We start from the raw sequence: 71,195 nt of genomic DNA, 5'->3' as shown, positions 1-71,195 counted from the left end.
ACATGCAAACAGCATGATACTGTATGTGGGAGAAGTGAGAATACACAGACTTTGGCACTTCTGGGAACTGCAGAGCCCTACCACAAGGATTGACAATGCTTACATCATGTCTAGATTTACCTATAATTCCTAGAACACTGTAATTGCCTTAAGTTCTCAAAAGCATTGTTTAAAAAACAACTAGAAAGATGGTCTGCACCAGTAATGGACATTTTTTTTTTTTTCTGAATAGCCCATGCAGTTGGTTAACTCCACCCACAGTGGCAGAACTCCTGGGCCAGAAGAATGAGATGCACCCCCCCGTGCTACAGGCCTTCGCTGACACTTGACCACATAAACAAAGAGGCAAACACAGAAGCCAGACAGAGCTGCTTTAATGAAGCCCCAGAAACGGCCCAGCTCAGACTCTGGCTACGTCCCCCTTCATTTCTGTGGCCTTGGGATTTAGAGTGTTAATGCAAATTCTGTGACAACTGGGGCACATTCTTGGGCTTCACGCAGCACATTTGACCATTCCAGCAGAAGATGTAGAACCTTTCTTTGTTGATGCACTCTTCACGGCAGACACCAAAAGACTTCCAGCATTTTTCAGGGTTCCCTATACCAGAACAAAGACAAAGACACCTGCATGAGCCATGAGGTCATCAAGGCAATAAAAAAAAAAAAAAAAAAAAAAAAGAGGCAGAAGAAGGAGCGTCACCTCACATCCTCTACACATACTGCATCCCAGCCCTTCAGAACTCTACCTCTTGGAAGTGCAGTAGGTTACAAGGCTTAGCAGGCAAGTGGGTTATGACGTTAATATGAACCATCAGAATCTATAGAACTAGGTTTGAAGTCTATCTGCATCCCAAGACAGATGGTGAACTTTGAGCTGGTGACTCTTTTTAAGAATCTCTTTCCTCTTTTCTACAAGGAGATGTAGCTGTCTCACATAGCTGTGTTAAGGAATAGCATCGGGGGTAGCTCGGTTGGGGTTTGCCTCGCATGCCTGAAGCCCTGGGTTCCAGCCCTAGCATAGCATAGACTGGGAATGGTGTAATCTCAACATTCAAGAGTCAGGGGCAGGAGAAGCAGGAGTTCAAGGGCGTCTTCAGCAACACACGGCGAGTTCGAGACCAGTTTCAGCTACATGAGACCCTGTCTCAAAAGAAATAAGAAGCAAAATGTAAATAGAACTAATTGTTAATTAATTTTCGTAAGGAAGCACTGGTATTAAATTAACTAAATCCGGCTGTGAGGTGGCAGAACCTCAGCAAAGACTGAGCAGTTTAAGCTATTCCACGAGGGAGGAAACAGAACTGAACATATTAGCAGATAATGAAACGAAATGGCTTGAGAGAAATGTGAAGTGGAAAAGATTTTTAAATAAAAAAGAGAAGACCCACAACTGATCAAAATGCAAAGAATTAATGACTATAAGGAGCCTGACCCAATTACTATATCTACACCACAACCTGTCCACTCAGGGACAACACAGAAGAGGTGTGGAAAGACAGTAGGAGGCAGAGGACCGGGATGGTAGCAGCTAAACATGGCTTCTAGACATGCCTGTGGTTGCTGTGCCCATAAAACCCTAACACTATGGCCACAGAAGTTAGACCTACGGAACCACACCAGCAGATACACCAGTGTGGATGGGGAAACCTCACAAGGCCCCACCACTTAGATGAAGAGCTACAGGTCATCCGTGGCTGCTGAGAAAAGAAGAATCAGTCTTCTCCAGGGATAAGCTCCCCGGTAAGTTATCCCAAGTGGTCAGCCCTAAACACACGTACATATGGGAGGCACTGTATGAATGAACTCACTGTGTGTGGGCACACACACATACACCATGCACACATGCACACACTCATACTCACCAGAGGTTGAGGTTATACTAAAACTCACTGACAATAATGCTTTATGCCAGAATAAGGACTGGTATGGTGTATTTACGCGTGCCTTCCAAGGACAACAAGGAACTGTTAACATCTGAACGTGGACAAATACTGCCACCACGTGTCTTTCCTAAGGGCTCTCTAGCAGGGAAAGAGCTTCAGACTAGCAAATTGGACGCAGAACTGTTAGATATGCAGTGTCTTGAAGAACCCTAAGGAATGACAACTTCAAGTCAGGCCACCAGAGCTAAGGGACAGAGTGCCTGTCCAGCGCAAGCCACAAAAAGGCAGGAACAAAATGAGTTTATAAAAGACTCCATGGTTACCCATCCTGATAGAAGAGCCACACAGCACAATACAGTCATGGGCATATTTGGAGAACACGTGCGGAGCAAGGGCTTAAGAGCGTGTGACCGTAGAGATGTCTGTGGTGACAGTGAGATGAGGAAGAAGCATGTAGGCCATCATTCCTAACAGGCCGTGCATGTGACTCAGAGGCAGAGTGCTTCCCTAGCACCCACGAGCTGGGTCCCATCCCCATCCCTACAAAAAAGAAATATATGTATATTTATATATATATACATGATATTATATATATATATATATATATATATATATATATATATATATATATATATATATATATATATATATATATGATAGAGGTAGATGGTGAATTTGAATGAGAAGTACCAGTAGAAATTCATGAATGCTTATTAAAAAAAAAAAAGACTGTGTCCTCATCTCTGGTTATTACAAAGCACTGACCAATCAGTAGGAATTAAAAATTAGAACTGTAGAAACCATTTTTTGGTTAAGAAATGCCAAAACAAGCCTGAAGCATCCTACCACACCAGAATGAGGACGACATTAAAGACAAGAGCTTTATCAGAAAGATTGACAGCACCTCAGATCAAAGACTTTCCTGCAAGAGAGATGACAATAGCAGTATACTTAACGTGTGGCTTAGTCTATTAGTCTGATCTCTATGAGTTCAAGACCAGAGTCTACAAATCCAGGGCTGTTACACCAAAAGTCAAAACAAAACAAAAACTACCACCGCCACAAAAATATTAAAAACATTAGTCTAAAATAAATCGTATTTAACTGAGTAATGATGTATCCACTGTTTCCTAAATCCAGCTGTTATTGGAAGAAGAGGAAGGTGGGATGAAGGTAGAAACCTTGGAGGCCTAACCATTTCTCCAAGCCAGAATTGTATCACAAGTCTTAAGAGACCAATGCAACTAGCCTCCAGAGTTATAGGCAGCCCCTGAGCCTCCAGCTCCCAGTACTCCTACCGGCAGGTGGAAGTCCCTGGAACTCTGATCAATTACACAGAACAAAGGAACTGCAGTGCACCAAAATTTCAGCCTGCCTGCTCTTGACCTTTCAACCTAACTTGTTACATAAAAAATAGATTATTATTTATTAAATCACACAGACGTGAGCTGCCTTGCAGATTCTAACCTGAGATCTGAGGCTCTCCCCACTGCCCAGACAGTGTCGCCTACCCATCCGCCATCTACCCAAGCCCTACGCACCCTAAGCAGACCCACTCTCCAGCCCTGTCCGTCCTCTGAAGGGGTCTAGGTTACCTGGAATGACCTGGGACAGCAGCAGCAGCAGCGTCATAGTTAATACTGCAGTCTTCATGTCTTCAGCAAACCCAGGCTGTTGGTTTGTGTCTCTCAAAGCACAAGGCAAAGATCAAGAGCTCTGGATTCCCTGTTCCTTGTAACCAACTGGGACACGTGTCCTCCGGGGCCCACGGGTACAGTCTGTCTCTCCATCCCTAGGTCTCCACACCCACAGCACTGACCACACACTCCTAGGTTGACGCTCCCTTATTCATTCAAGGACCAGCAAGACTAAATTCTATAATGGCCATGGTATACCACTGTAAGCATATGTCAGTCTATGTCAAAATCCAGCCCAGAATCCTCTACTCTGGAGATAAAGGAACCCGTAACCGAGAAGCCATCCACCATCGATGGCTGCTGAGGGAGAGTTCGTTTTCTCTAAGAGTGTGGCCCCTGGCATACTATCTGTGCTCCAAACAGCACCACATCCATGGGTCTATGAGCAGAACAAATAGAACTAGTTGACATATTGTTAAAGGATTGGGTTGGAAAGATGGCTCATTGGTTAGAAGCACTGGCTGCTGTCTCAGAGGAAGCCACTTGGGTTCCTAGAATGCCAAGGAGAGCTCACACTGTCAGCAATTCCAGCTCCAGAGGATCCGACCCCTTCTTTTGGCCTCTAAGCACTGTATGCATGTGGCACACAGACTTCAAACACACTCACGTATGTACACACACACACATACACACACACACACACACACACGTGCGCACGTGCACATGCACACACACACTAACAAAATATTTTTTTAACAGAGAAGAACATGAAGTTGGGATGATGGTAGGGAGATGGGAGACAGATCTGGGAGGAGCTAGAGGAAGGAAAGGGGGTGGGTTGAATAAAATACATTGTATTCATGCACACAGTTTTCAAAGAATTAGTTAAAATGTTACGTTTAAAACGTTAATACATTTAAAAATCCTCAGCCCTCTGCAGCCCTTACCATGCTCTAGAATGTGCTACCTTGATAGCTCGTCCAGTAAAGCACTTGTCACACAAGTCCTTATGGAGGTCCCAAGTGTGATCATCAGTCTATACAAAAGAAGCAGAAGTGGTGTGTGGTGGTGCACACCTTTAATCCCAGCATGTCAGAGGCAGGTGGATCTCTATGAGTTTGAGGACAACCTGGTCTACATGGGGAGTTTCAGGACAACCAAGACAACATAGTGACACAGCTGTCTCAAAAAATAAAATAGGCAAACATGGTGATACACACTTAGCATCCCTATGCTGGAAAACGTGGGGACAGGCACTCAGAATCCCTAGTGCCCACTGCCAGCCATCATAATATCAGCTTGCCCCAAGCCAATGACAAAGCTTGTCTCAAAACACAAGGTCATGGCTCTTGAGAAATGACACCCAAGCTTGACCTCTGACCTCCACACACACAGTCACACATTTCCAAACACAGCTGTCATGCTTCTAACAGCTTAAATGGACTACATTTTTTAAAAAAGTTTAAAGAAATGTTAGCTGGGTATGGTGGCACAGGCCCTTAATCCCCAAACTTGAGAGCCAGAGGCAGGTGGATCGACACATCAAGTTCCAAGGCCACCATCACTGCATAGAGAGACTTTGTCTCAAACAAACAAAAATAATTGCTTTATTTTTACCTATATACACATGTATTTCTGTATATAGGTATGTGCTCATAAATGCAGTTGCCCTGGGAGATGTTAGATCCCCTGGAGCCAGAGTTATAAGCAGTTGTGAGGCACCACGCGGGTGCTGGGTACTGAACTCGAAACCTCTGGAAGAGCAGTCTTAACTGCTGAGCCACATCTCCAGCCCAGAGAGGCTCCGCTCTTCAGATGCACTTTTCAAGTTCCAGGGCTACGGAAGAGAGGACACTGCCCACACTTTCAGCAGTATATGTCTATAAGGATATTTTCTATCCAAAAATAAAAAAGCTCCCACTGCCTAAAATGCTCAGTTTTAGGAAGAATTTTGGCATTGAAGCCAAGAAAGGTAGAGTTGAGATTATCCATCTCACTGCCCTAGCTGGGCCACTGAATTCCATGACCTTGGAATGAACCCCAATCTCTCTCTAGGATTCAGTCTCATCACTCAGGATTCAGTCTAAAACACTCAGGGACTCTAAAATTCAATCCAACCCCTCTGGGTTCCTGGTAACTTAAAATACACAGACAATGAAAGTCTACTGAAGTCTAAGGTTTTGCCACCAATGTGGGTCAAACTAATTGGGTTTACCCCTTGAGTCCGAGGACTATGCCTCCTTACATCAGCTGCCTCAGGTAGGTTACCATGGGGACCCAGGTTAAAGTTCTAAGAAAAGCACTCCATCCTGGGTATCTTTCTGAGCAAACTGCAGACCATCCTCATTGTCACTGCTGATTGGCAGCCTTGGCCTCTTCTCTGAGATGGCATCACAGAATGCTAATGCTGTCCCCACTCAGCCTCAGAACTTCCTGTCAGAGCTGTGTGTGGCTAAATTGGTTTGTACTGGACACACTTGGAAAGAGGGAACCTCAGTTAAGGGATCGCCTCCATCAGACGGTCTACTGCTCATTTTCTTGATTGTTAATTGACATGAGAGAGCCCAGGCCACTGTACACAATACTATCTTTAGGGTATATAAGTAAGTTAGCTAAGGAGAGAGAGAAAGAGAGAGAGAGGGACAGAAAGAGAGACAGGGGGAGACGGAGACACAGAGACAGAGAAACAGACACATGAGCACAGCAAAAAGAAGAGTGGGAAGGAAAGGTAGGGGTGAGGAGGGAGGGAGAGGGAGAGTTGGTAAATAGTATTCTCCATGGCCTCTGCTTCAGTTTCTGCCTCCAGGTCCCTGCCCTGGCTTCCTCCCCTGGCTTCTCTTAATGATGGACTGCAATCTAAAAGCCAAATGAACTTTCCCCAAGTTGCTTTTAGTTATGGTTTTTCTCATTGCAAGAGAATAGCTAACTAGGACAAAGTGGTCCTGAGTTCTCGCTGTTCTAGGCCCCAGAAGCAGCTGTAGCCCTTGTGCTCCCCAAAGAGAAAAATTTAGGCTAGATGGGGCAGCAGAGAAAACAAAGAGGGGTTTCATTAACTCTTTGGAACAGGAGCCAGCTGAGCCAAGCAGAAGTGGCACTGAACCTGGCAGGTCTGGGGCTTATGTTTCACTTCTCTCTCCCCCTGTCCCCTGTGTGTCCTCTACGCTGGGAACGGCCAGGAAAGGGGCGTGTGCTTCTTGGCAGCTGGTTTTATCCGGAAGTCAGTCTATCTGTTATAAGTAAACATAAATGATTCAAGAATATAAACAGCGGTTTCTTCCAGTGGCCCCTAAGATCACAAAGTTCATGAGGGGAAAGGGTAGCTGCAGTCTGGACATGCTCTGCTGGTGAGGCTGGCTTGAGCTGAACCAGGGTCCCCACCACTGCCTGTCGTTTACCAGGGAGGCCGCCTTCACCTTACGTTCTGTCCTGCTGACCACCACTGCCTGTCTCTTAGGTCCAACTGAAGTAACTGGGGTGGGAGTGGGGCACCGTTCGTCTCCTCTGACACTAATCTCCTGCCTAACCAGCATTCTCACATCTAGGACCAGGGACCTTGGAATATCGGGAATAAATTGGAAGATTCTGGTCTCTTCCAAGTCTTACTCATTCCTGTTGGACAGACATGACTGATGCTCAAATATTTCTAAGCTCCTTTACAAGGTTTTTCCTTTAAGCTCCTTTACAAGGTTGTCTTTCAAACGCCTAAGAGTTGCAGAATGTTTTGTTCCAGCAAGCTTCGAGCGACACAACAGCCTCCAGTGACCTTGGACAGTCAACTATCTCATGAGAAAGAGCAGGAGAACAGCGCAGAGCTAAACATCTTTATACATTAATCTTGAGATTGCGGTTTGGGAAACAAATGGCATTGGCTTCCCTGAGGAACTGGAGAGATAGCAAATGGTTCCGCTCTCCTGCCAGACTCCAGTGGGGGCAGGCTGGACAAGAGATATACTGTTGATCCGAGGAGGACGGGCTGAGCTCAGTGCTCATAGCCTCTTTATACTGTGGTGGCTTTGTCTAGAGCATCAGAAAGGGATGCATTAGAAACAGGAAATAGTCCTTTCTCAAGGGCTCATCCCTTCAGCCAGAAACAAGGAACAATTACAGGAAAGAACCCTTGGCTTTCATAGACCACCTTCTTATGTTTTCAAATTTTTAAGTTGTCTGGTCTTTACTTCTCAGTAAAACCATCTTGGACTTAATTTTACTTCCTATGGATTTTGGATTAGTTAAACTCATGTTTTTCTTTTTAATTTCTCAAAACCCATTGTTTTTTTTATGTATGCGGATGCTTTGCTGGAATGTGTGTCTGTGTACCACATACATACAATGCCCCAGGAGGGCTGAACATCCAGGAAAGGGGTGTGCTCTTCCTGGAAGCCCACTTTACCCAGCAGTCAGTCTGCTATAGATAAACTTACAAGATGCAAGAATACATACAAGGGATTAATCGACCCCTAAAATTGCAAAGTTCACTAGGGGAAAGGGTAACTGCACCTTAGGAACGCCCCTGCTCTGGGGCAGTCCTGGAGCTGACTTGAACTGAACCAGACAGAGTTCACTACCTTGATTATACATACTTAGGGCTTGCAGGGAGATTGAGCCGCCCACTAGCGAGACCAGCACTGATAGGATTTTATATCCTGAGGGTTTGGGGGGATGAGGCTGTTGGTCCATTGTTTGTTTCACAACCTCCCTCCAGCACTAATCTTCTGCTCAACACTGGGCTGTTCGGAGCTTGCAAGGGGCTAGCTTTACAATATCACACATTTTTAGCACTCAATGGCTGGCATACCAAAATTCATTCAAGATTTTTATGGTGCGCCAGAAATGCTCTTTTCTAGACACGTGTTTGTCAGAAGCTGAAGGTGTCGGCCACTGGGATAGGTTTGTGTTCATAAACTTGAAAAGATGGCCTATTTATTTCCTTAGGCGACACACAACAAAGTGGTTTGTAAAAACAGATATTTATTCCTCCATTATTCTCCAAACTCGAACCGGTGGCAACACTGAGTCCTCCAGAAACCCAGAGGGATGCGTGCTCGGTGCCTTGCTCCTAGATCCCTGCTGCTGATACCCCCTGGCATTCCTCAGCTGACAAAGATACAGCTTCAGTATCCAGCACCGTCACCCAGTAAGACTTCCTTGTGCTTCTGTCTAAATTGTCTCCTCCTTATAAGGACACTAACCCAGCATGTTTTCATGACTTGAGTATTGGCAAGTACACCGAAAAAAGCGTGGCCCCAGCCTGCTAATTCTAATAAAAGTATTCCTCTTTCCCTACAGCCTAAACAATGGCTCTGGAAGCAGGACTGTGGTGGTGTATGCCTGAGGCAGTCGGAACAGCCTGCAGATCTCTGAGTTCAAGGCCAACCTGGTCTACAGAGTGAGTTCTAGGACAGCCAGGGCTACACAGAGAAACCCGATCTCAAAAAAAAAAAAAAGTCTCTGGGATTGGGACTCAGGAGATAGCTGAGGTTTGGGTGGGGTGCATTAAGAGCATATGCTGATCTTGCAGAGGAACCCCTTACCCACTTCAGGTATGATTTGAATTTGTTTTCTTCGATTCCTGATCAGGTTAAAAGTGGCTTTCTCCCTGTTCATGAACAGGCCATAGTATCTGAGGTGTGCTGGAAGTATCCCCATAGCATTTCCTTCTGCCTCCTCACCCCGTCCCTTAGCCTGTCACTAACAGAACCCACTGCACTTACATATTGTCTGGGATGCTTATTTTAAGGCAGAGTAGTCCATGGGTGTTCAAGGAGACACAGGAGGGGAAGGTGGCTTTCAAGGTGCCACCATGTCCTTGGGAGTTGAGGGTTAAGAAGAATCTCCATGGTCTAAAGGTTTCAGAGACTGGGTGGCTGACCCCACGAATCTGTGGGGGAAATACAACCACCCTGCCCTGCATGGGTGCTGAAGCCCTCTGGTCACTGTATCCATTTGTCTTCTGTGTCATCTCCCCACATACAGACCCATAGAAATTGTTGGATAAATGGACCCATGGCTTATCTGCTTCAAACCCCTGATAAAACAGATTCTTCCTGGGATGTGGCCTTTGTTGATATGCATGAAGCCCTAGGTTTAGCATTGAACACAAAGAATCTTCCAATATCCTACAAGAACCGGAGAGATGGCTCAGCAGTGAAGAATGCATGTGGCTGTTGCAAGGGAACTGAGTTCAGTTTCTAGCACCCACGTGGAGGGTGGAGGCATCAGAACTCCAGCTCCACGGGATCTTTTAGCCTCCAAGTTCACTTGCACTCACATGCACACACATACACTCACACATAATCCAAACTAAAAATAAATCTTTTTAAAAATAAAAACGAAATTAGTAGGAGGGCTAAGGATATGTCCCTGTGGCCTAGCACACTCAAGGTCCTGCGTTCAGCCCCGAGTCAGCCCTTTATAAACCCAGCCATGATAACACACATCAGTTATCCCAGCGTGCACGAGTGCATAAGGACCAGAAGTTCAAGGTCAGCTTCAGCTATGTAAAGAGAACAAGGCCAGTCTCGGCTACATAAGACATGTCTCCAAAAAAGATACTAGGGAGCTGAGAGACCGTGATGGATGTGTTTTAAAACTTTCCAAAATGAAGATGTTTGTAGAAGTTGCAGGAGTCGCTGAATATGTTGAATGCCCAGGCGTTGTAGGCAGCGAAGGGCTCTCTGGAAGAGGTGCATACAACGAATTCCTAAGGAGGAAAGTGAGGGCCCGTCCCACACATTGAGGCATGCCCTGGTGGTACCGGGCCCTGGCTGAGTTTGCTCCTCTCAGCTCTCTCCCCTCTGTGGACTTGAGTGTCCATTTGTAGACGACTTTTTACATGTTAATGATCTCTGGGGACCGCAGCCATCAGAAGTGATAGCCCTTGTGCTTTGTCACCGTCACTGGTGACAAGGTGCAGGTCTCAACTGTCCCCCGGTTTCTTCTCCAGTAACAGTTCTCCTTCCCCATTTCCAGCCCTGTTGACCAAAGTAACCCCGGAAGCCAGGCTCACCACTAACCACTTCTCCATGAGTACCACAAACAGACCTCTAGCCAGAGAGCCAAGAATCTCTCCAGTACCCTGCGACCTCCCATCACGGTCGTGGGACGGCTTCCATTCTCGGCCCATCACCCGTGGAAATGAACTAATATCCTCTGCTCGTCCGAAAGTTTATGCCTTTCCAGCTCCTTGAACAACTAACCTGATACTACGGTTTACCCTAGATCTTTATTCTATGCAGTGACTCGCCTCTGAAACTTGAAAGGAAGAGGAGGTAGGCCACTGTGGTCGAATTGTAGAGCTGGTCACCGGGTCCCTTCCCAGACCATCTCCTCCTTGTGAAAGTTCGGCATTTCTGAGCCGCTGGCACTCCTGGCATTCACTTAGCTTTGGTTATCTTGGGCAGCCCACTCAATATTCTGTCCGTATCTTAATTTGGTCACCATCTTATTTTGCAAGCTCTACCGTGCTTTGATTCTCTTAAGCTCTAAATCAGCGGGGTCCAGTCAGGAAGTAGAATTTGTGTAAACAGTTGAGACAGACGACAGTTAATGCAGAGCATTGCTTACTTTTACTGGGTGGTTCAAATCTGAGGACCTTGAAGAATGCACTACCATTACCCGCTGCAGACGCAGCCACCTCGTTTCAGTTAAGGGAGCCGAAGAAATAGGAATGAATGTTCAGTCCAGGACTCAGGGAACCTGTGCTTCGTTAGTGCTGAGCTGGTGCTCAGAAAAACCACACATGCCATTTTCCTCATGCTATTTGTTCCTCTAATGTCGGATTTACTCTTGAACAGACCTTGTCCTGCCTGAAACCCCATCTCCTGTACTCTGCCAGCTTCTTTTGTGTTTATTCCTTAAGCTCCCAGATCTATGTGTGTTCTATGGCATTTGTGTGCGTTGCGCCCCCTTGTGGTCCCTTGGATAATGTGGCGCAGGGCTGTTGGGGAAGGGCTGTGCTGTGTGGCCTTGGACCTTGGAGGACCTCATCCTCCTGATCCAAAAGACAAAGGGATGCTGTGGACTCGGTGGGTGTGGCTCCACACTGTAGACCCGGGGTACGGGGCTGTTCCTGTTGGCTGCTCCTGGAGATCTGAGGGATTTCCGCCAGGAAGTCCCGGCCTCCCCAGTTCGCCACTAACTTTGCTTTGGACTCGAAGCTTCACCTTGGGCTTTGTCCCACCATGAAGCTCCTGCTGCTGACTTTGGCCGCACTACTACTCCTGTCCCAGCTCACTCCAGGTAATGTAGGTCTCCTCAGGGAGGGCGCCAGGTAGGGAGACCCTGGCCTTGTCAATGAAACCCCAGGGGCATGGAGTACTCCCAACCTGGAGGAGGCGTCTAGCCGGGTGCCCGATCTTAGGTGCCAACGGTAACATTGCAAGTGTCTCAGACATTACCCATTCCGTGTCCAGCTCTACCAAGCTGGACAAAGGGACAGTGCGGGGTTAGGAGCAGCCAGAGTAGAGAAGACAACAGCAGATTTCTTGCAAAATAGCCTCCAAAATATTCTAGGCTTAGTAAAAACCACAGGCACCTTAATGGGAGAGAGAAACTTATGTTTAGAGCTCCTCTCTCTGAACCGTACTTTGTGCTGGAGCTAGGACTATGGAGGCAAGTGGCATGGCCCTCAGACACAGTTTAAGACATTATACCCAAAGCGGTGACCAAGGGAAGCCAAGGAACTGGGTACACATGAGTAGGGCCTGGCTAGACTGAGGTCAGCAGAGTTCTAAATAGTGACATGAAATTAGGCATGGGGTGGGGGGGGGCGAGGAAGATGTGGACAGGGAAGGGTGTCCCAAGATAAGCATCAGTAATTATCCCCATCCGAGAGAGACAGAGAGAGAGAGAGAGAGAGAGAGAGAGAGAGAGAGAGAGAGAGAGGGAGGGAGGGAGGGAGGGAGGGAGGGAGGGAGGGAGGGAGGGAGGGAGGGAGGGAGGGAGGGAGGGAGGGAGGGAGGGAGGGAGGGAGAGAGAGAATGCTGCCTGCAGGGGACCCACTCCAGAGTGTAGGGGGAGGTGATGGGAGCCACAGCGAGGAAGTTCCGGTGAGGGCTGTGGGAGAGCTTAGGCAGCGGAGGTCAGCCTACCCTAACCATCAACTCTGCACCAGCTACTGTCTCCTCCCATGCACCTGGCAGAGCTTCTGTCCACCGCAAGACAGTCGAACTTTCCAGAGTCGGGATGTGCTATTTTCCTAAAGAATCTGGTCCCAGTTCCCCCTGTTGCCCTGAAACACCCTGAATCTGAGGGAAAGAAAAGCCAAGAGCGCAAGTAGGCAACTGGCTCACCGCGGTCTGACTCTGAAGCCTCCTCCCCTCATCTCCCTGTCTCTCTGTCTCTGTCTCTCTGTCTCCGTGTCTCTGTGTGTTTCTCTCTCTTTCTCTCTCTCTCACACACACACAAAACCACGCCCCCCAAGGCTAGGATGCTGATGACATCAGGCTGGCAGGGTTAGCCTCTGGCTGCTAGAAGTGAGTTCAAACTCCTCAGCTCCCTGGAAGTTATTAGAAGAGTTTCTCTTCCACTTCCTGTGGCACACTGTGGCAAGAGGGGTTGAATGGAAGTTGTCAGTGCATTGGTTAACCTCAGCCTTCATCTCCTAGAGCCTACAGTGAGGGGGCTCTGTCTGAACCCACCAGGCTTCACTTAGTCCTTGACTTTTCTTGGTAAAATTTGATTCTTGAAATTATGGTCTTGCTATGACCTAAAACAACTCTTATTTAAGGTAAATGACAACCGTCACCCTAAAGTGGCTCACGAGTGCCCCCAAAGTCCGGAAATTCTCAGTTCTACTTTCTGACAGTCCAGGGGTCTCGTGATGAAAACAGTCCGAAGGATACATCCCTTAAAAATGTTTAAAATGACTCAATGGGGAAAGACATTTGTCACCAAACCTAGCAGCCTGAGCGTGAGCACCAGGCCCCTGGAGTTGTCCTTGGCGTGTGCAAGCAATAAATGAATGAATGAATGTAACTGTAAAGTGGCTAAGGGGAGGGATGTGAGCAAAAAACATTTTCTGTGCAAGCAAGAGGAGCTGAGCTTGGGTCCTTGGCCAGACGTGGCTGCTCATAACCCCAGTACAGGGAGGTGGAGACAGACAGATCAGGAATTCGCTAGCAGTCTAGGCCAGCGGAAATGGTGCGTTTCCAACTCAGTGCAGGAAGGTGGGGAGTGATAAACAACACTCCATGTTCTCCTCTAGCCTCTTTGTTTGTGCAACACACGTGAGGGAGTGCACGAAAGCACACACACACACACACACACACACACACACAGGCACACACAGGGTGGTGCAGCTTAACATCCTTGAATTAAAATCCGAGCTCTCAGAGTAGTTTACAGCCATCTGTGACTCCAGCCATGGATCAACACCCTTTTCCAGCCTCTGCAGGCACTGTAGAAATGCAGTACCCACACATACATGCAAACAAAAGTATTTACGCATGTAAAATAAAAATAAGTAAATCTTTTAAAAAGATCTCATTGAATGGTGGGTTTTCCCATAGCATGGTTGTATCAGGGATGTAGAATCAGGGATACAAAAAAACCAAAAACCAAAACAACAATATGCTACTTAGCAAAGTTACCAAGTAACAAATGTTAGGAAGTACTGGCCCTTTTAACAGCAGACAGCCCAGTCAGCTGAGCTCCCCTGAGCATCCCCTCCTGGTTCCTTCACCTCAGTTCTCTTCCTCTCATAAGTGTCCTGTCTTAAGTAGCAACTAACTTGTTTTTTCTTCATGAAATGCCCATTGCCAAGGTTAGATCCCTACACAGTTTTTTGTTTGTTTGTTTGTTTGCTTGTTATTTTTGAGACAGGGTCTCACTGTGTAGCCCTGGCTAGCAAACATCCTGTTTTAAAATACACCTTATAATATTTCTCTGCTCTTCATCCCTTCTCTGATTTTCATCCCTCTGTCTTTACAAGTTCTCACGAAATAACTGGTCACTGACCCGAATCTTCCCACAAGGACGAGGATTCTCCAGTTGCACACTCAGGGTAGAATTCACAGCATTTCCTCTGATGTGTAGCTCTGGATGGCCGGAAACTCACTATGTCGACCAGATTGCCCTCAAACTCACAGGAACGCTTGTGCCTCTGCCTCCTGAGTGCTACCGTACCTGACTACTCTGACTGAACTCAAACTGTCTGACCCTTGATGAGGAGAGTCTACTTGATTCCTGAGCTTTACCTTAAATATCCTAGTAACTGTGGTAGTCTCCTTGCGTAATGCCCATCCATCTTTATAAAGATGACCAGCACAGCCCTGCCGTCTCCAAACATGGTACCCTCCTGCAAAGGACACCACACACCCAAGGGTCTGTGGGGTTGTCAGCAGTTTGCCCAGAAAAGAAGCAAACTGTTCTAGACACAGCAGTTCTAGGAGGTTGAGACTTCCTTTGGATTTACATATCAGGTATTTACAATAGGATTAATAAAAGTATTAAAGTTACAGTTATGAAGTAACAACAAAAGAATTCTATGGCTAAGGGTCACCACGCCATGAGGAACTGTCTTAAGGAGTTGACACATTAAGAAAGCTGAGAACCATTGAATCTAGAGGAGGAGGAGAGGGACGCAGCATAAATGACGCTTAGGAATCTCCCAGGCAAGGCTGGGCCACCAGGCTGTATGTGAAAGGCTGACATCAGGCCCAGGGGAGAGCAAATCCAAGGTCGAATTTCCGAGGAAAGCACAAAATAAGAAGAAAGGGAAGCCCGGTGTGGTGGCACCAACCTTGGGATCCCCGTGCTTGGGAGATGCAGGAGTTCAAGGTCATTTTCAGCTATAGAATGGCTGCCACCCCACCCCCCAAAGGAGAAAGCAGTAGAGTGGGAAAGGCAGGAGTGAGAGTTTGCAGAAAACACCTCATCTGTTCCTCAGAACCTGGGAAACCAAAGCTGCTTCTGTTTTGAAAAACCTGATTCCTTGCAGGAAGAATGGGATGTTTCATTCTTCAGGGTAGGATTTCAGATACGATGTATCTGTCACGGTTCTGATGTGAGAAAACCAGGTTTCTCTGCGATTAGTTAGTCCCTTTGTTCAGAAACAAAGCTGTCAGAGGAGCTCACACTGGTGTGACAGGAAGTTGTAGACCACTCTTGTCCAGACCCTGCATTAATCTTGAGTTAGCTCCAAGGTTGACCAGAGACGTCTGTACCTTGTCAATCAGCCTTTGGATGCTAACAGGCCAGTTCACAGGATATAGCAACATTAGACCAGTGAGCATCCGGATGCCCTCCATCAGCCCTTAACCTACATGTGCTGTCCACCCACAATGCATTGCTCTTATGTTCCTAGAGCTCATGATCATTGCTTTTCCACTGAGGATTGTACCCAGGGCCTCATCTATACTAGACAGTGCTAGGCCTCTGAACAGCATCTCCAACTTAACAATTATCTTTTTTTTTCTTTTGGAGCATGCTCTTTTAAGTAATATATTGAAAATCAGAGTACAAACTAATGCCTCGTTCTGACATCTTCACGCCTTGTATTTTGTACCTTGTATCATTGTACTTGGCTTGTATCCACCCAATACGTGAACAGTTTCTGAGATGTAAGAACAATGTCTACTCATTCCAGACAGAGCACTAGCGACAGACCACAGTAAGTATTCCACCCAAGTCTGGCAGTTTACTGGGCTTATGCTATAGGAGCATGAGTGAAGGGTATACACAGAGAGGGGCACAGGTGACCCCAAAATGTCACTACCAGTGTCAGCATGGATGATGGCATTCTTTGCTACATAGATTGAGTCCCCCTCCTCAGTTAGCTTTCCTGCTCAATACTCTGAGACAATGAGCGGCCGGGGCAGAATTACACACAGCTGGGAGAGTGTGTGAGAGAAAGTGGGAGCCTAATGATCCACCCAACCCCACCCTCTATGAAAGACCTTCATTGGCCCAGCCTAGAGGGTCTCTTGCGGGTAGCCAGGGCTGCTCTGATTAAGATGGCAGTGGTGAAGCTGGAGAGACGGCTCAGTGGATCAGAGCACTTGCTGCTTTTCAGAAGGACCTGGGTTGGGTTCCTGACACCCACATGGTATCGCTCAGCCTTTTGTTACTCCAGTTCCAGGGAATCCTGTGCCCTTGGGTCCTGAACGCTTGCGGTTCACATACATACATGCAGGCAAAACTCTCATATGTATAGAATAAAAATATGGAAGTCGGATGTATGGTGATGGCAGAGTTCGTGGGGACAACCACTCGCGCACATCTGAATTCCACATGCTCAGTTTCTGGAAAGCCTGTGACTCAGTCTAAATATTCTCCCTGATAGATAGAACAGTCTAATGGCAGGCCTGTCACATGCTGGTCCTTGCAGTGGGGCATGGATCCATGGTCTGAAGAAGATACCCAGAGAAAGATAAAAAGCCAAGCACTCTCTACACCAGAGGAGAGATGGGGTTGGGGTGGGCTTTGGATGTGGCTTTCTTGCTTTGATACTACTGGAACCCCAAAGATTTATAATTATCTCAGTAATCTCTCCAGCTAAAGCCCCTGGGCCACCGCTGCAGTTTGCCTCCCCAGAAAAGTGCCCACACAGTTCTGACTGCTTATCTGGGAACATATAAAGATGCCTGGGCTGTTGAATCCTTTCTGTGGAATTGTAGCTTGGACACAGGAAAGGGAGAAAGGAGGCGTCTTAGCTGACCCAGCTCAGCCAAACTATAAATACAACTATTATCCTTAAGGAGTGGCAGCTATTCTCAGAGAACAGCATCTCACAGAACATACAACCAGCACACATACACTTACACACACAGCACACACAGCACACACACTCACATGCTCACTAACACGAGTGTACCCTTCTACCCTCTCTGGTCCCCACCCATTCCTGCTGATCTCCTCCCCAGCCTCCAAATATTCCCCCTTCTACTTCCACACCTACATTCACATACCATGGCAGATGTGTGCGTGTGTGGACATCAGAAAAACACTATGGGAGCCATATTAGGAAACTGAGGCTTCTGGATACTCGGGATTTTGACACACCCAGGTTTTCCCGGGACTGTCTCTCCACATGCTCTCACTGTCGCTCTCCCCTCCGACCTTTGTCACGTCCGCTGCTGACACTAATCTGTTATTACCGTCCCACGGTCTCCGACACCTTGTCCCTTCTCTGTACGGCACTTTGAATAGTTTCTGTTTTGGGTCTCCAAGTTCATTTTATCTTTTCAAAAAGACTTCAAATTATTTATTTATTTATTTAGTCTCGTATAAACCAGGTTGACTTATAACTCGATATATGGTCGAGACTTGCCTCCTGTCTCTACCTCCCAGGTGTTGGGATTATACCTGTGCACTGTACTGATTGGCTGAGGATTTTTTAAAACATGTATTTCTTATCATATGTGTATATTACCTGTGTGTATGACTGTGCTCCGTGTGCTTGCCTGGTATCCGCAGAGACCAGAGGAGACTGTTGGATCCCCTGAAATTGAAGTGACAGCTTGCTGTGAGCTGCCGTGTGGGTGCAGGGAACTGAACCTGGGTCCTCTGACAGAACAGCAAGTGCTCTTAACCACTGAGGCATCCCCTCAGCCCCTAAATGCTACGTGTCTTATAAAGCCTTGCCGCTCTGACCGCTGAGCAGGCAGAGTTTTCCCGGTCCTGAGGACAGTTCTATCTAATCTCTGTTTGGCAATTCTTTCCAGGCTTTGGTAGTTTCTGCTCATGTGTGTTCAGATAAGTATTCAAGGTTGAGGGGTCCCTCTGGAGACCTCCGGAGCACGGGCATATCCTTTTTCCTCTCCTCTTTTCTCTCTCCTCTCAGGAGATTTAAATCTGAAGTTTTAAATGCTGATCAAAGTAGCTGCCATTAGTCTTTTAATGAGCCCATAAAGGGTCTCCCTGTGACATTTCTGGGCATTTGTATTATATTTTGTGTCTTTCCCCTTTACACCCTGCCTTTCCCTCTGCCCTTCGGTTGGTCTGTCTGCCTTCTGCTTTCCTGTACGTACATTCTCTTGCCTCTCTTGTTCCAGGTCCCAGTCTCCGAACATCACCTCCTTTCGCGGCTCCCTTTCTGCTTTCATGGCATACGTACGTGTGCATACACTCAAATCTGGATTCTGTCTATGACAGGGGCCATGTTTGTCTTTCTGGGTCTATGCAACATTATAATCCCCAACTCCATCCATTTTCCTGCACACGGAATGATTTTATTCTCCTGTGGCTGAATCTAATGTACACATGAACCTCATTTGCTTCGTTCGTCTGTTGAACATCCCCACTGTCTCCATGTGGATGGTACATCAATAGACACAGAATTCAAGGATCCCTGGTATCACAGACTGCTGTAAGGGCCCTGAGTGTATTCAGGGTGCATATGGCTTACGGGGCAATTCTCATTTCAACTGGGGAACCTCTGGACTGATTCCCAGAATGTTGCTCAGGTCTGTCTTCCACCAGCAGTAGACAAGGGTTCCTCTTTCCCCACATCCTTGAGGTCATCCGTTGTCATTTCTTTCCTTGGTGACAGATGTGAACATTGCTCTCCTCTGTGCTCTAAGAGGGAACACGCAGAGGAAGGCTGATGGTGAGGATGTCGAAGCTAGGGCTCTGTGCTTCCTCTTGAAAGGCTTCCCTTGCCCTCTCCACGCCTTGCTCCATGTCTGGGTCTCTGCCAGACTTGTCCAGAGGAAACCTGTGACTCAGATTGAGCTTAAAGACTTCATGTGAGGGACACGGAGGTCTCTGTGAGCCAAAGCAGGGTTGGTACATCACAGAAAAGTGGTTGTGGGGCTTTCTTTGCTCTGCCTCAGGCAGCAAAGGCTGCCACTCCTGCAGCCCTAGAGGGACCCGTTCCTATCCCCCCCCCCCCACTTTTTCGCATCTAGCTGTTTGGTGTAGCCTCCTCCTGTCGTGACTGTCGGAACTGTTATTTCTTTCTTGGTTTGTGGGGTGGGGGTTAGACAGAGTTTCCTGTCAGCCAGGCTGGCTACAACAGTCCTTGAAGGGCAGGCAGCCTTTCAAGGCTCCATCGTTTGTCATTTAATCTAAATTTGTGGTCAATGGAAGGTAAGAAAAACTGGGATCAGGAAAGACAACAAGCAGCAAGTGGGAGGGGTCGAAGGTAAAGCAGAGAGTAGTTCACACTGGGCCAGCTCCTCCCAGCCAGGACCACCCTCTTCTTACTGCGCTCTCTTTGTATCAGGTGATGCCCAGAAATGTTGGAATCTCCACGGCAAGTGCCGGCACCGGTGCTCCAGGAAGGAGAGCGTCTATGTCTACTGCACAAACGGGAAGATGTGCTGTGTGAAGCCCAAATACCAGCCAAAGCCAAAGCCATGGATGTTCTAACTGCCCGGAAGCCTGAAGCCCAGTTGATGCAGATGGCAAAGCTGCCCTAGGCTGACCCCATGGATTCTTGAGCTCAGTCAATAAATGTGCCTGCCCAACCTCAGTGCCGCCTGCTCATCTACACTGGCAATTTTCAGGTCTGGGGAGTCAGAACTATAATAATCACATCACTGTCATCGTGACATCCCTGCCTCTCATAGGTACATAGCAGGACTTCCTCGAATCCATGAGGCAAGTGCCCAACACGCTGTTGGTAGCTAACAGAGATGAGCTTGTGTACATTTGTGTTTCTACAATCGCTTAGGCAGGAGGCCTACAGGTATAATCATCTGCAGAGCTTAACTCAATCGATTGGCAGTAATCTGCTGCTCTCTTACAAATGATGGTCAGTATTATTAACCTCTGTAACCTCAAAACCATTATTTCTAAATCTGGAACCTTCCTTACCTGAGACATACATTTTCTCTACTGCCTTATCATCATCATCATCATCATCATTTGCAGAAGTATATTAACATGCACATTCAACTGCCAAATAGAAGAAACTAGGCTATCCCTGAAGGGAAAACAGTATTCCTGTCTGTCCAGTGTTTCAGGTGCTGTCTTAGTCAGGGTTTCTAATGCTGCAATGAAGCACCATGACCAAAAAGCATGGGGATAAAGGGGTTCATTCGGTTTATGTTTCCACATCACAGTTCATGATCAGAGGAAGTCAGGGCAGGAACTCAAGCAGGGCAGGTACCCGGAGGCAGGAGCTGGTGCAGAGGCCACGGATGGGTGCTGCTTACTGGCTTTCTCGGTCTGCCTTTTTACAAAAGCCAGGACAACCAGCCCGGAGACGGCCTCACTCACAATGGACTGGGCCCTCCCTCATCAATCTCAAATTAAGAAAATGCCCCACAGGCCGCCTACAGCTCCACCTTCTGGAGGGCTTTTCTCAACTGAGGTTTCCTCCTCCCAGATGACTCTAGCTTGGATCAGGTTGACATAAATATCCAGCACGGGTGCCGTTTCTGACACATGCATAACTTAAAAATTAAAAGATGTGAGGATTTAGCTCGTTGTCAGAGTGCTTGTCTGGCATGCGTAAGGTCCTAGGTTCAATCCCAAGAACCACATAAAACTTATAAATGTGTGTACATACATACATACATATATATGTATGTACATATAGGAAGGAAGGAATGATCTATGATGATAATAAATAAACAAGTCAATCTCAGGTACACTTTCTAGAATTTGTAGCCAGCTTCAAAGGAGCCATTGTGAACATGCTTAGGAAGTGAGAATAAAATGTTGATAAGATGGATGAAAGGGTGGATGTGTGCTATTTGGCTCATAGTTGTGGGCACTGGTTGAGCAGTCCTTTTGCTATCTCCATGTGGCCACAGCTCCTTCCTTTGCTTCCTCCACAGTGGCTGGGGTAGATCCAAGAGGCTATGCCCCAATATGCAGCATTTTTTTGGACTCCTGTTACATTTGCTTAAGTCCTATTGGCCACAGCAAGGCAGAAGACCCAGGACAGGAATAGGAGATATGATTCACTGGGGATTGCCATGTAGTGGTACATCATCCTCAAATGGAGTTCCTAACGATAAATTAGACATTCTAAACGAGAGTTACAGTGTCTAAAGTGGATGTGCTCAGCATCACACTGGATATGCAATGGGAGAAAGAAGCAGTGAGCTCCAAGGCAGCTGGATAGGGAGATACAGACTGGGCACAGAGACAGGGAGTGAAAGGAGAGCAAGCAAGTGTGCATCTGAGCACAGTCCCAGAAGAGACAGACCAGGAAGAGAAACATTCTGACAGATAAGAGCTAGAAGAAAAGCGCTGTCTACTGGCTGTTCAGTGAACTGCGGAGTATGGGACACAGTGACATGAAGCCTGAGAATCTTAGGGAAACAAGCTCAGACTCTGTCTCAAACCACAGGCAGCTCGTGAGAAATCACATACATGTGCTCACACACACATACACAAACACGGAAAATGAAAATGAAAGTGACAGTCAACTCCCATATCCTGGGCACCTTGGTTCCGGAAGCCTGACTGGGTGGTGAGGGAAAGAAGGACAGACACATGTACAGAAAAGCTGGTGTTTGCAGTTTGTCCAGCACAGGAGGAAGGGCTTACTAGTCTCAGAGGAAGGCCCTGTGGGTCAGTCTCAGGATGGAAATGTTTGGCAGAAGGAAGCAGCAGTTGCCGGTTTTAGCACACACTGATCAACTGAAAACACTTGGACTAGAGGAGGAAGGCTTTGCCAATATGGGGCAAAGCTTTGCCAGCTTCCCATGAGTCCGAGGCCTTGGTCCTTGTCCTGGTTGTTCCCATGGCAACAATACACATTCACTCTGGACTTCCCTCACCCAGGGTTTCCTGGGATCTCTACAACCAATAGCAAGAGAAATCATCCTGTGCATGGGGATTGAACAGTGCACTCTTCAATGATCACTTGGTGATTGGAGAAATCAAGGAATAAAATGTTTTCATTCTAGAGTCAAATGAAAATGTAACATAGCAGAACCTTTGTAAGATGTCTAAGTTGGTTCTAAGAGAGATACCCATCATTTCGAGAGCCTATATTTAAATCAGAATAGTTTCAGATAAATAACCCAACAATGTGCCATGAGGTCTTAGAAACAGAAGAATAGGCCAAACTCAAAATTGGTAGATAGATGTCTTAGGGTTTTACTTCTGTGATGAGACACCATGACCAAGGCAACTCTTCTAAAGGAAAATATTTTATTGGGGCTGGTTCACAGTTCCAGAGGTTTAGTGCATTGTCAGCATGGCAGAAAGCATGGTGGCATGCAAGTAGATCTGGCTTACATTCAAAGTCCACGCACAGTGACACACTTCCTCCAACAAAGCCACACCCACTCTAACAAGGCCACACCTCCTGATAGTCCCACTCCCTATGGATCAAGTATTCACACACATGCATCTGTGGAGGCTCTTCCTATTCAAGCTACCACAGTGGAGAAAAAAATCATAAAGAAGCTAAAAGAACAAGACAAAGAACTAATCAGACAGAGTGGTTCTTTGAAAAGAGAACAGAGAGCTGATGGGAAATGGCTCACTCGATGCACAAATTCAGATCCCCGGAACCCATGTAAATGCTGAGTGCATAGCAACAGCCTCTACAGAGAGACTAGAGGCAGACATGATGGGAGGAGGTCCCCAGGAGCACATGGGCCACCTAGACCAGTGAGGATCCACACAGAAAGCCGACCTCTGACCTTCACACACACACACACACACACACACACACAATGAGATTTTCAGACAAAAATGTGATCACATATTTAAAAAAGAAGATAAACAAGGCTGACAAATTGTTGGCCAAATCAACCAAGAGAGAAAACCAGGGGGGTCCGATTAGAGGGTCATCCAGATGGCTCGGTGGGTGGAGATGCTTGCCACAGAAGCATGGTGACTTGAGTTCAACACCTGGAACCCACATGAAGGTTGAAGGTAAAAAACAACCCCTCAAAGTTGTCCTGTGACCTTCACAAGCCTGCCGTGGGCATCTTTAACACACAAGAATAGTAAGTAATTTTTTAAGCTATAAACATACAACTGGACGTTCATTATAGCAAATACTAATGAGCTCTGGAGGGTCATTAAGAAATGGTCTGGGGCTGGAGAGATGGCTCAGTGGTTAAGAGCACTGAATGCTCTTCCAGAGGTCCTGAGTTCAATTCCCAGCAACCACATGGTGGCTCACAACCATCTGTAATGGGATCTGATGCCCTCTTTCTGTCTTCCAGTGTATCTGAAGTACACAGTATACTCATATACATAAAATAAACACATCTTTAAAAAAAAAGAAATGGTCTGAGGGGTGTGGAGATGGCTCAGCAGCTAAGGGCACTTGTTGCCAAGCTTTGATGATCTGAGGCGCATATTATCTGTAAAAAAATCAAGAATATATAAACAATCTAAACTGATCTATAAGCAGCAATGGGGGCTAGCCAGTGGCTTAATGGTGAACACTTGCCCAACATGTCCATAGCCTGATCCCCAGAGCTACAGGAAAGGAAAGAAGAAGGAGGAGGAAGAGAAGGAAGCAGCAGCAGCAACATCAAGAGCTGGAGAGATGTCTCAGTGGTTAAGAACACTTGGTGTTCCTGCAGAGAACCTGGGTTCAGTTCTCAGCATCCACAGGGTGCTAACTGTGTCCGTGACTTCAGCCCCAGGGACACACCCTCTTCTAACCTCTGCAGGAGCCAGGTACAAATACAGGGAAAACGTTCCTAGACATCAAATAAAATTTTAAACATTTTCAAAGCCATGAGCAGTAGTAATAGAGTCTCCCAGGGGCTACAGAGATGGCCTGTGGTCCAGAGCATTTGCTGCTCTTGCAAAGGACTTGAGCTGAGGTCCTACACAAATGGCCTGGAACTTCAGTTCAGGGCATTTAGTGACATTATCTTGGCCTCTTGGGATGCCTACACTCATGTGGTACACGGGCATTCATGCAAGCAAACACTCAAACACATAAATAAAAATAATTAATAAGTATTTTAAAGGAATCTTCCAGAACAACTTAGGATGGTCCCGCGATTTGTGTGGTATTTTTGCTCCAGAAAAATTCAGTTGACAAAAAATACTTGCATCTGGATTTCTCATCTACAAGTCTGGGTAATGAGTCAATATTTCATTCTCCTAGACAGCTCTACATATTTCAAGCTCCAGTTCTTTACTTGCCCACAGAGAATCAACCATCAAAAATGTACCTAGTAGATTTCCAAAGAAACCACTAGAGGGCAGTACCTACCCGTGAGACTCCTTGATGGGCCACTGACTAAAGTTTAAAAGAAAAGCTGTCTCAAATGGAGCTGCCCGGGCTGACCTTGACCTCCCACGAACTGGGATTACAGGTGTATATTGCAACGCCCTCAAAGGGTCTTCACCATACTACTGAAATTATAAAAAAAAGAAAAAGAGAGAGACAGACAGACAGACAGATTTTTATAGTTACTATGGGAAGTATTTTAGGTCTAAACATCTTTAATTGAAAAACTGTTGCTGGGCATGATGGCGCACACATTGAATTCCAGCAGGCAGGTGGATCTCTGTGAGTTCGAGGCCAGACTGGATTTCATTTAGACATAGCTCCATAGAGATACCCTGTCTAAAATATAAAAAGAGAGAGGAGATATCACAGGCCCAGAAACGTTCTGGAGTGACAAAGATATAAAGCACCCAATGCTTGACTTCATTTTGTTTTTAAACCACATTTTACACATTTTTACTTTCTCCTCTGTATACTGAACATAGTGTGGTCTTCATTTTCTTGTTTTTGCGTCTCCGTCTTCTTTTTTACAATTATGGGGAAAACATTGATTTCTAAGCACTGGCTGGAGAAATGACAAGCGGTTGGGAGCATACATCGGAAGAGAAGACCAGTATTCAGTTCCCAGCACTCACAAAAGGGGCTCACAGCTGTAAGTCCAGCTCCGGAGAATCTAATGCCTCTGACCTCTAAGGACATAACCACACATGCACACTCACATGCCAAACACTATATATGTATATATATATATATATTAAAGTAAGTATAAAATTAAACCTAGAACAAGGTTTAGGAATCCATACAATCTGTCTGCTGTGGCTTTCTTTGATATGGCCCAACAAGAGAGACAGAGATCCAGAAATCACTTCTGGAACATCCTGGAAAAAAATATGTCCGCTGTCTAATCTATTCATGAGTAAACAGCAGCCGCTCAAACAGAGGGACACTCCACAAATCAGCAGGCTGGATCGGAGGCAGATGTCAGCATGATGAACTCTCTTTTCCTAGTACCCTAGGCCGGCTTTGAACTTTCTGTGTAGCTAATCTTATCCTCCTGCCTCCACCTCGAACACGCCATGTTCAACTGATGTAGTGCTACTAAGGATCAAAGCCAAGGCTGCGTATGTGGTGGTCAAGGTGGCCAAACACTCTGGGGACTGTGAGGCCGCTAGCCCCGGGTTCTAGTCTCGTCGAGGAGGTCAAGTAAATGCTACAACTGAGACATGGTGTTTATCTAAGTATGCTCTGAAGATTAAACAGTGAGGTGGGTTTTTTTTCCCATTGTTTAGTCACACGCTGAGTTTAATCACATTCTGTGTGGTTACATAAACAAGCGCCTTTGTCTTAGGAAAACAAAGGGGTGGAATTAAAGAACAAAACCATCGCACCTAAAATGTACCTGCAAACTGCTCACAAGAGCTGCACACGAAGAGTAGAGGTGGAAGATGGATGGACTGTCTTACCTGAGCTCTTCTCCTCTGAGAAGGCATTAACTTGTTTCCAGTTGACATACAACTGACCTCTGTGACTGATTCTTTGACAACGTGATGCACGGATCACTGCTAAAACTCACTCTTTCTGTTCTTGTTCACCCTCAAGGCTTCACATTAATATTCGATATCACCATATAAACTGTCTTCAAACTTGCAAGTCCTATAGTCTTTACAAACTCAAACACTTTAAAAGTTCTGTCTCTTTCTAAAAACATCTTTATTTATGTTTGTATTTTTATTTTATGTATGAGTGCTCTATCTGCATGTGCACCTGCAGGCCAGAAGAGGGCATCAGATCACACAATAGATGGTGATGAGCCACCATGTGGTTCCTGGGAATTGAACTCAGGACCTCTGGAAGAGCAGTCAGTGCTCCTAACCACTCTCTCCAGCCCCTAAGTCTAATTTTGTAAGTTAGCAACTTACAAAATGACAGCACAAAGGGCAGAACCAGGCACAGTCATAATCTGAACAGAGAAAACCAAACTCCAAGTGTGTAAATAACTCAATTTCCAATATCTGGAATCAGCTCACAATCTTTTGGGCTCCTCCAAAGGGCTCTGGTCACGTCTCTGGCCCCACTGTCTGAAGCACACACATCTTGTCTTTCAGATTCCCAGCTAGCTCTGTACCACCATGGCTGTTGTTCTTAGTGGCTGGTTACCCTAAGTACTGGCATCTCCAAAATGCTGGAGTCTCTTGCTGCAACTGAGCTGCACCTTCACCAGGAGCTTCTCCTGGGCTCTCTTCGGGGACTCCAGCCCTGACACATAGTGCCAAGCCTCAGCATTCATCCATGACCCCTTCATACCTTCAAAACCAATGCCACCTAAGTGACCCTTACGCTACCAAGTTCAGCTGCAGCAGGAGGACAGCATGGGCAAGCTCTGGACCACAGCGTGTGCACTAACCCTCAGGAAACACTTCCCAGGTTTCACCTCAGTGATGTTTAACCACAGCTTAGTCAGTGCTCATTCTTCAGTTCCAGCTGACAAGAATCCGTTGTCCCAGCAAAGTAAACGTTTTACCTTAGTGATTTTGGTTTCTTGATGATCAAGAACAGACAATTTTTCAGCCGCAGCAGAAAAGAACCATAGACTCTTCACACGAAGAGCCCAGGTTGGTCTTTGCTTCCCTCTGAAACTTCACAGCCAGGCTTCCTTCCTCTGCATGCTCTCAAGATTCTTATCTTCCAAGCTCTTGCAGGACATCCCCCTGAGGTCTCAGTACTCAGTGGCTTTTCTAGCCCAAAGTCCTTCCACAATCCTCCTCAAAAACACAGTCAGGACTATCACAGCAACACCCAACTCCTGTAACAACTTGTCTTAGTTAGGATCTTCATTGCTAAAATGATCACAAGCAAATTGTACAGGAGAGGGCTTCTGTGGCTTAAACATCCACATTGTAGTCTATGACTAAAGGAAGCCGGGGAAGGAACCTGGAGGCAGGAGCTGATGCAGAGGCCACGGAGGGTGCTGCTTACTGACTTGCTCCTCGTGGCTTTGTTCAGCCTGCTTTCCTGTAGAATCCAGGACCACCAGCCCAGGCCTGGCACCACCCACAGCAGGCTGGGCGTCCCCATCAAGCACTTGTTAAGAAAATGCCTACAAGTTTGCCTACACTCTGAACGTACGGAGGCATTTCCTCAATTGATGTTCCCTCCTCTCAGATGACTCCAGCTTGTGTCAGGCTGACATAAAAGTATTCAACATAGTCAGTATCTGGGGAAATCATGGAAACTGTTATACCATTCCTAAGGGTTTCTGGTGATAAAACTATTTTGAGAAGGTGACCAGGGCATGCCTTTTGTTCAGTAACAAAGGCAGATTGCAGTGACTTGTATTACTGGGACCTTTCAAAGGGGCTGATCCACCCTCTCTGATCCTCCACCCTCTACCAGTCACCCCATTATAGGCTGTGGGGATTTCCACTTGACAGAAAAGAAACCTGACAATCAGGCTCAAGCAGTGACTGGCTCCGGGTCTCACAGCCCGAGCCCTGTGGCATAGCTGGGTTGAGGACGTAAGTCTCTCTGACCCCCACTCTTAGAAGTCATCGCCAACTTCACAGCAAAGTCCCAAAGCCACACATGTGACATCTAAGGCTGCACTTGGAGCACTGGCTGCTCTATTCCTTCTGAAACACTGGGGGAATGAGCTTAGCGCACAGGACTAGATTTAGTTTGGGCCAGCCTAGCCTATGAGTAAGCGTCTGTTTCTAGTATGGTTTCTTTTGCTGTGGCAAATACTCCCACCTAGGGTTGGGGAAGAAAGGGTTTGTCTGGTTTGCAATTCCAGGCTACCTCCGTTCCTGAGAAATCAGGACAGGAGCTCAAGCTGCTGTTCCCAGTAAATCCAGTCAAGGGCAGAGATCAGTGTGTCCACGCTGTCTGCTATGTGCCGTGTTTCCTCAACTAGCTTTATTCACCTCTATATAGTTCAGGGTCCAGGCCATAACATAATGCCTTTGTCCTAATTAACAATCAAGATGGTTCTGCACAGACATGCCCGCTGGCCAGCCTGGTCTAGATGATTTGTTATTGAGAGTTATTGAGAGTCTCTTCCAAGGTGAATCATGGCAAGTAGACATTTCGAATGGACAGAGTCCCTTTGGGTTTCCTGAACCAAGAGGTTTAGTCTGGATGACAGCTCATTCTCCCAGGTCCCCTCTCCTGCCACACTTCACCTGTGTGTGGCAGATGTAGGAAAGACCTGCTGACTAGAGTCCACCAAGGTGTGGATGGCTTGATCTCCCTCTCCCTCTTCATGGCTGCCCCAGCTAATGTCACCTCGAAGTCACTCCTGTGGCTTGGCCTCCTGGAGTTCTTACTGTTCCTGTACCAAGGCTCTCCGCCCACCATGGTGTGCCTTTAAACAGCTTGCTAAGCTTCAGTTCCCCATGCAGACCACACAGGAACAGAGTGGGAAGCCAGGGCACCGACCTCCACACACTTCACTTTGTGACAGCAATTATTCAGCACTGGAGCTCTGTGGGCATGTCTGTCTTCCTCTCCATCTGCCTTGGCACATCTGCAAGTAGCAAAGAGCCAGAAACTAAAGGCTTCACACTCAGCAGGACAGATGTCCTCCAGGACTGCCCCTCTGTCACGCCAGCTTTCTCCACCGACACAAATGTCACTTATCTGACCACTACGCATCCACTTGTGGAATCATCACCCCACACTGGGCCACCACACCCAGCATAGCTCTGAAGTCTCAGAAAAGATGAGCCAGAGCCTCTGTCCCTGACATGCCTTTCAGTTATCACATATCCTGTCCCTCTGTGGACTCAGCCTCAGAGAGAAGACGGCAGAGAGGAGAGCGCCCTAACCCCTTTCTCACAGGCGCAGGTCTTCTCGGTAGCTACAAGGCAGAATTCTTCTTTTCTCAGCATCTTAAACTGGAAGTGAGCGTGAGACGGTAAGGTGGCGCACAGATGCAAGCAGAAGTCAGCCAATAAGGTTCCAGAGAAAGTGTTTCACTGCCAGTATTATTACTGATACGCCCCGGCACTGTGTTATTGTTAGGAGCTGTGTCTGTTATTGGTTTGGATCACCAACACACTCCCTACCAGCCAATCCCCCATGCCTTCTCTAAACAGGTCTCGGGGCCTGAAATCTGTGTGTGTGCGCGAGTGCGAGTTCACATAGGTGTGTGCATTTTCCTGGTGATTGTACATAGATCTACATGTACACTAGACAAGCACTCTACCTCAAAACCACATCCCCACACCTCCAGATTTCCTTTATAGTCAGGAGGGTTCCCTGAAAGCTGAGCTTCCTGTTTTTTCATTCTAACACAACCCTAAAAGGCAAAGAGGACTTGAACTCTGTGCCTCTCTATGCACCTGTCTCATTCTGCTGGGGTCGTGTACCCCACCTTCCTGCATCACTGGACCTCATCGCAGAAAGGACAGGCTTTCCTCTGTGCCTTTCTACTCCTGCCTAATCAGGTCTGTAGGACCCCACTTACCGATGAAGAAAGAGAAAGTCTCCTTCCAGCCAAGTCACCTTTCAAGTCAAATGAACCGTCTTGTCCGGAGCGGCAGATGTATGCTGTTGGCTGTGTTGTCCTTCACCTTTATTAATTTATCGTGAGCTCTACCTTGCTTTTGACATTCTCTCTGCAAAGTCCTAACCATCCAATATCAATACCCCTGCTTTGTGGATGAGGATCCTGAGGAAGCGTTCAGGAGGATGGATCATCTTTCTGGAGTTAGTCAAGCCCAGGACGTTTAGCACGGTCATTAGTCTCAGTCCCCCCAGCACCTGTTTCTCCAGCCATCATCACCCCCACATCTTTGACTTTATCCCCTTCCCTGCCAGGAAATGAACTCAGCCATGCAAGCAGAACACAGAGAGAGCATGAATTTTATTGGGGAGCGATGGCATCAACTCTAGCACAAGCTACACACCTCAAACCCTTGCTGGAGGTGAAGGCTTGAGAGAGTAGGTCAGGCAGCAGAGAGAGGCGTCTGCACACAGGTGCATGAAGGTCTCTTGCCTTGTGCAGTAAGTCCGGCAGGCCCCCTGGCCGTTCCAGCACCGTTTGAATTCAGTGCTACCTGTGTGGAAGAAGACCACAAATCACAGAGCAGCCTGTGGGTCACAGGTTAGACTACTGGTCACAAGTTGAACTACAGATTATGTCACACTGGCAGTAGGGTCAGCTCTCTGGTCATTTGTTAGACCACAGTCACGAATGAGAGTATGGGTGATAATGGAAGTTACAGATCTCATTCTAGGTGAGCCCATAGGTCACAGGTTAGACCACTGGTTAAGAGAATTAACTTACTGTCCAAGTAAATCCACCCATCAGGCACACTCTTAACACTTTTTTTAGCATAAAACTATATGAATACAATTTTGTCAGTACTTGACTTTTTGAAAGGTATGACAGTATGCATTGAAATCTTACTATTTACAATGATCATAAAGTGTATGTAAAACAAAACGTAACATGGAAATAGTCAAAGTTTTCTTGGCGTGTAAAGATTAAACATAGTGATTTTTAAATACCAAAAATTGCCACAAGGCTATCTTCTTAGCTTTTGAGTTATTAATGATTTAAGGTCTAGGTGTACCCCACTCTGAGAGGGTGCTATACACTTATTTTTTTTCCTAAGAAGGACTGAGGCTTCAACTTTTTGGCTTTTTTTTTTTTTTTTTTTTTTTTTTTTTTTTTTTTTTTTTGAGCTTCATATGGTCTGTGAGTTGTATTCAGAGCTTTCTGGGGCTAGTATCCAATTATCAGTGACTGTGTATTATGTCTGTTCTTTTGTGACTGGGTTACCTCACTCAGGATGATATTCTCTAGATGCATCAATTTTCCTAGGAATTTCATAAAGTCATTGTTTCTGATAGCTGAGTAGTACTCCATTGTGTAAATATATCACAATTTTGTATCCATTCATCTACTGAAGGACATCTGGGTTCTTTCCAGCTTCTGGCTGTTATAAATAAGGCTGCTATGAACATGGTGGAACATGTGTCTTTGTTGTATGTTGGAGCGTATCTGGGGTAAATGCCCAGAAGTGGAATAACTGGGTCTTCAGATAGTACTATGTCCAATTTTCTGAGGAACCCCCAGACTGATTTCCAGAGTGGTTGTGCCAGCTTGCAACCCCATTAACACTTTTTTAATAACACTGTATGACTGCACTTGGTCTTGCTGCCATCCCTGTTGTACAAGTGGAGAAATAGAAGCTCTCAGAGGCTAATAACCTTGAGGAAATCAGACTCTCTCTCTCTCTCTCTCTCTCTCTCTCTCTCTCTCTCTCTCCCTCTCCCTCTCCCTCTCCCTCCCTCCCCCCCCCACCCTCTCTCTCTCACACACACACATACACACACACAAGAGTGATTACCTGGTGGCACATGACCCAGGACCAGAAGAGCCACAATGAGTAGAATCCACTTTGCCATGGCCACCAAGCTCCCTGCTACGTTTTTGGGAAGAAGTCAGGAGAGGAGCCCAGCGTACAGTCTTGCTACAGACCCAGCTTTTATGGGCTGCAGAGCCAAGAACAGCAAGCGCATGTGGGAGGGTGAGGCCACGTGGTCCCAAGGCTGTTTAGCTCTCTCATGACTACCTCTGCATGGACTAGTCAGCCAAATCCTCCAGAGGCTGTGCAAGGCCCTGGGGTTTGTGACAGAAGGACAGAGAGACTGAGAGAGTATGAATGGCTTTTCCCAGTCTAAAAGAGTAAGAAAACACTTAAGAAAGGCCTGCTTCTCCCCAGCATCTTCCCATGTGATGATCAATACTGATTGTTGACTTGGCAGCATCTAGTAATCACCTGGCAGGTTAACATTTAGGCATGTCTGTGAGCACGTGTCTAGGCTGGGTTAATAGAGGCAGGAAGACCCTAAAAGTAAGCAACCACTCCAGGGCCAGGATCATCCTGGACTGGATTAAAAGAGAGAGAGAGAGAGAGAGAGAAAGCGAGCTGACTGCCAATTTCCCCCTCCCTCTTTCCTCAGCTGCCTCACACTCCAGTGACTACCCTAATGGACTGTGTACCCTCAAACCGTGAGCTAAGAGAAACCTTCCTCCCTTAAGGCGCTTTTGTCAAGTATCCGTTGCAACAATGAGAAAAGTGACCAACCTACCCCCTCATTTCTGCAAGACCTTAAACAAGTCGCCTAACTGTGACGAGACCCAGGCTGTCATCTACAAAATGAAGACAAGTGTCCTTTTCTCTTTTTAAATTATTTTTTCATTTTCATTAGATTTCCTCACTTTATTTTATGTTTTGTCTGCATGGTGCTTGCAGGAGTCAGAAGGAGAAGTAGAATCTGGAGCTGGAGCTGGGGTGGCTGTGAACCACCATGTGGCTGCCAGGAGCCAGACCTGGGTCCTTTGCAAGAGGACATCTCTCCATTACCTAGGCCTACTCTGAAAATGGAAGAACTCATTCCTTATAGAAAGCAATAACCACCTTCAAAGCATTGAATGAAACCAAGTTCTCAAAATGTGGTCCCTGAAGCAGCAAACTTGTGCTCCTACCTGAGAAAAATGCAAACTCAACAGGCCTGCCCCAGATGTCTCAATCAGAGCCATGGAATCTCCCAGACATTTCTAAGACACCACTACAGACCACCAGGATAGCATTCACAGAGCTTAGCCCAGTGTCGAGCACATAAGCATCTGGGTTACATCGTGAAAGATGAGGAGGAAAGGGTATCCCCGGAAGAGGGAGCAGAATGGGCCCAAAGGTGCAGGTCACAGCCTCGAGACCTACTTAGAAGATGCTGAAATTGAAATGACTCCAGACCATGAGGTCTTAACTGCCAAGTTCACACATTTATGTCATAGACAAAAGCATGTGCACTTGCTTGTATGTTTTAGCAGGATTACCTCCCGTTACTTTTTCTCTCGAGAGTGCAGACAGGGCCGTGCTGTGCAGATACACTGGTGTAGAACTTACTAGAAACCCAGGCTGGCCTGGAACTCACAGTCCTCCTGTCTCAACTCTCAGGGGTTAGAATTCAGATGCGCACCACGTCTGGCAAATGAGATTTTTAAATCAAGAAACTGAAACCCAAAGAGGGGAGTTGATTTGCCCACAGTCGCGCAGTGACTGAGTCACAGAATTAGGGCTGGAAACCATGTCACCACGCTCTCAGACACTGGAAGGTGCCTGTCCAGCACAGCTCATGCTACAGGTAGAACAGGGAGACTAGGACAGCCAAGCTACATGTTAGAAGCATGATCACATTTGTGTATTTTCCCAGGGCCAGAGTTTATTGAAAATCATTTTATTGGCTGGAATTTACCAGGCAGTCCTAATTTGGTAACTGGCCCTTGGCAATCTCAGATTCTTTTATTCTGATCTTAATTATTAATTTTACACTTTGTACAGATTTATGCATGCATCTGTCTATACAGGTGTATATCTATGTATGTGTGAGTGAGTGTGTGTGCGTGTGTTATAGAATAACCACAACAAGGGGTGAAGGCAGCCACAGAGTTCAAGGGATATTCCTGGAGGCAGAAGGCAGAGCTACTAGACCAGAGAAGTCACTGCCAGGGGTTAGACAGATATTAACAATAGATGTAGAGAGCTGCTGGAGACTCACGGAGCCCAGACACAGGGATGAGCTGTGAGCCAGAGAGGCCGGCAGGACCAGAGTGGACGGGCAGTCGATGAATGGTCCATTCATGCTCCCCAGTCAAACAGTGGAGACTGCTGAGAGCTATTGGTCCTTTGACACACACAGCAGGTTATCACATGACAGGTCTGCGGGGATGTCGCCATAGCTACACCACTTGTCCCTTTTGTGGGGTGCAGGTGAGGGTGCTGTGCCCTCTATCGATTCGGTGTTTGTCTGTTTTTCTGCTGCAGTTTGCATACGCCGGTGAGCTTATACGGTCCCGGATTTGATAAGCTAACAGAGGATGTATTTTCCCTCGGAAGACTAACTTGTCTAATGGCGTCTGTCTCTGGTGGCGCTGCACGGGTAGTGGAGTCTACATGCACTCTCCGTGTCCAGTCAGAATGAAGCCAACTGCTGCTTCGGGGTCACCCAAGGCAAGGCACAGCCTGGAAGCCACTGTCCTGCCGTCTGCTGAAACTTGGAGCTGAGCACAGCCTGATCTCCAGACTGCTGCAGGAAGGAAGTCACTCCAGAGGGGGCTGCTGTCGTCCCAAGCCCTGCAGGGGCTGAGGCAGCCCACCCCCCACCCCCCATGCTTGGATCTGCTCCAAATCTGGAGCCTCTCAGGCATGCCGGGGAGCCCCGCCCACAGGTACTGCGGGCCTCCGGGTCTCTACCTGACATACACTTAAACCTCTCAAGAGCTAAAAAGGGCTCCCTGCTCAAGGAGCTTGGATGCTGGCCTTGCAGCCAGTGTCCGTCTCCTTTACTGAGATCAGTATCTTTCCTGCTCCCACATGCCGACGAACGTTGAAATGATGGATAAGTGGTAGATAGACAGAGACAGTGAGTTGGCTCAGCAGATAAAGACACTTGCTGCCAAGTCTGACAACCTGAGTTCAGTCCCCCATATGGTAGAGGGACAAAAACATCTTGTACAAATTGTCCTCTGCCGTCCACTCAGGTGCTAAGGCGCACTCTTCCCGCTCCCTCCAACAAATAAATGTTTTCTAAGTACTAATTTTTAAGGGGACAGTAAACCAGATAGATACCTTAATCCCTGCTAATCCTAGACAAATTTTAGGACGAGTGAGAATCTGACAGTTCAAACTCTTTACTACAGACAATATAGGCTCTTGCTTCCTCCAAACCCTTTTCCAAAATTAACCCTCCACCCAGAGTTTTCTCAAAGTGTGTTCTGCGAGTTATCTACATCACTTGGGTGTTTGTTTTAAGACCCAGATTCCTTAGCCCAGAGCCCAGCTGCAGAAGCGGCTCGCCTCCCTTGAAAGGTGGAACCTGCGACTCTGAACACTAAGTTCCCCTAGAGGATTCCATCCAGGACTGAAGTTGGTGTGCCCTGTAAGTGGGGGAAACTGGGGCGGACACAGAAGGACATCCAGACCCAAGAATAAACTCCCTCTCCAGCACCCCATTCCTACATGGCCACCCCCACCTCACGGGGAGGACGGAAGGCGGAGGTCTACAGGGCGGGGACCTGGGCTGCCTTGACAGGGCGGGGCCGCACGGGGCGGGGTGGCGCTGGAACGGGCGGGACCGGCCGGAGGGGCTGGTGCGGAGGCTGGGGGGACAGCGGAGTACCCAGCAGCTCGGAGCCTCCGCGCGTCAAGGTAAACTTGCCTGTCCTGGTGGAGTTCTCCGGAACCTTGCATGCAGTGTGGTCCAAGGACCGAGAGTCTCGAACCCGCGTCCTGGGCGGGGGTGGGGTGGGGATGGCGGACAAGGGTAGAAAAGCCTGGCACAAGGGACGCTACCACCATCGCTCCCTGCGCTTGTCCCAGGACTCAGAACTCACATCCAGGACCGCCAGTGGAGAAAGTTCCAACCCGAAAGGGCACTTGAGTCCCGAACCCAGTGGGCTCCCATCCCGGTTCTCCTCCCGCATCCCGTTCTGTCACCAAACCTGTTGCTGGGTACCTCGCGGCTCCCCCACCCCACACAACAACAACTGGAGGCCATGGCGCCAGCGGCTCCTGAATTTTTCACGCAGGGGCGGGCCGGGCACGCCGTTCCCATGGCACCAGAGCACTCGGGTTACAGCCAGGAGATCCCCGGAGCCCCTCGCCCTTGTGGAGCGCCAGTGCACCCCGCGGTTTGAAGAACTGCCGGGGATTTCAGGCAGCCAGAATAAAACTTCCCAAAGACCTCAACCCTCCTCACTGTCCCCCCCAATTCCTAAACATGTGAAGACCAGTGGAGAAGGGGGAAGAGGCCGGTCCGATGCTTTCTGTGGGGAGAGTCTCAAATGCTGAAGGGTAGGGACCGCTCTGGGTGGGAGGATGAGTACACTAGGTGTGCTTTAGGTGTTTCCGCTCACTGTAGCCCTCTCTGCCTGTGTCATGGGGAAGGGGTCATCCTCGGAACTTGGAAATCGGCTTCTGGGTGTGCATCTGTGAGTGTTCACAGCCTATTAACTCGCCCCTTCTAGGCCTGAAACCAGCAACCTCCGAACCCAAGGAGCTGAGGAGTCTGTTCGCAGTTGAATCAGAGAGGGCTCTGGAGGAAATTACTTCCACAGTTTATCCGCCCGAAGAAGGCACTCTGGGCTACGGACTTACTGCCCAGCCTACTTCTTTTGGAAAGAAGGGTCTAAGGAAGCCAGAGATTTCCTCACGGAGGATGACTCTTAACACCCAGCAGGAAGCAAAGACCACTCTGCGACGCCGAGCCAGCACACCACTACCCCTGTCTTCCAGGGGTCACCAGCCTGGCCGCCTGTGCACAGCGCCCCCTGCTCAATCCCAGCATCCCCGACTGGGTCAGTCAGCCTCCCTCAACCCTCCCGTTCGGAAACCCTCCCCTGCCCAAGATGGGTGGTCCTCTGAATCCAGCGATTCTGACGGCTCTTGGGAGGCAGTCTACCGGGTGGTGCTTCTTGGAGACCCCGGTGTTGGGAAGACGAGCCTGGCCAGTCTCTTCGCAGAGAAACAAGAACGAGACCTTCATGAGCAGCTGGGAGGTAGGAGCCCTGTAACTAGCCAGGCTGTGGCCACAGGACTGTCACCAGGGGCACGGGATTGCAGAGAACAGATGTGCAGGTCACACACAGTTCAATCCGAAAGGGTATCTTTCATACATGCTATGAAGTAAATGATGCTTTCCTAAGGCTGTGCAAAACACAGCTAAGATAGGGCCTAGAGGAGGGATACTGGATGAAAGGTCCACATCATAAGGGGGAAAATTAGAAACTATGGGTGCCAAGAAATGATGGACTTGCACCCAGCTTAAAAACTCCCAGCCCCAAGTTCTCCTGACTCTCACCCTCCATCCCATCCATCAGCTACCAAGGCCTACAACAGAACTAACATTCTTCCCAAACGGAGGCTTCCAGACCTCCAGTTCTGCCCTCTGGATTTCTTTACCCCATCCCCCAACCCCCAAATGCATTTAGAACACAGGGCCAGGAGCTGCAGGACCTTGGGCCCTGGGACAGTCAGATACACAGCGCTAGAGCAGGTGACATAAAGATAGGCCTCTTGCAGAACTAGCTTTGAGGGTACAGCGAATGTAAGGAGGAGTGGCTAAACACAGACAAAAGATGGAGACCGTTTGGACCGGCCTGTTCTCCAGTGTTGACGCACCTGGGGGTCATGTACATATGTGTGCCACAAGTGGGGGGACTGAGGCCCAAGATAACATGATCTGCCTAAAGGCACAGAGTTAGAGAAGGTTGGGGAGGATTCCCAGGCTACCCCATCAGCCCAGTCACTCAGCTGAGACCCAGCTTCTAGCAACTGCCTGCTGTGTGCCAAGCACTGTTCTGACAGCTGGTGACACATGGACACCCCACCGGGAATGACAGGATTCCCTACCTCTAAGAAAATGCGACGAGGTGACAGACAGAAAGGGAGGAAAGGGGAGGCCGTCTCCAGTGGGCTCCTCCGCACTCATTGGACCCCCCCTCTCCTGCAGGTGTGTATGAGAGAACACTGTCAGTGGACGGAGAGGACACCACACTGGTGGTCATGGACACCTGGGAGGCTGAGAAACTGGTACGACACTGGAAGCACGGTGAGGGGGAGGGGCACTAGAATTAATATTAGGCGCCTGTCTCCTGGGGCATACAGAGCAGGACCTAGGGCGGGGGCCTGCCTCGGCGCCCCTCAAACCTAAAGTTTTCCCAGAGGCAGAAGAACCTCCCAGCCCTGACCTCTGCCCTCACTGACTCCCCTCCCAGCAGACATCCCAGAATGCACTTTTCCCTTTGTGTGTTCCTCATCCTTTTGGCACGTCCGAATTAGGAAAAACAAAACAAAGAAACAAACAAAAATAAACAGTGGATTTGGCCCCCAAAAAATGCCTAAGGGTGACACACACCCCTTCCTTTTCCTTACTAACCATGTAGCTTTGTGCGGTTAATAGACTTAACCTGAATTTCAGTCTTCTCATCTGATGAATGGGTCCAGCATTCCTGCCTTATCAGCTGCTTTTATACGCTACTACTGTAAGTTTACAAAAACTTCTGGGTATCAAACCCAGGGCCCAGAGACTGCTCTGAATGTGTCTCACCACTGAGCAAATTGTACCTCTAGCCACATCAACTGACTTTTAAATCCCCAATGCACTTGTGAAGGACAAGTCGAGCTTAGAGAAGTAGCTAAGGACAGGGGAGCTGTCTGGGATGACTCTGAGAGCTATGGAGGCGGTGAAAAGGGGGAACCAGAGACTGCCTTCCCCTGTTCCCTTCCAGAACAGGCATGCATGGGCCTCTTTCCTCTCATTACACAGGTACACATACTTTTTATAGGACTTGGATAAATGAGTTGAGGGTGAGCTGGGCATATAACTCAGTTAGAAAGTTCATGCTGGAATGCTCTGAATTGCAACGCTTTGAGTCGGATCCCCAGGACTGCACAAGCTAGCTATGGTAGTACATGCTTTTTTTTTTTTTTCACTTTGCAAACTCTTGTTTTTATTTGGATTAAAAAGCTTTGATGAACAAACATGTGATACATACATGGTATAGAACCAGTTACCATAAAACCTCAGATAGTGATATAGTAGTACATGCTTTTAATCCCAGTAGCTAAAGGCAAAAGGATGCAGAAGTTCAAAGCCATCATTGACTACATGGTGAGTTCAAGGCTAGCCTGGGCTAGATCAGATTCTGTCTCTTAAGTGGCAGGGAAAAATTAAAACCTCAGTGGAGATATTACCTCTATAAAGGGATTCAACCTATAAAACCCATTGTCTTGCACCTGCTTGGCATGTGCCTAACCCTATGTTCACAGTTAGGGACACAAGGTCACCTAGTGGGCACAGGAAACATTGAGGAATGACTAGTTGTGCCATCTTTCCCCTAAACTTGAGTCCCATAAAGGAAGTTTAGAATATAATGTTAGGCCTGGTGGCATAAGCCTTTAACCCAGCACTTGACAGGCAGAGGCAGGCAGGCGGTCTGTGAGTTTGGGGCCAGCCTGGGCTGCATAGGAAGTTCAAGGACAATTGGGGCTGTGTATAGAAACCCTGTTTCAAAAATAATAATTGGGCAGTGTTCAGTGGCTGACAGTGCTGCTGATAGAACCTAAGAGAGAGGAAGGGGGCCGTGTGGACAGATCATTTTATTCTTTTAGATGGGGCCTCATGTTGTACCGCTGTTTTAGATTTTTATTGTATTGGAGGAGGTGATAAAAGCCTATGTAGACGTCAGAAGACAATCTGCTAGAGTCATTTCTCTCCTACCATGTGGGCCTGGGAATTGAACTTGGATCATCAGGCTTGGCAGCAGACCCCTTTACCTACTGAACCATCTCACCAGCCCTGGCATCAAATTCTTGATCCTCCTGCTTTGGCCTCCCCCGTACTGCAATCACAGGCATGCATCCCCATGTCTGGCTTGACGAATTCCTTTTAACAAGTACCAAAGAAGGTCCAGGTGAGAGGGAGCCTCACGATGGTCTCAGAACAGCAACCCTCTCTGATGATGGAAGTCAATGGGCACACATTATGGTGTGCAGTTAAAGGTCATTCTAATCCCCTTCTGACGATGAAGAAGCTGATGCTCAGAGGGGCTGTGTCCAAAACTCTCCGAGAACAGGTCAATCATGCCCAGATCTACAAACTCCACAGCTTATACTGGGATTATGTCCCCAACTGCCCTGGAAGCATCACTCACTGGACCTTCAGCTTGCCTTATGTTGGTGTTCTTAGTTATTCAGGTTGATCAAAGAAAGAGACCCTACAGGATGTATTATGGCTTCCTCAGCATCGGGATGAAACAGGCTCAGATGGACCGAACTCTGAACCATCTTGCAGAAGCCTCTGTACTGTTACACAAAGGGCATGTTTAGCCAGGCAATTTCTGCATACCAAAACCTCTGCTCTGGCAGTTGTTGAAGGAATTATTACCTGGGCAGTTCTCAGCCATACAAGATTGCCTGGTTTGCCAGCTATGTCTCGGGACTAAGTTATGCAAAAGCTCTGAGAATCCTTCAGTTAAAGCAACTCCATAAACCTCAGATAGCAATCACTGACTATTTACAAAAGGCTGTGTGAGATCCTGGGTGCCATCACTCTGGAATTTATGCCAGATACAAGGCGGCTGTGTTAAATTCCCACCGCAGTCCACTCACTGGGTGTCTCTAGTGGGCCAGGATGCTGAAAACCCTGGTGAAGGAGGCAGACAGGTGGTAGCCTCAAGGAGCTCAAGGACCAGTATGAGGAAGAACTGCTTTCTGCGTGCAGTAGAACACTGTGGGGTAGCCAATGAGCTAGGCAGGCCAATCAAAAGCCAGGCCTGGGGCCTGCAAGATGGCAAAGCTGAGCATAGGAGTCTGCAGCCAAGCCTGACAGAGATTTACCCCCACACAGTGGAAGGAGAAAATCAACTCCTGAGAGTTGTCCTTTGACCTCACAGTGCACCTAGGTTTTGGGGGTTCGGTGAAAAAGGTTTGGTATTTTTTTTTTTTTTTTTTTTTTTTGTAATGTGAGTTCTGGGAATCAAATTCAACAAAGCCAGACCCCCATGGGTGTATAGCAAGCACTTTACCCGGTGAGCTTTCCTCTTGGCCCTGAGATTCTACTTCTGTCTGATTCTACTCAAAGGTAATTTGGCCTGAGAAGCCATCAGTATAGCTGTTGAGAGTGCACCCGTCCCCCACCAAGGGTCTGACACTTCTCTGCTCATCTGTCCTACTTTCTAGCACCTTCCTCTTTCTGCACACTCAGCCGTCCCCACCACAGCCATTAAGACTGACTTCCCCTGGCCAGCCTTCTTCCCTTCTGGGCCTGTCCCTCCTTCCAAACCCTGCCCACAGGCTCACTAGGAAGCACAACCCATACTCTTCAGACTTCCCCTGACCCTCCATCCTCAGCATGGCCCTTCCCACCTACCCTGTACCCTCCCATCCCGTAACCGGCCTTCCAGAACATGAGCCTGGAGCACAGGAACCAGACCTCATCAAAGGCCTGAAACTGCCCTCCCACATCGCTGTGGCTGTTGCTCTGCTTCTAAAATGTCCCTTTCCACGCCCATCCCCTGTGTCCTCACCCCCCACAGGTAACCTTTCGACCGTCCAAAACTGTACTGAGAAAAATCTCTCTGAATTCAGTCTTTTGTTCCCTCCCTCTCTCTCTCTCTCTCTCTCTCTCTCTCTCTCTCTCTCTCATACACACGTGTGCGAGCACACACACACACTTTATTATCCGTTTTGTGTGAGTGTGTATGAGTGCAGATGCAGCCTTGCCGTGTGCAGGTGTGAGGTCAGAGGACTTCGGGACTTGGTTCTCTCCTTCCACTGTGGGATCCATTACCCACTGCGCCTTCCCAAGGACCCTTTCTTCCTTTTTTTCTTTTAATTCTAGATTGCAGACACTCTAAACCATGTCCCATTCTCTTCTCACAAATTAGATAGAGCTGAAGGAGCCAGGCCTGATGGAGCCCTCACATATTCCCACCATGCCAGGGGCTAAGGCAGAAGGAAAAAAAGAGGATAGGGTGGGGAAGGAGGAAGAAAAAGGTGAGAAGGCTGAATAGGCAAAGCTAGACCTTCATTAGTCAGACAGAGCCCCCACAGTCAGTAGAAGGGGGAAGGAATCAAGGGAGAGTCCATCAGCTTTTTGAGGAAAGAAACTGGGGCTCAAGAGAATTCATGGTTTCCCCAGGGCGGCCCTGGGGCATTATAATAGAGTGTGTCCCACCCACCCACCCAAAACCATCCCAAGCAGAACCTCTCCTACTCTGCCCTTTAGACCCACAGAGCCTCTTTCTCAGCCAGAGCTAGGCACCCTCTGAGGATGGGCCTGGGGTCCCTCCCCCGCAGGATGAAAGCTGGAGCCAGGAGTCATGCCTGCAGGCGGGCAGCGCCTACGTCATCGTGTACTCGGTGGCAGATCGCAGCAGCTTCGAGAGCGCCTCGGAGCTCCGAATCCAGCTGAGGCGCACGCATCAGGCCGACCACGTGCCCATCATCCTGGTGGGCAACAAGGCCGACCTGGCCCGCTGCCGGGAAGTCTCTGTAGAAGGTGGGTCCTTTACCACACCCTCCTGTCTCCTGCAGCCTGACTGCTGCGCCTCCGCTCGAAGGTCTGTGCCCTCCAGCCTAGCCTGTCCTACAACGAATAGCTTACCTGTCCTGTCCTCTCTCACCTCTCAAATCAGCACCCAAGTCTGAAAGACCCCGTCTCTTCACTCGATACCCCAAGTCTCGATGTTGTCCTGGTATCTCCGCTTTGCCGGAGCCGGTCCCTATTCGATCATTCTAACCCCGTTTAACCATCTCTCCTTGACAGCTAACAGGTTTCCAGAACCACAGCTTACCGGTGACCTATGCCTAAAATTCCCGCGTACCAGCTCCATAGCTGATAATCAGAGAGGCTCTGCCCACCGCCAATGTCTACAGCTTCTCCCAAAGCTGACAATGGCCATTAGTGGCTCCAGTAGAAGTTGGGAAGATTATAAATGCAAGGTTTATATGAAACACTTAGTGTGTTGGCCAGGAACTGCAAACCAAACTTTTAAAGTTAGGCATAAATTATATTTACAATGGGCGAGGAATAGTTTAATAAGTTTCATATTTCTAGTGGGACCCATGGTCTTAAAATGGCCCTACTTACGAGGTCATATCTTCCCAGCCTTATTCTTCTGAGTATCGATCCCTACACTGAACCTATCTATGATTTGCCCCTGGGTGCCCTGACACGTAAACTAAGTAGGCATCAGGGAAATTGCTTCCTGAGAGTCTGAACACACCTCTTTCCATCTTTATCTCTGCCTTGCCCCATCAGAGGGCCGCGCCTGCGCAGTGGTGTTCGATTGCAAGTTCATTGAGACTTCAGCCACTCTGCAGCACAATGTGACAGAGCTCTTTGAGGGCGTGGTGCGCCAACTGCGCCTGCGTCGCCAAGACACTGTGGCCCCAGAGACACCTTCACCTCGACGACGGGCCAGCTTGGGCCAGCGCGCCCGCCGCTTCCTGGCACGCCTAACGGCACGCAGCGCACGACGCCGGGCACTCAAAGCTCGTTCCAAGTCCTGCCACAACCTAGCTGTGCTCTGAGGCCAGCGTCTCTCCGAGGTGATGGGACACTATGGTGCCACTGAGGACAAAAGGTGCGTCATTGGAGTTCTCGTGGTTGACCTTGCCTTTTGCCAGGATGGCTAGAGTATTGCCAGGATGTAGGGTTTTGGGGACCCTTCCTGCCTGGCAAAATGATGAATGGACAGACTATGGGGCTATAAACCCAAGCTAGGCACAAGGTTTTTTTTTTTTTGTTTTGTTTTGTTTTGTTTTGTTTGTTTGTTTTTTGTTGTTGTTGCTTTTTTTTTTTTTTTTTTTTTGTTTTGTTTTTTTACAGGGTGGGTGTCTGTGTAAAAAAAAAAAATATTTTTGTCCCTAGGCTGTGACCAATTTTTCAGATACCACAATAAGCCAGTCTGGGATGTCCTGTCCGATGTTTGGATGTCTCTCAGTGGGTTCTTCCAGGCATCTCCACCTCCTCCTCAAACATCTAACTTGACTGTAGACTGTTTTGGTCTGCTGGCCTAGATGTCTTGGACAATCAATAAAGTCAGTGAGTTAATTACAAGCTCAGGCCTTCCTCCCAACTTCTGGGTTTAGTTTCTACCCCAAGGCCTTTGAGACAGACACACGGTGGATCACATTCACAACACAATTTCGAGTGACCTGCTATTTCCTTCTTAATTCATTTTTTTAGATTCTAGAGCCACAGAATGTTGCCTGTCTACACTGGCACTGTAAGAGCTGCTGATTGTGTAAGCTGGTTATGACAATGTACAACCTGTCACACATGCTAGGAAGTCCTACCGTGGAGCTGCACACCAAGCCACTGTTATTTTTGTGCCTGTGTGTGTTCTGTCTGTACAACACCGAAGAGTGTGACCTCTAATCTCCTCCGGTTGTTTAGGAAAAGGAGGTTCCGAGAGGGAAAGCAGGCTCCCATAATCACACAGCTGTTCTAAGTGAAGCCACGGAGATCCCAGTGCGCCCCTTGCCACATTTCTCAGAGGCAGGAACTGGTGGATCCCTGGAACTTGCCGACCAGCCAACCTGCCTTATTTGGTGAGCTCTAGGCCAGTCAGGGACTTTGTCTCTGAAAAAAACAGTAGGCAGATGACCTCTGACCTACACACACACACACACACACACACACACAGAGTGACAGGAGGTAGAGGTGTGACTGAAGGTCAAGCTTCCTAACACAAGTGAGGTCATAGGTTCGATTTTAACAGGGAGGGGGGAGTAAAATTCTATGGGGGAGGTGGAAATATCAGTAAATGCCCATAATCCCAGAACTCAGAGAGTTGAGGCAGAAGTATCTAGAGTTCAAGGCCAATGTAGCCTACCAGGAAAGGGCGGGGGCATTAAATAACTACCCATAATCCTAACTTTCAGGGAATGCAGAGGCAGGAGGATTCCCCCTGAAACACCAAAACCATCCTGGTCTTCAAAGCAAGTTCCAGGCCGGAGAGGTCTATATAGCCATCTCAAAACACGGGGCAGACACCAATTTTCTAGCACAACTTTGCATATAATTTAAGGGGCAGGCATGAATTCCGTGGAACTCAGTCCGTTAATCCCAGGATGGATGCTAATTTAGTACAATGCATTCATTTTCCAAATGTGGAAAGTGAAGCCCTGAGACGGGCAGAGAGTTCTCCAGAGTCACCCAGTCAGGGAGTTCCGGGGCCCTCAGGACCCAGCCCCCTCCTCTGACCTCCCTTGGCTGTGAAGGATGAAGGCCTCATCAAGGCTTCCCGCCTGGCTGAGAACCCAGCTGGGTGTAGGGGTCAGGAGTTTCCATTCCAGGGAGAATGGGGGAGGAGGGACTGTCACAACTTTGAGAAGAGAACAAGATGCAAACTGTTTAGACCATCCTGCCTCAGACTTCTGACACCTCTGCCTTCAACCAACCCCCCCCCCCACCAGACTCCTGGACCCTACACAGAAGTCACCCGTGACCCAGACCAGAGGATGAGGCTCAGAAAAATCATGCTTTGAGGTTCCCAGTTTCCCGATGCTCACCACCAACTCACTGGTCACCAGTCAAGCCCAGGAAGCGGAGGAGGGTCTCCCCGCCCCTGAAATTGTCTCCGGCCTGCGGTCGAGAATGGGGGTGGGAGGCTGTAACTGTGGAAAGTTGGCAGAGGCCACCGGCAGCAGCCGGGAGAGTGGAAAAAGTGATATCAAACCCGGAAAAATGCAGGCCGGATGGAGGGCTGGGTGCGAGGGAGGGGGAGGGGAAAACAGCTGCCCGGACGGAGAACCTAGAGAGGAGGCCAGTCCTTTCTTTCTCGTCCTTGCTCCACGGGTTTTATTGAGGGTCTACTATGTGCCAAGGCAGAGAGCCAGACCCTGGGGAGACACTGCTGGCTGCTTGGATCTCACCCTGGATGGTGAGAAGATACGTTAAAAAAAAAAAAAAAAAAAAACAACCAAGGGGATAGAAGAGTCACAGAGATTAGGGGTCATCCGGGAGGACTCTTCAATTCACCCAAGAGGAAAGTGAAACCAGAAAGAAGAGAGGCCTTCCACCAGGCCACTCAGAATGGAAAGGAAGCCAGGATAGGGAATGTGGGTACGTGGACAGCCTGCAGCCCGGGGTAGACTTTTGAACTCTGTTCCCTCTGTGCCTCATTTCCCCTCTCCACTATAAAATACATGGCAATCCCCGGGCCCAAACGGATTCGAGGATTGTTTTAAGATATCAAATAGGGCTGGGGAAACGGCTCAGTGCTACACAGGCTCAAGAGCACAAGTTCCATCAGAGCCCATGGAAAAGCCAAATACCATAGCACGGGCTTGGGACCTGACACTGAGGAGACAGAGATAAAGAGATACAGATGCCTGACCCTCGATGGGTCACCATCTGATTACTCTGTGAGCTGTAGGTCCCAGTGGGCGACCCTGTCTCAAAACTAAAGGCAAACCCAGGTGGCACACACCGTTAGTCCCAGCACTGGGGAGGAGACCAGCGTGGTCTACAAAGCAAGTTTTGGAACAGCCAGGGCTACGAAAAGAAAGCCTGTCTTGAAAAAACAAAACAAAACAGCAAAAGGTGGACTGGATGTCTGCTGAGGCCCAGTACCTGAGGCTGACCTGTAATCTCCGAACACACATTCTCCTGCATTTTAAGACCTTGAAGAAGTCCAGTGTTAGCAAAGTAAGTCTAACCTGAGGGTTTGCCTGGAAATTCCTGCCTGGATATGCCAAGGGAGGACTTTAGGGAAATTTCTTTCTTCCTTGGGCCTCAGTTTCTCCGTCTACAAAGGAAAGGGACTGAGCCTGTATCATATCTACATGTTCCAATGTTTACTTGTTTATTGTTCTCAGCCCAAGAAATGGAGTCTCCCAGGGTTAGGTTACACACTGTTCTGTCTCCAGCTGTAACAATGGCTGGCTTCTGCAGACAGATGCTCACAGACCTGTCAAATGCCCTCTGGTCTAGACAGTAGGTGTCCATGAACGAGGCAAAGCTGGGACAACAGATAAAAAAAAAACACAGCGCACCACCTACCCTGACTTAGGAAGGCCTTCCCTACAGAAACAAGTAAGATGGCTGACTGGAGCATTTCTGTGTGACAGGGTCCCATCCTGTGCCTTGGTCTCCCTTCCTCATCTCACCGAGGTCCCCATCCCTTCCTCAGTAGATGCTTTTACAGATGAACACATTGAGGCCAAAAGAGCCTAAGAAATAGACCCAGTTCGACTGGCGCAGCCACTGTCAACAGGCATCCTAGAGGGGCTTCCTTAATTTTACAGCTGAAGAAACTAAAGATAGTAAGAGGAGGAGGTCCGAGTTCAAAATACTGTGATAACAGAAAATAATATTTTTGCTGAGGGTCTTCCAGTCCTTGTGGATTGGAGTAGAGACATTGAAGGTGGGGAGGGGTGGGTTGGAAACCCTGTGGGTAAATATGGTGTATAAACCATGCTGGGACGTGCAGTCAGTAGGAAGATCAACTTCACTTGGGATGATTGAAGACTTATAAAGTTTTGGGGGGCTAAGGGTAGGGACATTCAGGATGGGCAAAGGCCATTGGCTGGGGGATTAGGATACCTAGAATGCCTCATTAGCATAAGGAGTCCTCTTAGGATCTCAGATGCTGGCTGAACAGGTTTTCAGGAGAAAGGAAATTGATCTTATGAAGTAATTGAGGCTATGTGAGGATCCTCAGGTAGAGATGGACAAGACCAGAGAAGGAAGAACTCGGCTAATGAAGGGGGTCCTCCATTACGCACAGGTCTTCAGAAGGCTTCCAGGTCAATGGCAGACTCCCACCTTAACTAGCACTCTCCCCACATTTTGCTATGTTCAAGGTACTGTGTTCTCGGTGCTTTCTGCAGGAAAAGGATTACATCATCCAAAGGCAGGCAACAGAGTCAGAGGCAGCCCCTGCTCCAGTTAGTATAGGTCCCACATGAAGACCAAACTATACGTATGTTACATATGTCTAGGGGGCCTAGGTGGGGTCCTGTGCATGCTCTTTGGTTGGCAGTTCAGTCTGTGAGACCCTGTGGGCACAGGTTAGTTATTCCGTGGGTTTTCTTGTGTTGCCTTGATCCCTCCGGCCACCATAGCAGTCTTAAGGTGGAGAAATTATAGCACAAAGAGGTTCAGTAACCCAGCCACCATTGCACAGTCAGCAAATAGCACCAGAATCCAAACTAGCAAAGTCTTGTCCCACAGTGGCTGGAGCTCATCTACTTTCTGCTGCCAGCTGTCACCCTAAGCCTAGGAAAGACTGTCATGGAAGGAGTCTTTGCTCTGCACCACTCCCCTGAGGTGGGGAGGGGCACAGAACAAAAACATTCTGAAAGCCCTCAGCTTCCAGCCAGGCCATTGCACCTCAAAGGAAGAGTACTGTTGTGGAAAAAATATGATAAAGGCTGGGAAGAAGAATGTCTCCCCAGGGGCCCCAGGGCTCCTCAGAGTCCCATCTTGCTGCAGAGGAGGGTTATGCACTGTGCTGGCTTGATCCAGAAGAGATGAAGGCCACCTGCTCCTGAGACAACTCAGCCGCTGTAGAGAACACAGAGAGGCTCCCTGTTAGTAAAATAGCTGGGGATTGTCACACAAACCATGAGGCTTCTGCCTGGAGCCCCAAAGGAATCAAGTTCTATCCCTGGCTTCCTGTCCTTGGGTAGTGGGAAGTTCAGGGTCTTACAGGAGCTGGCTCACCCCCATCTTCATGTGTGCTGTGAAGGAAGGTCTGGGGTGTGGAGGGTTTCAGTAGCAGAAGTGGAAATATGCAAGGGCCTGGCTTGGGAGGGGAAGACAGAGGGGATGTGGGAAGAAACAACTCCTGCTCAGCTCCTTCAGGGAGATTAAGTGTCTCTAGACTCTGGCCACTCATGCGACCTCAGACAAATCAAAATATACAAAAGGGGGAGCTTATGGGGAATTTGTCACATGGTGGTTTCTGTCTCAAGAACTACTTGAACATTCCATCTTAACAGCTTGAAAAAATACACAAGTTCCATCTCAATTTGAGCACTGTCCCTTCGGTTCAGAGTTCAGTTAAAAATAACACTAATGATGGGATGGGAGCCTGTGGTCCAAGTTCAAGGCAAGGGCTGTGTGTGTGTGTGTGTGTGTGTGTGTGTGTGTGTGGCATTCCTCTGCTTCATGGATGAGACTATAGAAAGTACAGGCTTTAGAACTAGAAAATAAACATTTGATCCTATCTAGGAAGCTGTTTCTGTGTGCACCTCCAGGCCTCAGTCTGCCTTCTTTTTGGAACTGATAATTCCAATCCACAAAATGAAGTGGGTTTGCCCGGTGCGGTGGTGCACACTGTTAGTCCTAGCAGCTGGGAGGCAGAGACAGGAGGATCTCTGTGAGTTTGTGCTACATAGTGAGTTCCAGGAGTACGTAAAAAGATCCTGTCTCAAAAAATAAAGATGAGATGGCTCAGCAGTTAGTCCCAGCCACCAATGATGGTTCACAACCATCTGTAATGAGATTTGATGCCCTCTCTGGCCTGCAGGCATACATACAAATTGACAAAAAGACAGACAGACAGACAGACAGACAGATAGATAGATATAGATATAGATATATAGATAAATAAATACTTTAAAAATTAAAATAAAAAAAGAAAAGAAAAGAAATGGCCTTTAAGTATTTGGGAACACTGGGGAATTTCCTTCATCTCTCAGAACTCACTTCTCTCCTCTGAAAAATGAGTTCACTGGCCTCCCTTCTTCCCCCACCGCTTTTGGTGGGGAAAAATGAAGAGGCTTATTCAACTTTATGGGTAAGAAAGACAACATGCTGGTTAGTATTCTTGTCACTTTGACACAAACTGAGGCAATTGGGAAGAGGAGAACTCAGGTGAGGAGCTGCCTCTGTCAGACTGCCCTGCTGATGGGCCTGTGGCCTTTCTTTCTTTGTTTTTCTCTTCCTTTTTTACTTTTGTTTTGTTTTTTATTTATTTATTGAGAGTTTCACTAATGTATTTTAATTATATTCTTTCCTTGCTCCAAGTCCTCCAGATCACCTCTCCCTATCTACCCAATGTCATGCTCTCTTGAAAAAAAGGAGAAAAAAAGGAAAAAAAAAGAAAAAAGAAAAAAAGGGAGCTGGGGAGATTGCTCAGTGGTTAGAGCACTTGTTGCTCTTTCAAAGGACCCAAATTCAGCTCCTCACACCCACAAGGTGACTCACAGCCATCAGTAATTCCAGTCTCAGGGGAGCCAATGCCCTCTTCCAGGCACGCACGAGGTGCACAGACACACACTCGGGCACCCTCAGGCACATAAAATAATAAAATGTTTTTAAATGTTTCTAAACATATGCACACAAAACATGGAGTCTGGTTTGTGTTGGCTGACTATGTTTGGGTATGGAGCCTGACCTGGAGTATGACCGCTCCCCAGTCACTCCATTGAGGAGTGATTTTTCTCTTTTCTAGCAGCTATTAATTGCAAACAGCTTCGTGAGTAGAGGTGAGTGGGAGTTCATGTGTGTGTTAGCTTTGTTAAGTGTGGAAGTCATCCACCATCTCTGGCTGACCCTTCCCTCTCTTCTCACAGAGTTAGTGCTCTGTAATTTGTAGCTATATTTTTGTTCAATTCATTTTATCTGTCCCATGAATATATTCTCTGAAGCATGCTTTTAGATTACTCAAATGTAATGTGTGTGTGTTTGTATGTATGTATGTATGTCCTTCAGCATTACTTTTCATATCCAATATTGTGCTTATGATATTTATTTGCATTGATAATTAACTATAGTTTCTACTTATGGGCGCTGTATACTCTTTTCCACTGTGTGGCTTGTAAACAAACAAGAGTTTCTTCATCTTCCCATTGGCCTTCTTTTGCGATTACAAACAGTGCTGCTATGAACACTGAGCACTTCCATCAGACTCTCTTTTTTCCATCTTTCCTCTCTGTCATCTGAGTCCCAGCTTACCTGGGCTGACTACCTTTGAGGTGCTAACACTGCAGCCCGGGATACAAACATCAAATATGATCTGTCACTCTCCAAGACACTTGAGAAAGCTGGGCACAACATCCTTTTCACCGGCCAATGAGCCTCCCCCAGAGGTTTCAGCAAGCTAAGCTTCCCATTGGACATGGCGTGGTCACGTGACCGTCTTCAAGCCAATCATCGGCTTGGATTAATCAGGGTTTGTCCCTGAGCAAGCTGTATTGAGTGGTTAGGTGAGGTGGTTCTTCAGGTAAAAGGCTATGCCTCTGAGCGGGAAGAAGTGACTTCAGTCCCCAGGACCCACACAGTGGAAGAAGAAAACCATACACACTAAATAAATAAGCAGATGTAATGAGAAAAATTAACAAAAGTTAATTACAGGGAAAGCTGCATGTCAAACAAGAAAAGAGGGAGTCAGGCCAGCTGGGTCCCGCTCCTCACTCCGACTGAGTTAAAGCTGCCCTGCAGTGCAGAAGCAGGAAAGCCACTATTTCTCATGCCCAGAAACTATGAGTCAGGAACTTACAGAGAAAAAAAAGTGGGTCTGAGGCCAGACAGAGATCGGGGAGATGTTAGGAACAGGGGAAGGAGAAGGACGCCTCTCTTTGGAGTCTGGTTGATGCCTCTCACCAGCTGACAGGCAAGGGTTCCAGCAAAATTAGCACCATTTGCTGTAAAGGTGGCCAATATAAGGACAATATTCATTTTATGTAGAGATTAATCCAAAAAGAAAGAAGTTAAAATAGCAATGAATCATTCACACAAGTGTGGCCTGGCTAGATGTCTGAATATTTTCCAAGGATCTCAGAGGCAAAGCTCTTAACGTTTGCTGTCGGTAAATCTGCCCTGTTTCTTGAAGCCCTGTGAACTGGGCTTTACCTTACCAGCTGCAACCCTGCCTCAGCACACCCCGGAAACTCCTGTCGGTTTATAAATTCCTTAGCAAGTCTTTGAAGATAACAACCTCAGAAGTCACCAAAATCACAAATATTCAGTTGTAGAGATAATGCATTATAAGAAGCCCACATCCATGCTCTTGAGTGTCTGTTATTCTTTTTCTGGGTGTGTGTCTATTAATGCCTGATATCGAATCTATTTTTTAAAACCTTGGGGCTGGAAATGTTTGAGCTCACTGGTTAAGCGCACGCACTGCTCCCGCACAGAACTGACACAGAGGCTCACAATCATCCACGATTCCAGTTCCAGGAAGACCTAACACCTCTTCAGTCCTCTGAAAGCCCTGCACCCATGTGACCCACATACATATGTGCAGGCAAAATGCTCACACGCATAAATACATACATACATACATACATACATACTACATAAATAAATAAAATTTTAAAATCCATTTTAATATGCTCCAACTTTGCTTCCTACGGGCTCATCCCGGAATTCCCTTCTATAGTGAAGTCAAGGATCCAACCTTATCCAAGTGAAGGTGTCTGGTCAGAGCTCCCCAGAGTGCTGTCAGAAGCTGGGTGCTGTGCCTCCAGCCTGCACCTGCTACCAATGACAGAGCCAGCTGTCCCTGGGATCTCTGCTGGAGATGATGTCACATGTCGGGGTGACACAGGCAGTAGGCAACTGTCTCATCTACATGTGGCCTCTCCAAGTAGTTCAAAATATCTGTTCCTTATCGCTTCCACAGCAAACTACCATAAATTCAATGGCTTCCCAATAGCACAGGTTTGTTTTACAATATGGCAAAATTGGGACACGGGTCTGGAGAGACTACATGCACGGCATTGTGAGGCAGTACCCTGCAGAGAAGAAGGCACGCCCTCCTCTTCAGCTCCCAGAGGGCAAGCATGTCTCTCTGCTCACAACTACCTCGTCATCATCAGGGCCAAGAATGTCAAGCCAAGCACACGCGCCATCTCTCTGACCTCTCTGCTGCGTTCCTTTCCACCCTGAGATTACACTGGGCCCACACAGATCACCTGAGATTGCCTCCTTGTTTCATGTGTGTGTGTTATTATACAAACACATGTACATGCTGGTACACATGCCTATACATGAATGTGTCAGGTAGCAACCAAGGTTTTCTGTTTATTTGTTTGTGTTTTTCATTTGTTTCCTTTTATTTTGTTAGTTTGTTTGTTTGTTTTAAGCCATTTATGTAGGAGACAGAGGCAAGAGTATTTCCATGGGTTTGAGGCCAGTCAGGTTTCTAAAACCAGTTCCAAGCCAATCATGTTCAGTGAGTCTCAAAATCAGAACAAAACAAAAACTGTGTTTGCCTTTGATTTGGTTTTTAAAGTCTCACACTGTGCAGCTCTGAAGTTGACCTGAAACTCCCTATATAGACCAGCCTGGTCTCAAACTCATAGAGATCCACCTGCCTCTGACTCCCGAGTGCTGGACTAAATATGTATGTCACCATGCCCTGAAAGATTTTCTTTTTAAAGATGTATGTATCTGTGTGTGTATGCCACTTTCCTGGCACTGGTGCCCAAGGGGGCTGGAAGAGGGTATCAGATTCCCTGGAGCAGTCGTTACTGGCAGTTTTGAGTCACCCAGTGTATGTGCTCGAAATCAAACTCAATACCTTTGCAAAAGTGGCAAGTACTCTTAACCACGGATCCATCTCTCCATTAGGATGTCATGAGATGTCTTCTTCCTCTGTGCCTTTTCACATAATATGGGACAGAGGCTCTCACAGAGCCTGGCCCTCACTGTTTCCAGCCGATCAGAGGTTCCTCAGGACCTGCCTGCCTCTGCCTGCCACCAGTGAGGGTCACAGATGCACAGCAGCATGCCAGTCTACTACATGAATGCTGGAGATCCAAACAAAGGTCCTCGTTCTTTGCCCACGGCCATTTTCCCAGCTGCCAACCTCTTCAGATCAAAGTCATCTGTCTGGTTAGCAGGTGCAAGGTAACATGTCTTCACTGTGCAATGTAACAGATCCTAGTGATTTAGACCCAGAAATTGTGGAGCGTTTTTTATGTCCCCACCATAGTGAGGTAGAGAAACAAAGGCAGGAAGGTGATAAATGGGCTTTTACTCATACACATCTTCACCATAGCCATGTTCCAAAGTGTGGTGATTTGTGCTTGGCCCGGGGGAGTGACACTATTAGGAGGTGTGGCCTTATTGGAAGAGGTGTGGCCTTGTTGGAAGAGGTGTATCACTGTGGGTGTGGACTTTGAGATCCTTCTCCTAACTGCTAGAGAAACTAGTCTTCTCCTGTTTGCCTTCAGAACAAGATGTAGAACTCTCAGCTCTTCCAGCACCATGTCTGCCTGGACACTGCCATGCGCCCACCTTGATGATAATAGACTGAGCCTCTGAACCTGTAAGCCAGCCTCAATTAAACATTGTTCTTTATAAGAGTTGCCTTGGTCATGGTGTCTGTTCACAACAATGAAACCCTGACTAAGACGCAAGGGATCTGAAGAGAAGACATGGGGGACATTAGAAACGGGTCTCTGTCCCCAGAGGCTTATCTCACCATTCTTCCTGGAGTCCATGTCTTTATTCAGACGCAGTGCTTAGAGGTAGTGTGCAATCTCTCCCCTGGACCCTGGAACTTTTGGAACATAGGGTCTAGCTGACTGGAAGAGGAGACTAGAGAGAGCCCAACACTGCAGGCTCCCATCACCTCAGAACCAGCTGCTTCTGCTAGTCATGTCTTCTCTGTCATGGTGGACTGTGTCCATGAAACTGCAAGCCAAACAAAATTTTTCCTACTTTAACTTGCTTGTGACAGGTATTTGGTCACTAATGTACCTACACTGAGCAAATCTCTCCATCTTCACCTTTCAGAAAACCCTATTCCATAGAAGTAAGACCTGTCCCCCATTTAGCCTTCTCACCCAACAAGACATTTTCCACAGTCTTGGCTACCAGGTCGGTAAACACCCCACCACCTCAACAGGGTAGTGAGGTGCTAATGACTCCTTGCTGATGGATCTTCCAGGCTTACACAAAAGTCCAGACAGACAGACAGACATACAGGCAGACACACACACACACACACACACACACACACACACACACACACACTGCTGCAAATTTAAATGTTCACAGAGTTAAGTCACATAAATTATGGGGGTCAGAGGTAGACTTTAGAGAGCATCTGACTCAGAACAACTTGTCCCATGTGATAGTTTAAATGAGAAATGTTCCCCCATAGACTCGGGCATTTGAACACTTAGTGTCTATTTGATAGAGCTGTTTAGGAAGGTTTAGGAGGCGTGGCCATGGTGGAGGAAGTATGTCACTGGGGCATGCTAGTTCACTCTCTGCTTCAGCTTGACGTTCATGATATGAGCTCATGATATATGCTCTAACCCTCATGGCTGCCTGCTACCATGCTTTTCCAATATAATGAATGGACTCTTACTCATCTGAAATTGTAATCCCAAACAAACCCTTCCCTCTCTAAGTTGCCTAGATTGTGGTGTTTAATCACAGCAATAGAAAAGTAACTAGTTCACCTGCTTAAATGGAAGAGAGGTCTAAGCTGCTTGTTACCCCTGGGCTGTCAGGATAGGAGGCCAGAACCACAGATACTTCCATTTTCCTAAGACAATCAGGAATCAGATCTTTCTGTGGAATATCTAAATCTTTAATGTATTTGTCTTTGTTATTTTATTTTATGTGTATGAAGGTTTTGCCTGTATGCATACCTGGTACCCACAGAGGATAGAACAGGGCATTGGATCTTCTAGAACTGGTTACAAACAGTTGTAAGCTGCCATGTGGGTACTAGGAATTGAATACAGGTCCTCTAAAAGATCAGCCTGTGTTCTTAACCACTGGACCATCAATTTTTTTTTTTTAGTTTAATTTTGTTTTGTTTTTTGAGACAGAGTCTCATTATGTATCTCTGGCTGGCCAGGTCACTATGTAGACCAAGCTGACCTTGAACACAACAGAATCTTCCTGCCCCTGACTTCTAAGTGCTAGAATTAAAGATGTGTGTCACCATATGTCTGTGCACGTATATGACGCACAGATGTACATGTAGGCGAAACACCCATATGCATAAAATAAAATTAAAAATTTAAAAAAATGGGCAAGACATGTCTACCAGCCACCAGTGTACCCACCCTCTACCTAAAGTCCAGCCAGAGGCTGGCATCTTACAACCTCAGATGAAAACCCAAACAGACAAGAACTGGATTCTCAGCTGTCCCACCCCCCCGGTCTGCAAGGCCAGTCCTCTCAGGACATGATTACAAGGAACAGTGTGTTCCTTTTGTGAACTCCTCACTAGCTCTCTTTCCAACAGTGCCTCTTCTTGCCACTTGGAATATCAAGGATGCTCAATGCTGGGTGGTGTGTATTTCAAACTGAACTTGGAATTACAGCAATAATGCATTTTCATTGGAAGGATAAATCAAAACAAAAGAGAATATACGGTATGAAATTTCAAAGATGCTTTATCTCTGAGGCTTCCCGCAGCTATGCATGGTAGGAACCCTTCTAAGAACATTTTCTACCTAGAGCTCCAGAGGTAGGCCATTTCGAATTGATTCATCAGCCCTAAAAGGTGAAGACCCTGGTCTGCAGCTCTAGTTCTGTCAGGCTTCCTCTTGTGGCTATAATATGATTACCACAATTCAAGCATTCCAGTTGCAGGCTGGTATCCCAAACAAGTAGTCAGAATGAGCAATAACAAAATGAAATCTCTCCCCTCCCTCTCCCTTCCCCCTCCCTCCCTCTCTCCCTTCCTCCCTCCCTTCCTTTCTCCCTCCGTCCCTTTCTCTCTCTCTCTCTCTCTCTCTCTCTCTCTCTCTCCCTTCCTCCCTCCCTCCCTCCCTCCCTTCCTCCCTCCGTCCCTTTCTCTCTCTCTCTCTCTCTCTCTCTCTCTCTCTCTCTCTCTCTCCCTTCCTCCCTCCCTCCCTCCCTCCCTTCCTCCCTCCGTCCCTTTCTCTCTCTCTCTCTCTCTCTCCCTTCCTCCCTCCCTCCCTCCCTCCCTTCCTCCCTCCGTCCCTTTCTCTCTCTCTCTCTCTCTCTCTCTCTCTCTCTCTCTCTCTCTCTTTCTCTCTCTCTCCCTCACTCCCTTTCTCTCTCTCCCTCTCTCCTTTTAATCAAGGAGGAAACTGTTTGCCAAAGACTTTTGTTTATAGCTCACTGGCCAAAGTGAATCTTACTCCCTTCAACTGCAAGGGAAGCTGGAGCAGCTACTTCAGGGCAGAAGAGAATGGAAATGAGGTTAACACACCTGCTTTTGGCTAATCCTGTTTCATCCCCTCTGTTCCAAACAAGAGGGCTTTGGTAAGGAAGTGAAGGCTATTGGCCAGAACTGTGGTATCTGCCATAGAACTCCTTCCACACCCTCCCCCATGCCCTCCCCTCTACCCTTCCTCATGCCCTCCCCCACACCCTCTCCTCTCCCTGAAGGTAGCCACCATCAATGGTGATGTTTGTCCTTTCCTCTGCCTCCATCCTGTAGAAGATGTTTGGAGGTTTTTTTTTTGGTTTTTTTTTTTTTTTTGTTCATTTCTTCCACATTACAGTGTTGTTCCTCTGTGGGATCAAGAAGATATTCTGATTACATTTACTAGAGACTGCTCTAAGAAGAATCTGCCCCGTTCAGGGCAGTGACATGTGCGGGAAGGTTTTCTGGGCTCCAGGGCAGATGCCTACTGAACGCTTGTTTGCTCTTAAGGATTTCAAATAGACTTGAATGTGCAGTAATAATTTTGTTATAAGAATAAATAAAACAACAGAAAACAGATGGTAAGAAATTTAAAAGGGACATTTATCCACAAGGCCGCCTGCAGCTTCACGGGGCCGTGGGGAGCCAGAACTGAAAGGCAGATTCTCTTTTCCTCAACTGGTCATGATTTGATGTCTAAGCCTGAGCCAGTGAGTAAGACCACATGGGCTTTTCTGGAGGACCCAAGCTCGGTCCCCACACCCATATCAGGCAGCTCTCAACCTCCTGGGGATCAGCTCCAGGGAACCCAATGCCTTTGGAGTCTGTAGGCAGCTGGGCTTGCACACATATACCCATGCCCCGCCGTACCTCTGACATACACACATAATTTAAACTAATAAAAAAATAAATATTTTTAAGATGGAGAAGAGAACTGACTACACAAAGTTATCTTCTGGCCTGGCCTCCTCCACATGGGCACCATGGCATGCCAGTCAAGCTGTCCGCTTACCTGGTAACTATATGCCTTCCTTTAAAATCCACACTGAGGAGTGTAGATATCGCCAACTATAATTGTGGATATGTATTTCTCCCTTCGGCTTGTCCGTGTTTTCTTTATTATGATCTTTCTCATGACTGAGAAATATTTCACAGTACAGATGCACTGGAACGTACATCATTCACCGATCGCCATCTGGGTTGGTGAAAATGTTTTACCTGGCTGTGAATATTTTAACATGTAGGAGAAATTATGAGAGTCAAGCTGGCTATCCAAGGGCATGTACAATTGTTAAACTGTTAAATTTAATTGAATTGAATTGTTAAATTGCCCACCAAGGTTTACCTCATACGACTGTTGAGGAGGCAGATGAGGAGAAGCAGGGTGAGCAGAGCGCTCAGGAGGAGGTCCCATTGTTTACATGACATGTCCTGGATTACAACAGTTGGCCAATATTCCCCTCAGTGGCTGTGCCCCTCCGCTGACCCAAAGCCCAGCAAAGCTTTGAAAGGACAGCTTCTAAAAGCTGGCTTGCGAATCGGATCCCAGCAACAGCTGCGGGATCAGTTCTTCTGTAGCTCTTTCTGTCTCCCTTTCGTTTCCGGAAATATGGCCTCTAGTGTGGCCGTCTCTGATGACGTCATCAAACGTTCAATGACATGAAAGTTCACAAGTCTTCAAGTGAAGAAACTGGAGAAGGCAGTGAGTGCTCTTCTGCTTGAGTAAGGAGAAGAACATCTTCCTGGAGGAGGGCAAGGAGATCCTGGTAGGGGATGTGGGGCAGACTGTGGACGACCCCTACACCAGTTTTGTCAAGATGCTGCCAGACAACTGCCACTATGATACAACCTATGAGACCAAGGAGAGCAAGAAAGAGGACCTGGTGTTCATCATCTGGGCCCCTGAGAGTGCACCCCTTAAGAGCAAAATGATCTATGCCAGCTCCAAGGATGCCATCAAGAAGAAGCCGACAGGAATCAAGCCCGCATCACAAGCTCACTGCAACGAGGAGGTCAAGAACCGCCGCACCCTGGCAGAGAATCAGGTGACAGCACCATCATTTCCCTGGGGGGCAAGCCTTTGTGAGCCACCTCTAGCTCCCTGCCTGGAGCATCTAGCAGCCCCAGACCCGCTCTTGTGTGTGGCAGGCTGCCCCTTTCCTGCCAGACCAGAAGGGCTGGGGGGATCCCAGCAGAGGAAGGGCACTCCCTTCACCCCAGTTACCAAACCTTACTTCTGCCTCCTGGACCATCCTTTTCCCTCTGTCCCTCACGGTTATGGCCTTCCCAAACTGCTTTTGATCTTCTGATTCCTCTTGGGTTGAAGCAGACCAAGTCCCGTCCTAGGCATCCAGTTTGGAGGAGAGCCTGTAGTTTTTAACGACACCCCTACTCCTCATCCTTCCCTGTCCCATGTTGCCAACTGCTAACCACAACAGTGACTCTGTGCTTGTCTGTTTAGTTCTGTGTGTAAGTGAAATATAAAAATGACCCTCCCTGCACCCCAGCTGGTTGCCCTCCCCTTTCCCTTGATCTTGGTCACTCATGGAAGTAGTACCAGTAAGGAACCTTCAATTAAAAAAAAAAAAAAAAAAAAAAAAGCTGGCCTTCGCTGTACTATGGACAACTTCACTCTGTTCTCTGCCTAGCTAGGGAAGCCCTCTTCTACCAGAGCCCCCTCTGAACAGGAAGCTTGCAGTCACCTAGCTGGGCCTGTAAGGGCCTCATAGTTAACCAAGAGTCAGATGAGATTAGGGGAGACACTGAGCCTCTGAAATGTGGGATCTGTTCAGGTTTACAAAAGACTGTGTTTAGTAGGTGTTACACAGACTGAAAACAGTGTTTGCCATGATGGTTTATACGCTCACCTAAAATTTAATTTTAATTACCTAGTTAAAAATTTAAAGATGGAGTAAAAGTTGGCCGTGGCAGCACACACCTTTAATCCCAGCACTAAGGAGGCAGAGGCAAGTGGATCTCTGTGAGTTCGAAGTCAGCCTGGTCTACAAAGCACGTTCCAGGTCAGCAAGGACAGTTATACAGAGAAACCGTGTCTCAAAGAGAAAGAAAAAGAAAGAGACAGGGACAGGGACAGAGAAACAGAGAGAAGACGTGGCTCAGAGGTCAGGAATACTTGCTCCTTTGGCAGAGGACCTGGTTCAGTTTCCAGAACCCATCCTTAACCCTTAACTCCAATTCCAGAGGATCTGGAACCTTCTTTCAGACTCCAGGGACACCAGGTACACAGGCAATGCCCATACATGTATGCAGGCAAAGCACTCGTACACATAAAATCAAAATAATAAGTAGCTCTTCTAAAAATAAAATGGCCATCCTGGTCCTGAAATCCAGCAGTGAGAAGGACGATGGAGAGTTTGGAGCCAACCTCGGTTAGGAAGTTACAGCTTAATTAAGCTATATAGTGAGACCCTGTCTCAAACATGCTACTGGACATGGTACCCCATACCTATAACCCCAGGACCCAAGAGGCAGGAGGATGCTGAGTTCAAAGACTAGCTTAGCTGTATAGTAAGACCCCGTCTCAAAACACAAGGTCTTGTCTGTGTTCTTGTCAGGCATGGTTGTGGTACATGCCTTTAATCCCAGTTCTCAGGAGACAGAGGCAGAGTTCCAGGATAGCCAGGGCTTTTACAGAGAAACCCTGTCTTGAAAAACCAAAAAGAAGAAGAAATGTCTGAGTTCTAACTGAGCCTTTCCCAGATAGTGCTCATTCTGTCTCTGTCTTTGTGTTTGTGTTTGTGTGTGTGTGTGTGTGTGTGTGTGTGTGTGTGTGTGTTTTATACATATGGTATGTGTGTGTGTGTGCATTGTATGGAATGCGTATGTGCTGAATGCATATGGTGTGCCTGTTGTATGCATGTATGTTTGTATTGGTGTATGTATATGTGGTGAGTGGTATGTGTGTGAGACAGTGTGGTTGTATGTGTTGTATGCATTCGTGGTGTGTGTGTATGTGTATGTTGTGTGTGGTATGTGTGGTGTGTGTGGTGTGTACATTGTGTGGTGTATATGTTATATGCATGTGTGTGATGTGGGCATGTGTATGGTGTATGTGTCATATGTGCAGGCATATGATGGTTCAATGTCCACACCAAGTGTCCCTCCTCTTTCACTCTCCACCTTTACTTTTTTGTTTGTTTGTTCAAGACAGGTTATCTCTACATAGCCTGGCTATCCTGGAAGCCCTATGTAGACCAGACTGGCCTCAAACTCACAGAGATCCGCATGCCTCTGCCTCCCAAGTACTAGGATTAAAGGCGTGCCCTATCACTGCCTGGTTTCACCTTTACTTTCTGAGACAGGGTCTCTAACTGAACATGCAGCTTATTGGTTTGGCTAAGTTGGCCAGCCAATGAGCTTTAGGGGTCTGTTTGTCCCTGCTCTCTACCCCCGAGGCTAGGGGGTTACAGGCACACACCTTTGTGTCCAACTGTTTATGTAGGTCATGGAGATCCAAACTCTGTTCCTTGTACTTATGTGTCTTGTACTTTACCATCTGAGCCAGATCTCCTGACCCTTTCCCCTTTCTCCACTGTGTGTCTGTGTGGTGTTTGTTTGGGTGGATTTTACAGGTTCTTTCTTTTTCTTTTTTCTTTTTTTTTTTTTTAATTTTGCATGTGTCTATGCATGTGCTTTACCTGTGTGTATACCTGTGTACCTATTCACATATATGTGGGTACATATGTGTGTGCTGGTGTATATATGTGAATGTGCTCATGAAAGCCAGAGGTTGACACCAGCTGTCTTCAGTAACCTCTCTCTCTCTCTCTCTCTCTCTCTCTCTCTCTCTCTCTCTCTCTCTCTCTCTCTGCCTTATATATTGAGGCAGAGTCTCTTACTTGAACCCAGCACTCACCAATTAGACTAGGCTACCTAACCTGCTTGCTCCAGGAATTCTGTCTCCAATTCCCTGCATCCTGGAACCCTGGTGTGGCTGTCATGACTACCTGTCGATGATGAAGGTCCAAACCTGGTCCTCATACTTAACACAGCAAACACGTTTCCAATACCTAGGCCTCCACTTTCTCTTCTTCCTCCTTCTCTCCAGTGCTTTGATCTCGGGCCTGCGCCACCTGAATAATTTATTTATAGATTAGAGCACTGAGGCCTGGAGAGATGAAATGACTTCAAACTAAGTGGCAAATAAATAACAGCAGGTTGGTGGAGAGCATCCTCTCTTTCTGGGTGTGGGTCGCTAAGGGGACAAGATCCCGGAGAACGCCAGCACAGCCAGAGGAGTCAAGAGCATGGAAAATGTCACTCTCAGCCAATTTTCCTGAGGAGCCCTGGCTGAGGCTCAGCCTGGGAACGGAAAGTGTGCAAGTGTGCAGGGAGGAGGCGCAGCCTCGTCCAGTGTCCATCCGGAGAGGTTGTTTGCAAAGTCCGGCTATGAAAGGTTAGGGGTGGGGACTGTCGGGCTTGCAGGGGGAAGGGCAGATCCTGGAAGCAAGAGATCTGGCATCTGCCCAGGGAGAAGCACCCAAGTTTCTTGCTTCCTGTGTGGGTTCCTGGGCCCTGCCATTTTATGCTGTGCCTTGCCTGTTCCTCAAACCATCAGCCATCTCTGAAACCCAGAAAACCAAAGCTGTGGAGACCAAAGAGAAGGGCAGTGATTATCCCTTTGCCAAGGCTGGACCTGAGAACCATCAGCTAAACCAGATATGACCCGATCTCTCTGACACCAGAAAGTGCAGTGCTCATGACTTCCACGACAACAGACACAAGCAAGGCTGTCATCAGCCTGGTGCTCGATACAAACATGTGGTCATACTATGGGCTGGGTGGGTGTGGCTAAGTTAATAGGGTGCTCACCTAACATTCATGGAGCCCTAGGTTCAGTTCGAAGCATACATAAACCGGGTGTAGGGACGTATACCTGGACCCATAAGAGTCATAAATGAGAGGCCAGCCACGTCAATATAAGCAAAGACCGTCCAAAGAAAAATTATATGCGGTCCTGACAATTATTAATGGCTCTATCTGGAGCTCCTAGTGCCACTCTCCTGAAACAATGAACACTTCAGACCCTCTGAAAGGACCCCTCCCTCAGGCCTCCTCACAGCCACAGAGGGGGCACTACCTGACACATTGGTGCCATCAAGGCAGTAAGAACCATCAGTTAGGGTCCTCAGAACAGTTGTTCACACTCGTCTCATTACTTACGTAACAACCGTTTGGTTTCCCAATTAGAGGCAACCTCAATTTACAACTGGAGGGGCCTTGCACAGTCTTTGAAATATCCAGATAGGGAAACTAAGACGCAGACAAAAGCAGAGATTGTACAGAGCGTCAGCCTACGGTCTTGGTACACTAGGTCCCTGCTGCCTGAAACCTCAGTTGATCATCACTGTATCTGACCACACACATGCTGAACTTTAGCTATTGGTGACAGAAGGAAGAGGAAGGGAGGAAGAATCTGCCTCAAGGTGGAACTGAGAGCCAATCACTTGTCTCTTGTACCTGGCAGCCATAGTCATGGCAACTGTCTCCTTGGTTGCTATAGCGCAAAGATAGTTGCCATGGTAACCACCGCCCAGAGCTGGCAATTTCCTAGCATGCAAGATTCTCTATAAAAACCCAGAAGCAAGTCAGCACCGCACACTGACCTAAAGCCAGGCTTCCTGCATCCTCAGCCCAGGCTCCACAGCCGCCTGACCTTCCAAGATGAACACACCCTCCCCACCCTGCTGTTCTGCCTGCCTGGTGCTTCCCACATTCCTCAGGCCCCCAGTCAGGATCTCCTTCCCACGGCATCTCATCTCGCCCTTGGCTGCTGGTCAGCCAGCTCATCCTCCTGGGAACGGGCTGACATGGGCTTATCAGAAGACTCATCATAAGTGTTTTCAACATGATCTGAGGCTCCCTGAAGACCAAGAGGCCTTCAATTCCCTTTGCCCTCCAGAGGAAATGGCCTCCAATGCTGGAACTCCAAACACTGTGCTCAGAACCAGGAAGTCATGTGAGGTAGTCAGACCCTTTAGATGGTGGTTGGTGCCTGGCAGAACCTCTGGCTAGTTATGGAAACAGCTGTGGTCTGGGAGGCCAAAGGCTGAGAGCCCACCCGACTCTGAGCCCATCTCCTATTTGGCTTTTTATCAAGTCCTTCCATCTGGTGCTGTCTCTCCACCAGAAAGCTAGAGATGAGGATGACAGAAGACCAGGTGCAGTCTCCCGAACTTCATACTGTCCAGAAATACTGGGGGTGGTGTTTTAAAGAACTGGCCTGCCCTCCTGGGTTCTTTCTGAGTAATGAAACTAAGCCTAATGGTTCATGCCAGTAATCTCAGCTCTGGTGACTTAAAAGGATCATGAGTTTTAGGCCAGCCTGGACTATATAGTAAGATGCTGCCTTTAAAATTAAAAATAATAAGTAAATAGGGCTGGAGAGATAACTCTGCCATTATGAGCACGTACTGCTCTTTCTGAGGACCTGAGTTTGGTTCCCAGCACCCCCATCACATAGCTCACCACCTCTAACTCTAGCTCCAAGGGATTCAACACCCTCTTCTGGATTCTACAGGCACCTGTATAAATATGATGCGCAAAAATGCATACAAGCACACGCATACATGTAAATTTAAAAACAAAAAACAAAAGAAGAGAATCCCACGGCCCACAGAATCAGCTAAGCAGGGCTCACAGGGGCTCAGAGAGGCTGAAGCAGCCTTCATAGAGCCTGCATGGGTCTCTGCTAGGTCCTCTGCATATGAGTTATGGTTGGGAGCTTGATGTTCTTGTGAGACTCCTAACAATGGGGGCAGAAGGCGTCTCCGACTCTTTCACCAGCTTTTGAGTCCCTTTTCCTCTGACCGGATTGCCACCTCCAGCCTTGATATGAGGTTTTGTGTCTAGTCTTATTGTAACTTCTTATGCATGTTCAGTTGGTATTCCTGGAAAGCCTGCCCTTTTCTGAAGGAGAAAGATGTCGATGGGGTGGGGGCTAGAAAGAGTGGAGAGAGGGGAAACTGCAGTCAGGATGTAATTATGAGACAAGAATAAATAAAAACTAATTGATTGATTTTTTTTTTTTTCAAAAAGTCTCTCCAGGAATGGTGACACATGCCTTTAATCCCAGCACTCAAGAGGCAGAGACAGGTGGATCTGTGTAGGTTTGAGGCCAGCCTGGTCCATATATTAAGTTCTGTGACAATCAGGCCTACCTAGATGGAATCTGCCTCAGAAAACAACAGGAAAATAATTGATGCTCATGATTAGGGCTGAGAGATGGCTCAGCAATTGAGAGCACTGTCTGCTCTTCCAGAGGTCCCAGCACCCACTCGATGAATCACAGCTCCAGTTCCAGGGCATACACCACCCTCTTCTGACTTCCACAGGCACCAGGCACACGTGTAATGCACATACATACTTAAAGGCAAAATACTCAGAAACATAAGATCTTTTTCAATGAAATTAAATATTGAAAAATAAGTAAATAAATTTTTAAAAACCAACTTGAGGAAAAGAGACAGAGAGATGACTCAGTAGCTGAAGTTGCCATGTAGGTATGACACCTACGTTCAATCTCCAGGACCCACGTGTATCAGTCAGGGTTCTCCAGAGGGGGGAGGGGAGAAGGAAGGGAGGGAGAGAGGATTTTTTAGAATGGCTTACAGGCTGTGGTCCAGCTAGCCTAACAATGGCTGTCTACCAAAAGAAGCTCCAAGAATCAAGTAGGATTTTAATACACAAGGCTGGGTGTCTCAGCTGGTCTTCAGAATATACCAGACTCTTAAAGAGATAGGCTCTCCTGCCCGCAAAGGAATGGACTTGCCAGCAAGAAATGCCAGCAGAAGGCGTGGCCCAGACTAAAGGTGGCTCTCAGCCTCTCAGAAGATCTGGATTAAAAATGGGTCTTCTCACTTCTAATGTTTAATAAAAAAAAAAAAAAAAATCCCTCATGGGTACCCAGTGACTTGGGTTTTAATTAATTCTAGATGTGGTGAGGTTGACAACCAAGAGCAGGCATCACCCATGTGAAGAAGAAAACCAACCCCAAAGACTTTCCTGTGTGCACTTTGACATACATGACCAGCACACACGAATGAATGAATGAATGTCACTAACTGAAGAGTTTTTACATTAACATTACAAAACCTACATTAACTGAGTAGTTTTTGCAAGTTGAAAGTCTGTCGACAAGAAAGATCAGGCTAGAGGGAGAAGCCAGAGGTGACATAAAAGGACCAATTACCAGTCCAAAGAGTGGACATTGTTCTGTGGATCTCAGAGACTCACCAAAAAGTCCCTTCCCAGCTCTAACCTGTGCAATTCTGTCCTCTGCACACAGCTGTGTAGGGTGAGGGATGAAGGTTGGGACACAGAGAGCACAGTGCACTGTGGGAAAATTGCCTGTTCGTTGTTTTATTTAATAATTTCTTAGAGCTAGAGTAATATTTCAGTGGTTAAAAATACATGGTGCTCTTGCAGAGGACCTGGGTTCAGTTCCCAGCACCCACAGCCACCAGGTCCACGGGGCTTAATGCACGGCATGAACATGGCGCACACACATCCACGCAGGACAGGTTGAGATTGCTGGGTCTCTCAGATGTTCAAAGGAACTACATGCTCCCCTTCATCCTGATGGCGGGACAAACAAAAGAGCACATCTTGAAGGCATGTGGGACCACTAAAGGGTTTCTAACTGCACACCAGGCACGCTGGGAAGGAACTCTAGGAGAAGATGGGAGCTGTACAAACATTCCCGGAGACGTTGTGCGGCTTGGATTTGGCACCCGCTCTGGACTTGATCAGGCCCAGATTTCTCTGGCAGGATTCAGCCTAGAGTCAAGAGCTGAGTCTCAGTCTTAGAGCTGACCTGTGGCTCAGACTTCTCCATCGCAAAGTGCGGCCTTCCCTTGCGTCCACTTTGCAAACAGCCACCCCTGGGGGGGCAAATCTGTTAACTGGCCTAGACTGCCCTCTGCTGGTAAGAGAAAACACTTAGCAAGGGGAGCCTCTGCCTCCAAGAACTCCAGGCACACGTTTATTTAGAAGACTCCTCACTTCACTTTTTACCTAGTTCTTTGTCCCCTACATCACTTCAGCCCAGAGCCCAGTCAGGTACGAAGGTGTGCACCCGCAGCTCCAACAGAGGCTGAAGCGAGAGATTAAGGTTTCAGGGCAAGCTGGAGCCACACAGCAAGCCCCTAGAGAGTGGGGTGTGCTGACACACCCCATCCTTCTTACAGCCCTTCAATGGGCTCTTTCGCCCAACATTATTTATCCATTATATGTCTTGAGGATTTATTTATTTTTATTGTGTGTATATGAGGGCTTTGCCTGCATGTCTATACATGCACAACATGAATGCCAGTGCCCAGAGAAGCAAAAAATAGTCAGATCTCTGGACCTGAAGTTGCAGAAAGTTGGGCCATCATGTGAGCACAGGATATTGAACCCAGATCCTCTGCAAGAGCAGTGAGTGCCCTCACTGCTTATCCACCTCTCCAGCCTTCAGTCTTTTGTTATGTATATGTATCTGTGTGCCTGCATGTATGCATGTGTACCACATGTATGCGGGTGCCTGCAGAGGGCAGAAGAGGGCATCAGATGCCCTGGGACTGGAGTTACATGTGAGCCTCCATGTGAGTGGTAGGTACCAATCCCCGATGATTGATTAACTCCCTTTCACTCTGGCCCTGGCCAGCATGCTTCCCACTGAGCAGAGCACACACAGTTCCCCTCTCGGTCCAGAACTGCTTCTCACCTTACACCACTTAGTTTAGAAAGGAGGCTCTGTGGTGCTCAGGTGCCTCCCACCAGGGTACTGGAGGTGTTGGAAAAGCTGTTAGAAGGCTCACAATCAGAATGTCATGAACAAGGCATCTCTATACACACACACATGCACACACACACGCAGAACACATGCATACATACATACCACATAACACACACCACTTACATATACACATACACACATATACACCATATCACGTGCATCTACACATACACACATACATACCACACACATGCTCACCACCAACACATACCACACACACCACATACATACACACACACATACACACTCACACCACACACATATACACACACCACATACATATACACACACCACATACATATACACACACATATATATATACACCACACCACACGAATACTCACCACACACACCACATACATGCCATATACATACTACACCACACACACACCACACATACATACATACACACATACAAACACACAGACACAACACCCACATGCACACACCACCACAGGGAACCCCCTTTCAGTGGAGCTCCTTCTCAGAGCACCTCACGAGCTCCTCTCTGCCTCAGTAACTCAGTCTTCTCTGCCCCTCCATTCCCTTCTTCCTGCAAAAACACTACATGCTCTTAACCACTGACCCATCTCTCCAGATGCTAAGAAAGAAAGGTTTTGTTTGTTTGTTTGTTTGTTTGTTTGTTTTTGTTTTTTTAAGGTTCCTTGGAGATCCTTTGAGCAATGCAATTTCAGAAACCACCAAAACTGTATATGTGGTTACTGTTGAGACATTGCACACATCTGTCGCTTGAAGCCATGACCACACCTGGTGCTACGTCGCTTTCTCTTAACTCCCATACTTAAATCTAAATCCATGTTAAAATCTCCCTTAACGAACTCAGTTTCTGCTTCCTACTGACTTGTCCTGAAATGCTCTTCTGTAGCAAATCAAGACTTCCAGCAAAATAATGCGCGCAGCTGCTGCTGCTGGCCGCATGGAGCTGTCTCTGGCTGCTACTGGACTGCAGCTGACAATTCCAACCTCTTAAGTTAGACCTGAAATGGCTGGGGTCCTCCCGAACCTCAGCCTTGTAAGACTTGCCCATCCCAAAGGACTTCCAGTTGGGCACCCTGGAAATTCCCCTGACCCTCAACTCGAATCCTGGGGTTTTTGAGAAGGAGTAGGCACAGCAAGCAGAGCAGGGGTGCAGACATACAATCCTGGCATCAGGGACACTGGGCATCTGGGAGTTCCTGAGGCCCAGCTCTAGGCCTGCTTGTTCTGCGTAAAGGTTTGATTTTCTACTTCTTCTTAGGAACTAAAGTTCAATGCACTCCCTCCTCAGCTAAAATGTTTCACTCTTGGCCTCTAGCCCTTTCAAACGGAAGCCCAGGCTCCCCACTTGCCAACCCTACCTAGCCTCTCAGAGAACAAAGTACACTGGTTAGTTTTCATCATGGATTTGCCTGGATTTAGAATCACCATGAAATGGCCCCTCTGGAAAAGTCCATGAGGTCATTTCCAGAGAGGTTTCGCTGAGAAGGGAAGTCCCACCCTGAACGTAGGTGGTACCATCTCATGGCCAGATTCAAACTTAGAGGAAGTGAGCTGAGGCCTGGCATGCATCTCTCTTCGCTTCCTGACTGGGACAAAGTGAGCTGAGCAGTCTCCATTCCTGCGGATGGGCCATGCCTGTGAGCTATGAGCAGAAATGGATCCATCCAACCTTCCCTCAGCTGCTTCTTGTCAGGTGTTTTGTCAAAACATTAAAAAAAAAAAAAGTAACACAAAAGGGAGCACCAAGATGACAACTCTCTCTTTTACATCCTCCAATGTTTTCTTTTTCGAACGTCAGGGGCAGAGAAAAAGGTTGGAGTTCGTGCTTCCTTTCTTTTCTTTTTAAGACAAAACCTCATTGTGTAGCCCTGGCTGACCTAGAACTTACTCTGTACACCAGGCTGGCCTCAAGCTCAGGGATCTTTGCCTCTTGCCTGTCGAGTGCCAAGGCATGTACCACATCCACCGTATCTATGCATCGCAGTGCTCGGTTCGTTTCTAAACTGTAGAATTTGCCTCCATTTTTCGCTGCCATTGTATTTTTACTTCTGTTCATAGTTCTGGAAACACTGGGGTTTGGTTTGGTTGTTTTCTAAAACACTGTCTCAATGCATGGCCAAGACAGCCTGGAACATACTATGTGGCTCAGGCTGGCCTCAAATTGCCTGTGTAGCTGAGGAAGGCCTTGAACATCTGATCTTTCTGCCTCTACCTATCGAATACTGGGATTACAGGCACGTGCCATCTCTTCCTGTTCACCAAGCCTTTTGTCTCTTGCTTCCATCCTTCCCTTCTTCTTGGGAATACTCCCTCTCCCCATAACCATGTGGCTCTGTTTCTAGGAAGTCTGACCTAGCAGCTGCACATTATCACTCAAACTTATATATTGTTGAACAATCAAAGGAACTCTATTAGCAACTAGACATAAACACAGGGCATAAGAGAAATCTACCCAGCCAGCTAGAATGCTGGTTACCCTGACCAACAATAGCCTTGGCTTAGGGCTTCTGGCTGCTCCTTGGCAACCTTCATCAGCAGTCTATAGTCCCTAGTGACACACCCACCTAGATTTACTGGCTCTTCACCACTGCTCTGAGGCCCACACACGTGCACACACAGGCACACATGAACACACACACATAAAAACCATGAGTATATCTTTTAATAGGCTTGTGTGAGCGTTTCTCTAGGATTATGGGTAAAAACAACTTGCAAATTTGTTTTGGGGCATGGTGGTATATCCCTTAACCCCAGGGCTTAGAAGGCAGAGGCAGGTGAAATCTCTGGGAAGTCAAGGCCATCCTGGTCTATGTAGGGAGTTCCAGGACAGCCAGATCTATGTGGAGAAACTCTGTCTCAGAAAAAATAAAAAGATTGTAGGGGAGTAGTTAGGAGAAGGATAAAAGATATGGGGCTGGAGAGATGGCTCAACTGTTAAGAGCACTGACTGCTCTTCCCAAGGTCCTGAGTTGAAATTCCAGCAACCACATGGTGGCTCACAACCATCTGTAATGGGATCCGATGCCCTCTTCTGGTATGTCTGAAGATGAGTGTACTCATACATGAAATAAATAAGTAAATCTTTTTTTTAAATAGAAGAGAAATATGATTTAAATATGTTGTATTGGTGTGTCCTGCTGCACATATC

At 47.4% G+C, this 71,195-nt stretch overlaps 4 protein-coding genes and 1 pseudogene across 6 annotated transcripts; 3 read left to right on the top strand and 2 right to left on the bottom strand.

The window, feature by feature from the left end:
- Positions 1–452: 452 nt before the first annotated feature.
- On the bottom strand, positions 453–3,536 carry LOC308427458 (beta-defensin 123-like; the record flags this gene model as incomplete). The annotated part of the gene is made up of 2 exons (XM_080925577.1): positions 453–598; positions 3,479–3,536. 2 exons carry the CDS (start codon positions 3,534–3,536, stop codon positions 453–455), a joined length of 204 nt encoding a protein of 67 aa, XP_080781703.1.
- An 8,164-nt stretch (positions 3,537–11,700) lies between these two features.
- On the top strand, positions 11,701–19,831 carry LOC308427179 (beta-defensin 36; the record flags this gene model as incomplete). The annotated part of the gene is made up of 2 exons (XM_080925209.1): positions 11,701–11,758; positions 19,686–19,831. The coding sequence occupies 2 exons, from the start codon at positions 11,701–11,703 to the stop codon at positions 19,829–19,831; spliced, it is 204 nt and encodes a 67-aa protein (XP_080781335.1).
- Positions 19,832–30,536: 10,705 nt separating this feature from the next.
- DEFB124 (defensin beta 124) lies at positions 30,537–32,042 on the bottom strand (the record flags this gene model as incomplete). Its single annotated transcript, XM_080924963.1, has 2 exons — positions 30,537–30,685; positions 31,985–32,042. The coding sequence occupies 2 exons, from the start codon at positions 32,040–32,042 to the stop codon at positions 30,537–30,539; spliced, it is 207 nt and encodes a 68-aa protein (XP_080781089.1).
- Positions 32,043–35,800: 3,758 nt separating this feature from the next.
- Positions 35,801–44,191, top strand: REM1 (RRAD and GEM like GTPase 1). 2 transcript variants are annotated; one of them, XR_013975248.1, is made up of 6 exons: positions 35,801–35,848; positions 36,667–37,197; positions 38,151–38,230; positions 42,500–42,701; positions 43,464–43,788; positions 44,076–44,191. XR_013975248.1 is itself a non-coding variant. In XM_080925355.1 (5 exons), the coding sequence occupies exons 2-5, from the start codon at positions 36,858–36,860 to the stop codon at positions 43,733–43,735; spliced, it is 894 nt and encodes a 297-aa protein (XP_080781481.1). In that variant the 5' UTR covers positions 35,801–35,848; positions 36,667–36,857; the 3' UTR covers positions 43,736–43,949. The 2 variants fall into 2 exon arrangements, 1 of the variants encoding a protein (XP_080781481.1); XM_080925355.1 differs by lacking the exon at positions 44,076–44,191 and having other exon boundaries at positions 43,464–43,949.
- Positions 44,192–58,858: 14,667 nt separating this feature from the next.
- On the top strand, positions 58,859–59,335 carry LOC308427167 (cofilin-1-like; annotated as a pseudogene). The gene has a single exon. The product of its transcript is annotated as a cofilin-1-like (transcript).
- The last annotated feature ends 11,860 nt before the right edge of the window (positions 59,336–71,195 follow it).

The sequence above is a fragment of the Micromys minutus genome, assembly GCF_963924665.1.
Source record: "Micromys minutus genome assembly, chromosome: 11".
Taxonomy (NCBI): Eukaryota; Metazoa; Chordata; class Mammalia; order Rodentia; family Muridae; genus Micromys; species Micromys minutus.
This window is presented reverse-complemented; position numbering and strand designations above follow the sequence as displayed.

Excerpts from the sequence above, each read along its gene's own strand:
- REM1 (XM_080925355.1), top strand. The coding sequence starts at position 36,858 with ATGACTCTTAACACCCAGCAGGAAGCAAAGACCACTCTGCGACGCCGA. Across the intron at positions 37,198-38,150 it reads CCTTCATGAGCAGCTGGGAG|GTGTGTATGAGAGAACACTG; the intron begins GTAGGAGCCCTG and ends CCTCTCCTGCAG. Across the intron at positions 38,231-42,499 it reads CCTGGGAGGCTGAGAAACTG|GATGAAAGCTGGAGCCAGGA; the intron begins GTACGACACTGG and ends CCTCCCCCGCAG.